Source organism: Bombus fervidus, chromosome 18 (assembly GCF_041682495.2).
Source record: "Bombus fervidus isolate BK054 chromosome 18, iyBomFerv1, whole genome shotgun sequence".
Classification (NCBI taxonomy): Eukaryota; Metazoa; Arthropoda; class Insecta; order Hymenoptera; family Apidae; genus Bombus; species Bombus fervidus.
In genome coordinates this window covers 2,074,332-2,146,420 of record NC_091534.1, presented here as the reverse complement: position 1 = coordinate 2,146,420, position 72,089 = coordinate 2,074,332, and positions in this window count along the sequence as shown.

The following is a 72,089-nucleotide window of genomic DNA, read 5'->3' as shown; positions in this document are numbered from 1 at the left end:
CGTTATAACGTAATAGTATACGACGTTATATGTTATAGCGTAATGCTACATAACGTTATACGTTATAAGGTAATAGTATATAACGGTATACGTTATAACGTAATGCTACATAACGTTATACGTTATAAGGTAATAGTATATAACGTATAACGTTATAAGGTAACAATATATAACGAAATACGTTATAACGTAATGCTACATAACGTTATACGTTATAAGGTAGTAGTATACAACGTTATACGTTATAACGTAATGCTACATAACGTTATACGTTATAACGTACTAGTATACAACGTTATACGTTATAACGTAATGCTACATAACATTATACGTTATAAGGTTATAGTATACAACGTTATATGTTATAGCATAATGCTACATTACGTTATACGTTATAACGTAATGCTACATAACGTTATACGTTATAAGGTAGTAGTATACAACGTTATACGTTATAACGTAATGCTACATAACGTTATACGTTATAACGTAATAGTATACAACGTTATGCGTTATAACGTAATGCTACATAACGTAATACGTTATAAGGTAACAGTACATAGCGTTATACGATATAACGTAGTGCTACATAACATTATACGTTATAACGTGGTGCTACATAACGTTATACGTTATAACGTAGTGCTACATAACGTTATACGTTATAAGGTAAGAGTATATAACGTTATACGTTATTACGTAATGCTACATAACGTTGTACGTTATAAGGTATAGTATATAACGTTATACGTTATAACGTAGTGCTACATAACGTTATACGTTATAACGTAATAGTATAGAACGTTATACGTTATAACGTAATGCTACATAACGTTATACGTTATAACGTAATAGTATACAACGTTATACGTTATAACGTAATGCTACATAACGTTATACGTTATAAGGTAATAGTATATAACGTTATACGTTATAGCGTAATGCTACATAACGTTATACGTTATAAGGTAATATTGTATAACGTTATACGTTATAACGTAATGCTACATAACGTTATACGTTATAACGTAATAGTACACAACGTTATACGTTATAACGTAATGCTATCTAACGTTATACGTTATATCGTAATAGTATACAACGTTATACGTTATAACGTAATGCTACATATCGTTATACGTTATAACGTAATAGTATACAACGTTATACGTTATAACGTAATGCTACATAACGTTATACTTTATAACGTAATAGTATACAACGTTATACGTTATAACGTAATGCTACATAACATTATACGTTATAAGGTTATAGTATACAACGTTATATGTTATAGCATAATGCTACATAACGTTATACGTTATAACGTAATGCTACATAACGTTATACGTTATAGGGTAGTAGTATACAACGTTATACGTTATAACGTAATGCTACATAACGTTATACGTTATAACGTACTAGTATACAACGTTATCCGTTATAACGTAATGCTACATATCGTTATACGTTATAACGTAATGCTACATAACGTTATACGTTATAACGTAATAGTATACAACGTTATACGTTATAACGTAATGCTACATAACGTTATACGTTATAACGTAATAGTATACAACGTTATACGTTATAACGTAATGCTACATAACGTTATACGTTATAACGTCGTGCTACGTAACGTTATACATTATAACGTAATAGTATACAACGTTATACGTTATAACGTAATGCTACATAACGTTATACGTTATAACGTAATGCTACATAACGTTATACGTTATAACGTAATAGTATACATCGTTATACGTAATAACGTAATGCTACATATCGTTATACGTTATAACGTAATAGTATACAACGTTATACGTTATAAGGTAATGCTACATAACGTTATACGTTATAACGTACTAGTATACAACGTTATACGTTATAACGTAATGCTACATATCGTTATACGTTATAACGTAATGCTACATATCGTTATACGTTATAACGTAATGCTACATAACGTTATACGTTATAACGTAATAGTATACAACGTTATACGTTATAACGTAATGCTACATAACGTTATACGTTATAACGTAATGCTACATAACGTTATACGTTATAACGTAATAGTATACAACGTTATACGTTATAACGTAATGCTACATAACGTTATACGTTATAACGTAATAGTATACAACGTTATACGTTATAACGTAATGCTACATAACGTTATACGTTATAACGTCGTGCTACGTAACGTTATACGTTATAACGTAATAGTATACAACGTTATACGTTATAACGTAATGATACATAACGTTATACGTTATAACGTAATAGTATACAACGTTAGACGTTATAACGTAATGCTATCTAACGTTATACGTTATAACGTAATGCTCCATAACGTTATACGTTATAACGTAATAGTATACGACGTTATATGTTATAGCGTAATGCTACATAACGTTATACGCTATAGCGTAATGCTACATAACGTTATACGTTATAAGGTAATAGTATATAACGGTATAAGTTATTACGTAATGCTACATAACGTTATACGTTATAAGGTAACAATATATAACGAAATACGTTATAACGTAATGCTACATAACGTTATACGTTATAAGGTAATAGTATTTAACGTTATACGTTATAGCGTAATGCTACATAACGTTATACGTTATAAGGTAATAGTATATAACGTTATACGTTATAACGTAATGCTACATAACGTAATACGTTATAAGGTAACAGTACATAGCGTTATACGATATAACGTAGTGCTACATAACGTTATACGTTATAGCGTGGTGCTACATAACGTTATACGTTATAACGTAGTGCTACATAGCGTTATACGTTATAAGGTAAGAGTATATAACGTTATACGTTATTACGTAATGCTACATAACGTTGTACGTTATAAGGTAATAGTATATAACGTTATACGTTATAACGTAGTGCTAGATAACGTTGTACGTTATAAGGTAATAGTATATAACGTTATACGTTATAGCGTAGTGCTACATAACGTTATACGTTATAACGTAATAGTATACAACGTTATACGTTATAACGTAATAGTATACAACGAAATACGTTATAACGTAATGCTACATAACGTTATACGTTATAAGGTAATAGAATATAACGTTATACGTTATAGCGTAATGCTACATATCGTTATACGTTATAACGTAATGCTACATAACGTTATACGTTATAAGGTAGTAGTATACAACGTTATACGTTATAACGTAATGCTACATAACGTTATACGTTATAACGTACTAGTATACAACGTTATACGTTATAACGTAATGCTACATATCGTTATACGTTATAACGTAATGCTACATAACGTTATACGTTATAACGTAATAGTACACAACGTTATACGTTATAACCCAATGCTACATAACGCTATACGTTATAACGTGGTGCTACATAACGTTATACGTTATAACGTCGTGCTACATAACGTTATACGTTATAACGTAATAGTATACAACGTTATACGTTAGAACGTAATGCTACATAACGTTATACGTTATAATGTAATAGTATACAACGTTATACGTTATAACGTAATGCTATCTAACGTTATACGTTATAACGTAATAGTATACAACGTTATACGTTATAACGTAATGCTACATATCGTTATACGTTATAACGTAATAGTATACAACGTTATACGTTATAACGTAATGCTACATAACGTTATACGTTATAACGTAATAGTATACAACGTTATACGTTATAACGTAATGCTACATAACATTATACGTTATAAGGTTATAGTATACAACGTTATATGTTATAGCATAATGCTACATAACGTTATACGTTATAACGTAATGCTACATAACGTTATACGTTATAAGGTAGTAGTATACAACGTTATACGTTATAACGTAATGCTACATAACGTTATACGTTATAACGTACTAGTATACAACGTTATACGTTATAACGTAATGCTACATATCGTTATACGTTATAACGTAATGCTACATAACGTTATACGTTATAACGTAATAGTATACAACATTATACGTTATAACGTAATGCTACATAACGTTATACGTTATAACGTAATAGTATACAACGTTATACGATATAACGTAATGCTACATAACGTTATACGTTATAACGTCGTGCTACGTAACGTTATACATTATAACGCAATAGTATACAACGTTATACGTTATAACGTAATGCTACATATCGTTATACGTTATAACGTAATGCTACATAACGTTATACGTTATAACGTAATAGTATACAACGTTATACGTTATAACGTAATGCTACATAACGTTATACGTTATAACGTAATAGTATACAACGTTATACGTTATAACGTAATGCTACATAACGTTATACGTTATAACGTCGTGCTACGTAACGTTATACGTTATAACGTAATAGTATACAACGTTAGACGTTATAACGTAATGCTATCTAACGTTATACGTTATAACGTAATGCTCCATAACGTTATACGTTATAACGTAATAGTATACGACGTTATATGTTATAGCGTAATGCTACATAACGTTATACGCTATAGCGTAATGCTACATAACGTTATACGTTATAAGGTAATAGTATATAACGGTATAAGTTATTACGTAATGCTACATAACGTTATACGTTATAAGGTAACAATATATAACGAAATACGTTATAACGTAATGCTACATAACGTTATACGTTATAAGGTAATAGTATTTAACGTTATACGTTATAGCGTAATGCTACATAACGTTATACGTTATAAGGTAATAGTATATAACGTTATACGTTATAACGTAATGCTACATAACGTAATACGTTATAAGGTAACAGTACATAGCGTTATACGATATAACGTAGTGCTACATAACGTTATACGTTATAGCGTGGTGCTACATAACGTTATACGTTATAACGTAGTGCTACATAGCGTTATACGTTATAAGGTAAGAGTATATAACGTTATACGTTATTACGTAATGCTACATAACGTTGTACGTTATAAGGTAATAGTATATAACGTTATACGTTATAACGTAGTGCTACATAACGTTGTACGTTATAAGGTAATAGTATATAACGTTATACGTTATAGCGTAGTGCTACATAACGTTATACGTTATAACGTAATAGTATACAACGTTATACGTTATAACGTAATAGTATACAACGAAATACGTTATAACGTAATGCTACATAACGTTATACTTTATAAGGTAATAGAATATAACGTTATACGTTATAGCGTAATGCTACATATCGTTATACGTTATAACGTAATGCTACATAACGTTATACGTTATAAGGTAGTAGTATACAACGTTATACGTTATAACGTAATGCTACATAACGTTATACGTTATAACGTACTAGTATACAACGTTATACGTTATAACGTAATGCTACATATCGTTATACGTTATAACGTAATGCTACATAACGTTATACGTTATAACGTAATAGTACACAACGTTATACGTTATAACCCAATGCTACATAACGTTATACGTTATAACGTGGTGCTACATAACGTTATACGTTATAACGTCGTGCTACATAACGTTATGCGTTATAACGTAATAGTATACAACGTTATACGTTAGAACGTAATGCTACATAACGTTATACGTTATAATGTAATAGTATACAACGTTATACGTTATAACGTAATGCTATCTAACGTTATACGTTATAACGTAATAGTATACAACGTTATACGTTATAACGTAATGCTACATATCGTTATACGTTATAACGTAATAGTATACAACGTTATACGTTATAACGTAATGCTACATAACGTTATACGTTATAACGTAATAGTATACAACGTTATACGTTATAACGTAATGCTACATAACATTATACGTTATAAGGTTATAGTATACAACGTTATATGTTATAGCATAATGCTACATAACGTTATACGTTATAACGTAATGCTACATAACGTTATACGTTATAAGGTAGTAGTATACAACGTTATACGTTATAACGTAATGCTACATAACGTTATACGTTATAACGTACTAGTATACAACGTTATACGTTATAACGTAATGCTACATATCGTTATACGTTATAACGTAATGCTACATAACGTTATACGTTATAACGTAATAGTATACAACATTATACGTTATAACGTAATGCTACATAACGTTATACGTTATAACGTAATAGTATACAACGTTATACGATATAACGTAATGCTACATAACGTTATACGTTATAACGTCGTGCTACGTAACGTTATACATTATAACGCAATAGTATACAACGTTATACGTTATAACGTAATGCTACATAACGTTATACGTTATAACGTAATGCTACATATCGTTATACGTTATAACGTAATAGTATACATCGTTATACGTTATAACGTAATGCTACATATCGTTATACGTTATAACGTAATAGTATACAACGTTATACGTTATAACGTAATGCTACATAACGTTATTCGTTATAACGTAATAGTATACAACGTTATACGTTATAACGTAATGCTACATATCGTTATACGTTATAACGTAATGCTACATAACGTTATACGTTATAACGTAATAGTATACAACGTTATACGTTATAACGTAATGCTACATAACGTAATACGTTATAAGGTAACAGTACATAGCGTTATACGTTATAGCGTAATGCTACATAACGTTATACGTTATAACGTGGTGCTACATAACGTTATACGTTATAACGTAGTGCTACATAACGTTATACGTTATAAGGTAAGAGTATATAACGTTATACGTTATTACGTAATGCTACATAACGTTGTACGTTATAAGGTAATAGTATATAACGTTATACGTTATAACGTAGTGCTACATAACGTTATACATTATAACGTAATAGTATAGAACGTTATACGTTATAACGTAATGCTACATAACGTTATACGTTATAACGTAATAGTATACAACGTTATACGTTATAACGTAATGCTACGTAACGTTATACGTTATAAGGTAATAGTATATAACGTTATACGTTATAGCGTAATGCTACATAACGTTATACGTTATAAGGTAATATTATATAACGTTATACCTTATAACGTAATGCTACATAACGTTATACGTTATAACGTAATAGTACTCAACGTTATACGTTATAACCTAATGCTACATAACGTTATACGTTATAAGGTAATAGTATACAACGTATAACGTTATAAGGTAACAATATATAAGGATATACGTTATAACGTAATGCTACATAACGTTATACGTTATAACGTAATAGTATACAACAAAATACGTTATAACGTAATGCTACATAACGTTATACGTTATAAGGTAATAGTATATAACGTTATACGTTATAGCGTAATGCTACATAACGTTATACGTTATAAGGTAATAGTATATAACGTTATACGTTATAACGTAATGCTACATAACGTAATACGTTATAAGGTAACAGTACATAGCGTTATACGATATAACGTAGTGCTACATAACGTTATACGTTATAACGTGGTGCTACATAACGTTATACGTTATAACGTCGTGCTACATAACGTTATACGTTATAACGTAATAGTATACAACGTTATACGTTATAACGTAATGCTACATAACGTTATACGTTATAACGTAATAGTATACAACGTTATACGTTATAACGTAATGCTACATAACATTATACGTTATAAGGTTATAGTATACAACGTTATATGTTATAGCATAATGCTACATAACGTTATACGTTATAACGTAATGCTACATAACGTTATACGTTATAACATAATGCTACATAACGTTATACGTTATAAGGTAGTAGTATACAACGTTATACGTTATAACGTAATGCTACATAACGTTATACGTTATAACGTACTAGTATACAACGTTATACGTTATAACGTAATGCTACATAACATTATACGTTATAAGGTTATAGTATACAACGTTATATGTTATAGCATAATGCTACATAACGTTATACGTTATAACGTAATGCTACATAACGTTATACGTTATAAGGTAGTAGTATACAACGTTATACGTTATAACGTAATGCTACATAACGTTATACGTTATAACGTACTAGTATACAACGTTATACGTTATAACGTAATGCTACATATCGTTATACGTTATAACGTAATGCTACATAACGTTATACGTTATAACGTAATAGTATACAACATTATACGTTATAACGTAATGCTACATAACGTTATACGTTATAACGTAATAGTATACAACGTTATACGTTATAACGTAATGCTACATAACGTTATACGTTATAACGTCGTGCTACGTAACGTTATACATTATAACGCAATAGTATACAACGTTATACGTTATAACGTAATGCTACATAACGTTATACGTTATAACGTAATGCTACATATCGTTATACGTTATAACGTAATAGTATACATCGTTATACGTTATAACGTAATGCTGCATATCGTTATACGTTATAACGTAATAGTATACATCGTTATACGTTATAACGTAATGCTACATATCGTTATACGTTATAACGTAATAGTATACAACGTTATACGTTATAACGTAATGCTACATAACGTTATTCGTTATAACGTAATAGTATACAACGTTATACGTTATAACGTAATGCTACATATCGTTATACGTTATAACGTAATGCTACATAACGTTATACGTTATAACGCAATAGTATACAACGTTATACGTTATAACGTAATGCTACATAACGTAATACGTTATAAGGTAACAGTACATAGCGTTATACGTTATAACGTAATGCTACATAACGTTATACGTTATAACGTGGTGCTACATAACGTTATACGTTATAACGTAGTGCTACATAACGTTATACGTTATAAGGTAAGAGTATATAACGTTATACGTTATTACGTAATGCTACATAACGTTGTACGTTATAAGGTAATAGTATATAACGTTATACGTTATAACGTAGTGCTACATAACGTTATACATTATAACGTAATAGTATAGAACGTTATACGTTATAACGTAATGCTACATAACGTTATACGTTATAACGTAATAGTATACAACGTTATACGTTATAACGTAATGCTGCGTAACGTTATACGTTATAAGGTAATAGTATATAACGTTATACGTTATAGCGTAATGCTACATAACGTTATACGTTCTAAGGTAATATTATATAACGTTATACGTTATAACGTAATGCTACATAACGTTATACGTTATAACGTAATAGTACTCAACGTTATACGTTATAACCTAATGCTACATAACGTTATACGTTATAAGGTAATAGTATACAACGTATAACGTTATAAGGTAACAATATATAAGGATATACGTTATAACGTAATGCTACATAACGTTATACGTTATAACGTAATAGTATACAACGAAATACGTTATAACGTAATGCTACATAACGTTATACGTTATAAGGTAATAGTATATAACGTTATACGTTATAGCGTAATGCTACATAACGTTATACGTTATAAGGTAATAGTATATAACGTTATACGTTATAACGTAATGCTACATAACGTAATACGTTATAAGGTAACAGTACATAGCGTTATACGATATAACGTAGTGCTACATAACGTTATACGTTATAACGTGGTGCTACATAACGTTATACGTTATAACGTCGTGCTACATAACGTTATACGTTATAACGTAATAGTATACAACGTTATACGTTATAACGTAATGCTACATAACGTTATACGTTATAACGTAATAGTATACAACGTTATACGTTATAACGTAATGCTACATAACATTATACGTTATAAGGTTATAGTATACAACGTTATATGTTATAGCATAATGCTACATAACGTTATACGTTATAACGTAATGCTACATAACGTTATACGTTATAACGTACTAGTATACAACGTTATACGTTATAACGTCGTGCTACATAACGTTATACGTTATAACGTAATAGTATACAACGTTATACGTTATAACGTAATGCTACATAACGTTATGCGTTATAACGTAATAGTATACAACGTTATACGTTATAACGTAGTGCTACATAACGTTATACGTTATAACGTAATAGTATACAATGTTATACGTTATAACGTAATGCTACATAACGTTATACGTTATAAGGTAATAGTATACAACGTTATACGTTATAACGTAATGCTACATATCGTTATACGTTATAACGTAATGCTACATAACGTTATACGTTATAACGTAATAGTATACAACGTTATACGTTATAACGTAATGCTACATAACGTTATACGTTATAACGTAATAGTATACAACGTTATACGTTATAACGTAATGCTACATAACGTTATACGTTATAACGTCGTGCTACGTAACGTTATACGTTATAACGTAATAGTATACAACGTTATACGTTATAACGTAATGTTATCTAACGTTATACGTTATAACGTAATAGTATACAACGTTATACGTTATAACGTAATGCTACATATCGTTATACGTTATAACGTAATAGTATACAACGTTATACGTTATAACGTAATGCTACATAACGTTATACGTTATAACGTAATAGTATACAACGTTATACGTTATAACGTAATGCTACATAACATTATACGTTATAAGGTTATAGTATACAACGTTATATGTTATAGCATAATGCTACATAACGTTATACGTTATAACGTAATGCTACATAACGTTATACGTTATAAGGTAGTAGTATACAACGTTATACGTTATAACGTAATGCTACATAACGTTATACGTTATAACGTACTAGTATACAACGTTATACGTTATAACGTAATGCTACATATCGTTATACGTTATAACGTAATGCTACATAACGTTATACGTTATAACGTAATAGTATACAACGTTATACGTTATAACGTAATGCTACATAACGTTATACGTTATAACGTAATAGTATACAACGTTATACGTTATCACGTAATGCTACATAACGTTATACGTTATAACGTAATGCTACATAACGTTATACGTTATAACGTAATAGTATACATCGTTATACGTAATAACGTAATGCTACATATCGTTATACGTTATAACGTAATAGTATACAACGTTATACGTTATAACGTAATGCTACATAACGTTATACGTTATAACGTACTAGTATACAACGTTATCCGTTATAACGTAATGCTACATATCGTTATACGTTATAACGTAATGCTACATAACGTTATACTTTATAACGTAATAGTATACAACGTTATACGTTATAACGTAATGCTACATAACGTTATACGTTATAACGTAATAGTATACAACGTTATACGTTATAACGTAATGCTACATAACGTTATACGTTATAACGTCGTGCTACGTAACGTTATACATTATAACGTAATAGTATACAACGTTATACGTTATAACGTAATGCTACATAACGTTAAACGTTATAACGTAATGCTACATAACGTTATACGTTATAACGTAATAGTATACATCGTTATACGTAATAACGTAATGCTACATATCGTTATACGTTATAACGTAATAGTATACAACGTTATACGTTATAAGGTAATGCTACATAACGTTATACGTTATAACGTACTAGTATACAACGTTATACGTTATAACGTAATGCTACATATCGTTATACGTTATAACGTAATGCTACATAACGTTATACGTTATAACGTAATAGTATACAACGTTATACGTTATAACGTAATGCTACATATCGTTATACGTTATAACGTAATGCTACATAACGTTATACGTTATAACGTAATAGTATACAACGTTATACGTTATAACGTAATGCTACATAACGTTATACGTTATAACGTAATAGTATACAACGTTATACGTTATAACGTAATGCTACATAACGTTATACGTTATAACGTCGTGCTACGTAACGTTATACGTTATAACGTAATAGTATACAACGTTATACGTTCTAACGTAATGCTACATAACGTTATACGTTATAACGTAATAGTATACAACGTTAGACGTTATAACGTAATGCTATCTAACGTTATACGTTATAACGTAATGCTCCATAACGTTATACGTTATAACGTAATAGTATACGACGTTATATGTTATAGCGTAATGCTACATAACGTTACACGCTATAGCGTAATGCTACATAACGTTATACGTTATAAGGTAATAGTATATAACGGTATAAGTTATTACGTAATGCTACATAACGTTATACGTTATAAGGTATCAATATATAACGAAATACGTTATAACGTAATGCTACATAACGTTATACGTTATAAGGTAATAGTATTTAACGTTATACGTTATAGCGTAATGCTACATAACGTTATACGTTATAAGGTAATAGTATATAACGTTATACGTTATAACGTAATGCTACATAACGTAATACGTTACAAGGTAACAGTACATAGCGTTATACGATATAACGTAGTGCTACATAACGTTATACGTTATAACGTAATAGTATACAACGTTATACGTTATAACGTAATGCTACATAACGTTATACGTTATAAGGTAATAGTATATAACGTTATACGTTATAGCGTAATGCTACATAACGTTATACGTTATAAGGTAATATTATATAACGTTATACGTTATAACGTAATGCTACATAACGTTATACGTTATAACGTAATAGTACACAACGTTATACGTTATAACCCAATGCTACATAACGTTATACGTTATAACGTGGTGCTACATAACGTTATACGTTATAACGTCGTGCTACATAACGTTATACGTTATAACGTAATAGTATACAACGTTATACGTTAGAACGTAATGCTACATAACGTTATACGTTATAATGTAATAGTATACAACGTTATACGTTAGAACGTAATGCTACATAACGTTATACGTTATAATGTAATAGTATACAACGTTATACGTTATAACGTAATGCTATCTAACGTTATACGTTATAACGTAATAGTATACAACGTTATACGTTATAACGTAATGCTACATATCGTTATACGTTATAACGTACTAGTATACAACGTTATACGTTATAACGTAATGCTACATATCGTTATACGTTATAACGTAATGCTATCTAACGTTATACGTTATAACGTAATGCTCCATAACGTTATACGTTATAACGTAATAGTATACGACGTTATATGTTATAGCGTAATGCTACATAACGTTATACGCTATAGCGTAATGCTACATAACGTTATACGTTATAAGGTAATAGTATATAACGGTATAAGTTATTACGTAATGCTACATAACGTTATACGTTATAAGGTAACAATATATAACGAAATACGTTATAACGTAATGCTACATAACGTTATACGTTATAAGGTAATAGTATTTAACGTTATACGTTATAGCGTAATGCTACATAACGTTATACGTTATAAGGTAACAGTACATAGCGTTATACGATATAACGTAGTGCTACATAACGTTATACGTTATAACGTGGTGCTACATAACGTTATACGTTATAACGTAGTGCTACATAGCGTTATACGTTATAAGGTAAGAGTATATAACGTTATACGTTATTACGTAATGCTACATAACGTTGTACGTTATAAGGTAATAGTATATAACGTTATACGTTATAACGTAGTGCTACATAACGTTATACGTTATAACGTAATAGTATAGAACGTTATACGTTATAACGTAATGCTACATAACGTTATACGTTATAACGTAATAGTATACAACGTTATACGTTATAACGTAATAGTATACAACGAAATACGTTATAACGTAATGCTACATAACGTTATACGTTATAAGGTAATAGAACATAACGTTATACGTTATAGTGTAATGCTACATAACGTCCTACGTTATAAGGTAATAGTATATAACGTTATACGTTATAACGTAATGCTACATAACGTAATACGTTATAAGGTAACAGTACATAGCGTTGTACGATATAACGTAGTGCTACATAACGTTATACGTTATAACGTGGTGCTACATAACGTTATACGTTATAACGTAGTGCTACATAACGTTATACGTTATAAGGTAAGAGTATATAACGTTATACGTTATTACGTAATGCTACATAACGTTGTACGTTATAAAGTAATAGTATATAACGTTATACGTTATAACGTAGTGCTACATAACGTTATACGTTATAACGTAATAGTATAGAACGTTATACGTTATAACGTAATGCTACATAACGTTATACGTTATAAGGTAATAGTATATAACGTTATACGTTATAGCGTAATGCTACATAACGTTATACGTTATAAGGTAATATTATATAACGTTATACGTTATAACGTAATGCTACATAACGTTGTACGTTATAACGTAATAGTACACAACGTTATACGTTATAACCCAATGCTACATAACGTTATACGTTATAACGTGGTGCTACATAACGTTATACGTTATAACGTCGTGCTACATAACGTTATACGTTATAACGTAATAGTATACAACGTTATACGTTAGAACGTAATGCTACATAACGTTATACGTTATAATGTAATAGTATACAACGTTATACGTTATAACGTAATGCTATCTAACGTTATACGTTATAACGTAATAGTATACAACGTTATACGTTATAACGTAATGCTACATATCGTTATACGTTATAACGTAATAGTATACAACGTTATACGTTATAACGTAATGCTACATAACGTTATACGTTATAACGTAATAGTATACAACGTTATACGTTATAACGTAATGCTACATAACATTATACGTTATAAGGTTATAGTATACAACGTTATATGTTATAGCATAATGCTACATAACGTTATACGTTATAACGTAATGCTACATAACGTTATACGTTATAAGGTAGTAGTATACAACGTTATACGTTATAACGTAATGCTACATAACGTTATACGTTATAACGTACTAGTATACAACGTTATACGTTATAACGTAATGCAACATATCGTTATACGTTATAACGTAATGCTACATAACGTTATACGTTATAACGTAATAGTATACAACATTATACGTTATAACGTAATGCTACATAACGTTATACGTTATAACGTAATAGTATACAACGTTATACGTTATAACGTAATGCTACATAACGTTATACGTTATAACGTCGTGCTACGTAACGTTATACATTATAACGTAATAGTATACAACGTTATACGTTATAACGTAATGCTACATAACGTTATACGTTATAACGTAATGCTACATAACGTTATACGTTATAACGTAATAGTATACATCGTTATACGTTATAACGTAATGCTACATATCGTTATACGTTATAACGTAATAGTATACAACGTTATACGTTATAACGTAATGCTACATAACGTTATTCGTTATAACGTAATAGTATACAACGTTATACGTTATAACGTAATGCTACATAACGTTATACGTTATAACGTAATAGTATACAACGTTATACGTTATAACGTAATGCTACATAACGTTATACGTTATAACGTCGCGCTACGTAACGTTATACGTTATAACGTAATAGTATACAACGTTATACGTTATAACGTAATGCTACATAACGTTATACGTTATAACGTAATAGTATACAACGTTAGACGTTATAACGTAATGCTATCTAACGTTATACGTTATAACGTAATGCTCCATAACGTTATACGTTATAACGTAATAGTATACGACGTTATATGTTATAGCGTAATGCTACATAACGTTATACGCTATAGCGTAATGCTACATAACGTTATACGTTATAAGGTAATAGTATATAACGGTATAAGTTATTACGTAATGCTACATACCCTTATACGTTATAAGGTAACAATATATAACGAAATACGTTATAACGTAATGCTACATAACGTTATACGTTATAAGGTAATAGTATTTAACGTTATACGTTATAGCGTAATGCTACATAACGTTATACGTTATAAGGTAATAGTATATAACGTTATACGTTATAACGTAATGCTACATAACGTAATACGTTATAAGGTAACAGTACATAGCGTTATACGATATCACGTAGTGCTACATAACGTTATACGTTATAACGTGGTGCTACATAACGTTATACGTTATAACGTAGTGCTACATAGCGTTATACGTTATAAGGTAAGAGTATATAACGTTATACGTTATTACGTAATTCTACATAACGTTGTACGTTATAAGGTAATAGTATATAACGTTATACGTTATAACGTAGTGCTACATAACGTTATACGTTATAACGTAATAGTATAGAACGTTATACGTTATAACGTAATGCTACATAACGTTATACGTTATAACGTAATAGTATACAACGTTATTCGTTATAACGTAATAGTATACAACGAAATACGTTATAACGTAATGCTACATAACGTTATACGTTATAAGGTAATAGAATATAACGTTATACGTTATAGCGTAATGCTACATAACGTTCTACGTTATAAGGTAATAGTATATAACGTTATACGTTATAACGTAATGCTACATAACGTAATACGTTATAAGGTAACAGTACATAGCGTTATACGATATAACGTAGTGCTACATAACGTTATACGTTATAACGTGGTGCTACATAACGTTATACGTTATAACGTAGTGCTACATAACGTTATACGTTATAAGGTAAGAGTATATAACGTTATACGTTATTACGTAATGCTACATAACGTTGTACGTTATAAGGTAATAGTATATAACGTTATACGTTATAACGTAGTGCTACATAACGTTATACGTTATAACGTAATAGTATAGAACGTTATACGTTATAACGTAATGCTACATAACGTTATACGTTATAACGTAATAGTATACAACGTTATACGTTATAACGTAATGCTACATAACGTTATACGTAATAAGGTAATAGTATATAACGTTATACGTTATAGCGTAATGCTACATAACGTTATACGTTATAAGGTAAGAGTATATAACGTTATACGTTATTACGTAATGCTACATAACGTTGTACGTTATAAAGTAATAGTATATAACGTTATACGTTATAACGTAGTGCTACATAACGTTATACGTTATAACGTAATAGTATAGAACGTTATACGTTATAACGTAATGCTACATAACGTTATACGTTATAAGGTAATAGTATATAACGTTATACGTTATAGCGTAATGCTACATAACGTTATACGTTATAAGGTAATATTATATAACGTTATACGTTATAACGTAATGCTACATAACGTTGTACGTTATAACGTAATAGTACACAACGTTATACGTTATAACCCAATGCTACATAACGTTATACGTTATAACGTGGTGCTACATAACGTTATACGTTATAACGTCGTGCTACATAACGTTATACGTTATAACGTAATAGTATACAACGTTATACGTTAGAACGTAATGCTACATAACGTTATACGTTATAATGTAATAGTATACAACGTTATACGTTATAACGTAATGCTATCTAACGTTATACGTTATAACGTAATAGTATACAACGTTATACGTTATAACGTAATGCTACATATCGTTATACGTTATAACGTAATAGTATACAACGTTATACGTTATAACGTAATGCTACATAACGTTATACGTTATAACGTAATAGTATACAACGTTATACGTTATAACGTAATGCTACATAACATTATACGTTATAAGGTTATAGTATACAACGTTATATGTTATAGCATAATGCTACATAACGTTATACGTTATAACGTAATGCTACATAACGTTATACGTTATAAGGTAGTAGTATACAACGTTATACGTTATAACGTAATGCTACATAACGTTATACGTTATAACGTACTAGTATACAACGTTATACGTTATAACGTAATGCAACATATCGTTATACGTTATAACGTAATGCTACATAACGTTATACGTTATAACGTAATAGTATACAACATTATACGTTATAACGTAATGCTACATAACGTTATACGTTATAACGTAATAGTATACAACGTTATACGTTATAACGTAATGCTACATAACGTTATACGTTATAACGTCGTGCTACGTAACGTTATACATTATAACGTAATAGTATACAACGTTATACGTTATAACGTAATGCTACATAACGTTATACGTTATAACGTAATGCTACATAACGTTATACGTTATAACGTAATAGTATACATCGTTATACGTTATAACGTAATGCTACATATCGTTATACGTTATAACGTAATAGTATACAACGTTATACGTTATAACGTAATGCTACATAACGTTATTCGTTATAACGTAATAGTATACAACGTTATACGTTATAACGTAATGCTACATAACGTTATACGTTATAACGTAATAGTATACAACGTTATACGTTATAACGTAATGCTACATAACGTTATACGTTATAACGTCGCGCTACGTAACGTTATACGTTATAACGTAATAGTATACAACGTTATACGTTATAACGTAATGCTACATAACGTTATACGTTATAACGTAATAGTATACAACGTTAGACGTTATAACGTAATGCTATCTAACGTTATACGTTATAACGTAATGCTCCATAACGTTATACGTTATAACGTAATAGTATACGACGTTATATGTTATAGCGTAATGCTACATAACGTTATACGCTATAGCGTAATGCTACATAACGTTATACGTTATAAGGTAATAGTATATAACGGTATAAGTTATTACGTAATGCTACATACCCTTATACGTTATAAGGTAACAATATATAACGAAATACGTTATAACGTAATGCTACATAACGTTATACGTTATAAGGTAATAGTATTTAAAGTTATACGTTATAGCGTAATGCTACATAACGTTATACGTTATAAGGTAATAGTATATAACGTTATACGTTATAACGTAATGCTACATAACGTAATACGTTATAAGGTAACAGTACATAGCGTTATACGATATCACGTAGTGCTACATAACGTTATACGTTATAACGTGGTGCTACATAACGTTATACGTTATAACGTAGTGCTACATAGCGTTATACGTTATAAGGTAAGAGTATATAACGTTATACGTTATTACGTAATTCTACATAACGTTGTACGTTATAAGGTAATAGTATATAACGTTATACGTTATAACGTAGTGCTACATAACGTTATACGTTATAACGTAATAGTATAGAACGTTATACGTTATAACGTAATGCTACATAACGTTATACGTTATAACGTAATAGTATACAACGTTATTCGTTATAACGTAATAGTATACAACGAAATACGTTATAACGTAATGCTACATAACGTTATACGTTATAAGGTAATAGAATATAACGTTATACGTTATAGCGTAATGCTACATAACGTTCTACGTTATAAGGTAATAGTATATAACGTTATACGTTATAACGTAATGCTACATAACGTAATACGTTATAAGGTAACAGTACATAGCGTTATACGATATAACGTAGTGCTACATAACGTTATACGTTATAACGTGGTGCTACATAACGTTATACGTTATAACGTAGTGCTACATAACGTTATACGTTATAAGGTAAGAGTATATAACGTTATACGTTATTACGTAATGCTACATAACGTTGTACGTTATAAGGTAATAGTATATAACGTTATACGTTATAACGTAGTGCTACATAACGTTATACGTTATAACGTAATAGTATAGAACGTTATACGTTATAACGTAATGCTACATAACGTTATACGTTATAACGTAATAGTATACAACGTTATACGTTATAACGTAATGCTACATAACGTTATACGTAATAAGGTAATAGTATATAACGTTATACGTTATAGCGTAATGCTACATAACGTTATACGTTATAAGGTAATATTATATAACGTTATACGTTATAACGTAATGCTACATAACGTTATACGTTATAACGTAATAGTACACAACGTTATACGTTATAACCCAATGCTACATAACGTTATACGTTATAACGTGGTGCTACATAACGTTATACGTTATAACGTCGTGCTACATAACGTGATACGTTATAACGTAATAGTATACAACGTTATACGTTAGAACGTAATGCTACATAACGTTATACGTTATAATATAATAGTATACAACGTTATACGTTATAACGTAATGCTATCTAACGTTATACGTTATAACGTAATAGTATACAACGTTATACGTTATAACGTAATGCTACATATCGTTATACGTTATAACGTAATAGTATACAACGTTATACGTTATAACGTAATGCTACATAACGTTATACGTTATAACGTAATAGTATACAACGTTATACGTTATAACCTAATGCTACATAACATTATACGTTATAAGGTTATAGTATACAACGTTATATGTTATAGCATAATGCTACATAACGTTATACGTTATAACGTAATGCTACATAACGTTATACGTTATAAGGTAGTAGTATACAACGTTATACGTTATAACGTAATGCTACATAACGTTATACGTTATAACGTACTAGTATACAACGTTATACGTTATAACGTAATGCTACATATCGTTATACGTTATAACGTAATGCTACATAACGTTATACGTTATAACGTAATAGTATACAACGTTATACGTTATAACGTAATGCTACATAACGTTATACGTTATAACGTCGTGCTACGTAACGTTATACATTATAACGTAATAGTATACAACGTTATACGTTATAACGTAATGCTACATAACGTTATACGTTATAACGTAATGCTACATAACGTTATACGTTATAACGTAATAGTATACATCGTTATACGTTATAACGTAATGCTACATATCGTTATACGTTATAACGTAATAGTATACAACGTTATACGTTATAACGTAATGCTACATAACGTTATTCGTTATAACGTAATAGTATACAACGTTATACGTTATAACGTAATGCTACATATCGTTATACGTTATAACGTAATGCTACATAACGTTATACGTTATAACGTAATAGTATACAACGTTATACGTTATAACGTAATGCTACATAACGTAATACGTTATAAGGTAACAGTACATAGCGTTATACGTTAGAACGTAATGCTACATAACGTTATACGTTATAACGTAGTGCTACATAACGTTATACGTTATAACGTAATGCTACATAACGTAATACGTTATAAGGTAACAGTACATAGCGTTATACGATATAACGTAGTGCTACATAACGTTATACGTTATAACGTAATAGTATACAACGTTATACGTTATAACGTAATGCTACATAACGTTATACGTTATTACGTAATGCTACATAACGTTATACGTTATAACGTAATAGTATAGAACGTTATACGTTATAACGTAATGCTACATAACGTTATACGTTATAACGTAATAGTATACAACGTTATACGTTATAACGTAATGCTACATAACATTATACGTTATAAGGTTATAGTATACAACGTTATATGTTATAGCATAATGCTACATAACGTTATACGTTATAACGTAATGCTACATATCGTTATACGTTATAACGTAATAGTATACAACGTTATACGTTATAACGTAATGCTACATAACGTTATTCGTTATAACGTAATAGTATACAACGTTATACGTTATAACGTAATGCTACATATCGTTATACGTTATAACGTAATGCTACATAACGTTATACGTTATAACGTAATAGTATACAACGTTATACGTTATAACGTAATGCTACATAACGTAATACGTTATATGGTAACAGTACATAGCGTTATACGTTATAACGTAATGCTACATAACGTTATACGTTATAACGTGGTGCTACATAACGTTATACGTTATAACGTAGTGCTACATAACGTTATACGTTATAAGGTAAGAGTATATAACGTTATACGTTATTACGTAATGCTACATAACGTTGTACGTTATAAGGTAATAGTATATAACGTTATACGTTATAACGTAGTGCTACATAACGTTATACGTTATAACGTAATAGTATAGAACGTTATACGTTATAACGTAATGCTACATAACGTTATACGTTATAACGTAATAGTATACAACGTTATACGTTATAACGTAATGCTACGTAACGTTATACGTTATAAGGTAATAGTATATAACGTTATACGTTATAGCGTAATGCTACATAACGTTATACGTTATAAGGTAATATTATATAACGTTATACGTTATAACGTAATGCTACATAACGTTATACGTTATAACGTAATAGTACACAACGTTATACGTTATAACCTAATGCTACATAACGTTATACGTTATAAGGTAATAGTATACAACGTATAACGTTATAAGGTAACAATATATAAGGATATACGTTATAACGTGGTGCTACATAACGTTATACGTTATAACGTAGTGCTACATAACGTTATACGTTATAAGGTAAGAGTATATAACGTTATACGTTATTACGTAATGCTACATAACGTTATACGTTATAAGGTAATATTATATAACGTTATACGTTATAGCGTAATGCTACATAACGTTATACGTTATAAGGTAATAGTATATAACGTTATACGTTATAACGTAATGCTACATAACGTAATACGTTATAAGGTAACAGTACATAGCGTTATACGATATAACGTAGTGCTACATAACGTTATACGTTATAACGTGGTGCTACATAACGTTATACGTTATAACGACGTGCTACATAACGTTATACGTTATAACGTAATAGTATACAACGTTATACGTTATAACGTAATGCTACATAACGTTATACGTTATAACGTAATAGTATACAACGTTATACGTTATAACGTAATGCTACATAACATTATACGTTATAAGGTTATAGTATACAACGTTATATGTTATAGCATAATGCTACATAACGTTATACGTTATAACGTAATGCTACATAACGTTATACGTTATAACGTAATGCTACATAACGTTATACGTTATAAGGTAGTAGTATACAACGTTATACGTTATAACGTAATGCTACATAACGTTATACGTTATAACGTACTAGTATACAACGTTATACGTTATAACGTAATGCTACATAACGTTATACGTTATAACGTAATAGTATACAACGTTATACGTTATAACGTAATGCTACATATCGTTATACGTTATAACGTAATAGTATACAACGTTATACGTTATAACGTAATGCTACATAACGTTATACGTTATAACGTAATAGTATACAACGTTATACGTTATAACGTAATGCTACATATCGTTATACGTTATAACGTAATGCTGCATAACGTTATACGTTATAACGTAATAGTAAACAACGTTATACGTTATAACGTAATGCTACATAACGTTATACGTTATAACGTAATAGTATACAACGTTATACGTTATAACGTAATGCTACATAACGTTATACGTTATAACGTCGTGCTACGTAACGTTATACGTTATAACTTAATAGTATACAACGTTATACGTTATAACGTAATGCTACATAACGTTATACGTTATAACGTAATAGTATACAACGTTAGACGTTATAACGTAATGCTATCTAACGTTATACGTTATAACGTAATGCTCCATAACGTTATACGTTATAACGTAATAGTATACGACGTTATATGTTATAGCGTAATGCTACATAACGTTATAAGCTATAGCGTAATGCTACATAACGTTATACGTTATAAGGTAATAGTATATAACGGTATAAGTTATAACGTAATGCTACATAACGTTATACGTTATATGGTAACAATATATAACGAAATACGTTATAACGTAATGCTACATAACGTTATACGTTATAAGGTAATAGTATTTAACGTTATACGTTATAGCGTAATGCTACATAACGTTATACGTTATAAGGTAATAGTATATAACGTTATACGTTATAACGTAATGCTACATAACGTAATACGTTATAAGGTAACAGTACATAGCGTTATACGATATAACGTAGTGCTACATAACGTGATACGTTATAACGTGGTGCTACATAACGTTATACGTTATAACGTAGTGCTACATAACGTTATACGTTATAAGGTAAGAGTATATAACGTTATACGTTATTACGTAATGCTACATAACGTTGTACGTTATAAGGTAATAGTATATAACGTTATACGTTATAACGTAGTGCTACATAACGTTATACGTTATAACGTAATAGTATAGAACGTTATACGTTATAACGTAATGCTACATAACGTTATACGTTATAACGTAATAGTATACAACGTTATACGTTATAACGTAATGCTACGTAACGTTATACGTTATAAGGTAATAGTATATAACGTTATACGTTATAGCGTAATGCTACATAACGTTATACGTTATAAGGTAATATTATATAACGTTATACGTTATAACGTAATGCTACATAACGTTATACGTTATAACGTAATAGTACACAACGTTATACGTTATAACCTAATGCTACATAACGTTATACGTTATAAGGTAATAGTATACAACGTATAACGTTATAAGGTAACAATATATAAGGATATACGTTATAGCGTAATGCTACATAACGTTATACGTTATAAGGTAATAGTATATAACGTTATACGTTATAACGTAATGCTACATAACGTTATACGTTATAACGTAATAGTACACAACGTTATACGTTATAACCTAATGCTACATAACGTTATACGTTATAAGGTAATAGTATACAACGTATAACGTTATAAGGTAACAATATATAAGGATATACGTTATAGCGTAATGCTACATAACGTTATACGTTATAACGTAATAGTATACATCGTTATACGTTATAACGTAATGCTACATATCGTTATACGTTATAACGTAATAGTATACAACGTTATACGTTATAACGTAATGCTACATAACGTTATTCGTTATAACGTAATAGTATACAACGTTATACGTTATAACGTAATGCTACATATCGTTATACGTTATAACGTAATGCTACATAACGTTATACGTTATAACGTAATAGTATACAACGTTATACGTTATAACGTAATGCTACATAACGTAATACGTTATAAGGTAACAGTACATAGCGTTATACGTTATAACGTAATGCTACATAACGTTATACGTTATAACGTGGTGCTACATAACGTTATACGTTATAACGTAGTGCTACATAACGTTATACGTTATAAGGTAAGAGTATATAACGTTATACGTTATTACGTAATGCTACATAACGTTGTACGTTATAAGGTAATAGTATATAACGTTATACGTTATAACGTAGTGCTACATAACGTTATACGTTATAACGTAATAGTATAGAACGTTATACGTTATAACGTAATGCTACATAACGTTATACGTTATAACGTAATAGTATACAACGTTATACGTTATAACGTAATGCTACGTAACGTTATACGTTATAAGGTAATAGTATATAACGTTATACGTTATAGCGTAATGCTACATAACGTTATACGTTATAAGGTAATATTATATAACGTTATACGTTATAACGTAATGCTACATAACGTTATACGTTATAACGTAATAGTACACAACGTTATACGTTATAACCTAATGCTACATAACGTTATACGTTATAAGGTAATAGTATACAACGTATAACGTTATAAGGTAACAATATATAAGGATATACGTTATAACGTAATGCTACATAACGTTATACGTTATAACGTAATAGTATACAACGAAATACGTTATAACGTAATGCTACATAACGTTATACGTTATAAGGTAATAGTATATAACGTTATACGTTATAGCGTAATGCTACATAACGTTATACGTTATAAGGTAATAGTATATAACGTTATACGTTATAACGTAGTGCTACATAACGTTATACGTTATAACGTAATAGTATAGAACGTTATACGTTATAACGTAATGCTACGTAACGTTATACGTTATAACGTAATAGTATACAACGTTATACGTTATAACGTAATGCTACGTAACGTTATACGTTATAAGGTAATAGTATATAACGTTATACGTTATAGCGTAATGCTACATAACGTTATACGTTATAAGGTAATATTATATAACGTTATACGTTATAACGTAATGCTACATATCGTTATACGTTATAACGTAATGCTACATAACGTTATACGTTATAACGTAATAGTATACAACGTTATACGTTATAACGTAATGCTACATAACGTAATACGTTATAAGGTAACAGTACATAGCGTTATACGTTATAACGTAATGCTACATAACGTTATACGTTATAACGTGGTGCTACATAACGTTATACGTTATAACGTAGTGCTACATAACGTTATACGTTATAAGGTAATAGTATACAACGTTATACGTTATAACGTAATGCTACATAACGTTATACGTTATAACGTAATAGTATACAACGTTATACGTTATAACGTAATGCTACATATCGTTATACGTTATAACGTAATAGTATACAACGTTATACGTTATAACGTAATGCTACATAACGTTATACGTTATAACGTAATAGTATACAACGTTATACGTTATAACGTAATGCTACATATCGTTATACGTTATAACGTAATGCTGCATAACGTTATACGTTATAACGTAATAGTATACAACGTTATACGTTATAACGTAATGCTACATAACGTTATACGTTATAACGTAATAGTATACAACGTTATACGTTATAACGTAATGCTACATAACGTTATACGTTATAACGTCGTGCTACGTAACGTTATACGTTATAACGTAATAGTATACAACGTTATACGTTATAACGTAATGCTACATAACGTTATACGTTATAACGTAATAGTATACAACGTTATACGTTATAACGTAATGCTACATAACGTTATACGTTATAACGTCGTGCTACGTAACGTTATACGTTATAACGTAATAGTATACAACGTTATACGTTATAACGTAGTGCTACATAACGTTATACGTTATAAGGTAAGAGTATATAACGTTATACGTTATTACGTAATGCTACATAACGTTGTACGTTATAAGGTAATAGTATATAACGTTATACGTTATAACGTAGTGCTACATAACGTTATACGTTATAACGTAATAGTATAGAACGTTATACGTTATAACGTAATGCTACATAACGTTATACGTTATAACGTAATAGTATACAACGTTATACGTTATAACGTAATGCTACGTAACGTTATACGTTATAAGGTAATAGTATATAACGTTATACGTTATAGCGTAATGCTACATAACGTTATACGTTATAAGGTAATATTATATAACGTTATACGTTATAACGTAATGCTACATAACGTTATACGTTATAACGTAATAGTACACAACGTTATACGTTATAACCTAATGCTACATAACGTTATACGTTATAAGGTAATAGTATACAACGTATAACGTTATAAGGTAACAATATATAAGGATATACGTTATAGCGTAATGCTACATAACGTTATACGTTATAAGGTAATAGTATATAACGTTATACGTTATAACGTAATGCTACATAACGTTATACGTTATAACGTAATAGTACACAACGTTATACGTTATAACCTAATGCTACATAACGTTATACGTTATAAGGTAATAGTATACAACGTATAACGTTATAAGGTAACAATATATAAGGATATACGTTATAGCGTAATGCTACATAACGTTATACGTTATAACGTAATAGTATACATCGTTATACGTTATAACGTAATGCTATATATCGTTATACGTTATAACGTAATAGTATACAACGTTATACGTTATAATGTAATGCTACATAACGTTATTCGTTATAACGTAATAGTATACAACGTTATACGTTATAACGTAATGCTACATATCGTTATACGTTATAACGTAATGCTACATAACGTTATACGTTATAACGTAATAGTATACAACGTTATACGTTATAACGTAATGCTACATAACGTAATACGTTATAAGGTAACAGTACATAGCGTTATACGTTATAACGTAATGCTACATAACGTTATACGTTATAACGTGGTGCTACATAACGTTATACGTTATAACGTAGTGCTACATAACGTTATACGTTATAAGGTAAGAGTATATAACGTTATACGTTATTACGTAATGCTACATAACGTTGTACGTTATAAGGTAATAGTATATAACGTTATACGTTATAACGTAGTGCTACATAACGTTATACGTTATAACGTAATAGTATAGAACGTTATACGTTATAACGTAATGCTACATAACGTTATACGTTATAACGTAATAGTATACAACGTTATACGTTATAACGTAATGCTACGTAACGTTATACGTTATAAGGTAATAGTATATAACGTTATACGTTATAGCGTAATGCTACATAACGTTATACGTTATAAGGTAATATTATATAACGTTATACGTTATAACGTAATGCTACATAACGTTATACGTTATAACGTAATAGTACACAACGTTATACGTTATAACCTAATGCTACATAACGTAATACGTTATAAGGTAACAGTACATAGCGTTATACGATATAACGTAGTGCTACATAACGTTATACGTTATAACGTGGTGCTACATAACGTTATACGTTATAACGACGTGCTACATAACGTTATACGTTATAACGTAATAGTATACAACGTTATACGTTATAACGTAATGCTACATAACGTTATACGTTATAACGTAATGCTACATAACATTATACGTTATAAGGTTATAGTATACAACGTTATATGTTATAGCATAATGCTACATAACGTTATACGTTATAACGTAATGCTACATAACGTTATACGTTATAACGTAATGCTACATAACGTTATACGTTATAAGGTAGTAGTATACAACGTTATACGTTATAACGTAATGCTACATAACGTTATACGTTATAACGTACTAGTATACAACGTTATACGTTATAACGTAATGCTACATAACGTTATACGTTATAACGTAATAGTATACAACGTTATACGTTATAACGTAATGCTACATATCGTTATACGTTATAACGTAATAGTATACAACGTTATACGTTATAACGTAATGCTACATAACGTTATACGTTATAACGTAATAGTATACAACGTTATACGTTATAACGTAATGCTACATATCGTTATACGTTATAACGTAATGCTGCATAACGTTATACGTTATAACGTAATAGTATACAACGTTATACGTTATAACGTAATGCTACATAACGTTATACGTTATAACGTAATAGTATACAACGTTATACGTTATAACGTAATGCTACATAACGTTATACGTTATAACGTCGTGCTACGTAACGTTATACGTTATAACGTAATAGTATACAACGTTATACGTTATAACGTAATGCTACATAACGTTATACGTTATAACGTAATAGTATACAACGTTAGACGTTATAACGTAATGCTATCTAACGTTATACGTTATAACGTAATGCTCCATAACGTTATACGTTATAACGTGATAGTATACGACGTTATATGTTATAGCGTAATGCTACATAACGTTATACGCTATAGCGTAATGCTACATAACGTTATACGTTATAAGGTAATAGTATATAACGGTATAAGTTATAACGTAATGCTACATAACGTTATACGTTATATGGTAACAATATATAACGAAATACGTTATAACGTAATGCTACATAACGTTATACGTTATAAGGTAATAGTATTTAACGTTATACGTTATAGCGTAATGCTACATAACGTTATACGTTATAAGGTAATAGTATATAACGTTATACGTTACAACGTAATGCTACATAACGTAATACGTTATAAGGTAACAGTACATAGCGTTATACGATATAACGTAGTGCTACATAACGTGATACGTTATAACGTGGTGCTACATAACGTTATACGGTATAACGTAGTGCTAAATAACGTTATACGTTATAAGGTAAGAGTATATAACGTTATACGTTATTACGTAATGCTACATAACGTTGTACGTTATACGGTAATAGTATATAACGTTATACGTTATAACGTAGTGCTACATAACGTTATACGTTATAACGTAATAGTATAGAACGTTATACGTTATAACGTAATGCTACATAACGTTATACGTTATAACGTAATAGTATACAACGTTATACGTTATAACGTAATGCTACGTAACGTTATACGTTATAAGGTAATAGTATATAACGTTATACGTTATAGCGTAATGCTACATAACGTTATACGTTATAAGGTAATATTATATAACGTTATACGTTATAACGTAATGCTACATAACGTTATACGTTATAACGTAATAGTATACAACGTATAACGTTATAAGGTAACAATATATAAGGATATACGTTATAGCGTAATGCTACATAACGTTATACGTTATAAGGTAATAGTATATAACGTTATACGTTATCACGTAATGCTACATAACGTAATACGTTATAAGGTAACAGTACATAGCGTTATACGATATAACGTAGTGCTACATAACGTTATACGTTATAACGTGGTGCTACATAACGTTATACGTTATAACGTCGTGCTACATAACGTTATACGTTATAACGTAATAGTATACAACGTTATACGTTATAACGTAATGCTACATAACGTTATACGTTATAACGTAATAGTATACAACGTTATACGTTATAACGTAGTGCTACATAACGTTATACGTTATAACGTAATAGTATACAACGTTATACGTTATAACGTAGTGCTACATAACGTTATACGTTATAAGGTAATAGTATACAACGTTATACGTTATAACGTAATGCTACATAACGTTATACGTTATAAGGTAATAGTATACCACGTTATACGTTATAACGTAATGCTACATAACGTTATACGTTATAACGTAATAGTATACAACGTTATACGTTATAACGTAATGCTACATAACGTTATACGTTATAACGTAATAGTATACAACGTTATACGTTATAACGTAGTGCTACATAACGTTATACGTTATAACGTAATAGTATACAACGTTATACGTTATAACGTAATGCTACATAACGTTATACGTTATAAGGTAATAGTATACCACGTTATACGTTATAACGTAATGCTACATAACGTTATACGTTATAACGTAATAGTATACAACGTTATACGTTATTACGTAATGCTACATAACGTTATACGTTATAACGTAATAGTATACAACGTTATACGTTATAACGTAATGCTACATAACGTTATACGTTATAACGTAATAGTATACAACGAAATACGTTATAACGTAATGCTACATAACGTTATACGTTATAAGGTAATAGTATATAACGTTATACGTTATAGCGTAATGCTACATAACGTTATACGTTATAAGGTAATAGTATATAACGTTATACGTTATAACGCAATGCTACATAACGTAATACGTTATAAGGTAACAGTACATAGCGTTATACGGTATAACGTAGTGCTACATAACGTTATACGTTATAACGTGGTGCTACATAACGTTATACGTTATAACGTCGTGCTACATAACGTTATACGTTATAACGTAATGGTATACAACGAAATACGTTATAACGTAATGCTACATAACGTTATACGTTATAAGGTAATAGTATATAACGTTATACGTTATAGCGTAATGCTACATAACGTTATACGTTATAAGGTAATAGTATATAACGTTATACGTTATAACGTAGTGCTACATAACGTTATACGTTATAACGTAATGCTACATAACGTTATACGTTATAAGGTAGTAGTATACAACGTTATACGTTATAACGTAATGCTACATAACGTTATACGTTATAACGTACTAGTATACAACGTTATACGTTATAACGTAATGCTACATAACGTTATACGTTATAACGTAATAGTATACAACGTTATACGTTATAACGTAATGCTACATATCGTTATACGTTATAACGTAATAGTATACAACGTTATACGTTATAACGTAATGCTACGTAACGTTATACGTTATAAGGTAATAGTATATAACGTTATACGTTATAGCGTAATGCTACATAACGTTATACGTTATAAGGTAATATTATATAACGTTATACGTTATAACGTAATGCTACATAACGTTATACGTTATAACGTAATAGTACACAACGTTATACGTTATAACCTAATGCTACATAACGTTATACGTTATAAGGTAATAGTATACAACGTATAACGTTATAAGGTAACAATATATAAGGATATACGTTATAACGTAATGCTACATAACGTTATACGTTATAACGTAATAGTATACAACGAAATACGTTATAACGTAATGCTACATAACGTTATACGTTATAAGGTAATAGTATATAACGTTATACGTTATAGCGTAATGCTACATAACGTTATACGTTATAAGGTAATAGTATATAACGTTATACGTTATAACGTAGTGCTACATAACGTTATACGTTATAACGTAATAGTATAGAACGTTATACGTTATAACGTAATGCTACGTAACGTTATACGTTATAACGTAATAGTATACAACGTTATACGTTATAACGTAATGCTACGTAACGTTATACGTTATAAGGTAATAGTATATAACGTTATACGTTATAGCGTAATGCTACATAACGTTATACGTTATAAGGTAATATTATATAACGTTATACGTTATAACCTAATGCTACATAACGTTATACGTTATAACGTAATAGTACACAACGTTATACGTTATAACCTAATGCTACATAACGTAATACGTTATAAGGTAACAGTACATAGCGTTATACGATATAACGTAGTGCTACATAACGTGATACGTTATAACGTGGTGCTACATAACGTTATACGTTATAACGTAGTGCTACATAACGTTATACGTTATAAGGTAAGAGTATATAACGTTATACGTTATTACGTAATGCTACATAACGTTGTACGTTATAAGGTAATAGTATATAACGTTATACGTTATAACGTAGTGCTACATAACGTTATACGTTATAACGTAATAGTATAGAACGTTATACGTTATAACGTAATGCTACATAACGTTATACGTTATAAGGTAGTAGTATACAACGTTATACGTTATAACGTAATGCTACATAACGTTATACGTTATAACATACTAGTATACAACGTTATACGTTATAACGTAATGCTACATAACGTTATACGTTATAACGTAATAGTATACAACGTTATACGTTATAACGTAATGCTACATATCGTTATACGTTATAACGTAATAGTATACAACGTTATACGTTATAACGTAATGCTACGTAACGTTATACGTTATAAGGTAATAGTATATAACGTTATACGTTATAGCGTAATGCTACATAACGTTATACGTTATAAGGTAATATTATATAACGTTATACGTTATAACGTAATGCTACATAACGTTATACGTTATAAGGTAATAGTACACAACGTTATACGTTATAACCTAATGCTACATAACGTTATACGTTATAAGGTAATAGTATACAACGTATAACGTTATAAGGTAACAATATATAAGGATATACGTTATAACGTAATGCTACATAACGTTATACGTTATAACGTAATAGTATACAACGAAATACGTTATAACGTAATGCTACATAACGTTATACGTTATAAGGTAATAGTATATAACGTTATACGTTATAGCGTAATGCTACATAACGTTATACGTTATAAGGTAATAGTATATAACGTTATACGTTATAACGTAGTGCTACATAACGTTATACGTTATAACGTAATAGTATAGAACGTTATACGTTATAACGTAATGCTACGTAACGTTATACGTTATAACGTAATAGTATACAACGTTATACGTTATAACGTAATGCTACGTAACGTTATACGTTATAAGGTAATAGTATATAACGTTATACGTTATAGCGTAATGCTACATAACGTTATACGTTATAAGGTAATATTATATAACGTTATACGTTATAACCTAATGCTACATAACGTTATACGTTATAACGTAATAGTACACAACGTTATACGTTATAACCTAATGCTACATAACGTAATACGTTATAAGGTAACAGTACATAGCGTTATACGATATAACGTAGTGCTACATAACGTGATACGTTATAACGTGGTGCTACATAACGTTATACGTTATAACGTAGTGCTACATAACGTTATACGTTATAAGGTAAGAGTATATAACGTTATACGTTATTACGTAATGCTACATAACGTTGTACGTTATAAGGTAATAGTATATAACGTTATACGTTATAACGTAGTGCTACATAACGTTATACGTTATAACGTAATAGTATAGAACGTTATACGTTATAACGTAATGCTACATAACGTTATACGTTATAACGTAATAGTATACAACGTTATACGTTATAACGTAATGCTACGTAACGTTATACGTTATAAGGTAATAGTATATAACGTTATACGTTATAGCGTAATGCTACATAACGTTATACGTTATAAGGTAATATTATATAACGTTATACGTTATAACGTAATGCTACATAACGTTATACGTTATAACGTAATAGTACACAACGTTATACGTTATAACCTAATGCTACATAACGTAATACGTTATAAGGTAACAGTACATAGCGTTATACGATATAACGTAGTGCTACATAACGTTATACGTTATAACGTGGTGCTACATAACGTTATACGTTATAACGACGTGCTACATAACGTTATACGTTATAACGTAATAGTATACAACGTTATACGTTATAACGTAATGCTACATAACGTTATACGTTATAACGTAATGCTACATAACATTATACGTTATAAGGTTATAGTATACAACGTTATATGTTATAGCATAATGCTACATAACGTTATACGTTATAACGTAATGCTACATAACGTTATACGTTATAACGTAATGCTACATAACGTTATACGTTATAAGGTAGTAGTATACAACGTTATACGTTATAACGTAATGCTACATAACGTTATACGTTATAACGTACTAGTATACAACGTTATACGTTATAACGTAATGCTACATAACGTTATACGTTATAACGTAATAGTATACAACGTTATACGTTATAACGTAATGCTACATATCGTTATACGTTATAACGTAATAGTATACAACGTTATACGTTATAACGTAATGCTACATAACGTTATACGTTATAACGTAATAGTATACAACGTTATACGTTATAACGTAATGCTACATATCGTTATACGTTATAACGTAATGCTGCATAACGTTATACGTTATAACGTAATAGTATACAACGTTATACGTTATAACGTAATGCTACATAACGTTATACGTTATAACGTAATAGTATACAACGTTATACGTTATAACGTAATGCTACATAACGTTATACGTTATAACGTCGTGCTACGTAACGTTATACGTTATAACGTAATAGTATACAACGTTATACGTTATAACGTAATGCTACATAACGTTATACGTTATAACGTAATAGTATACAACGTTAGACGTTATAACGTAATGCTATCTAACGTTATACGTTATAACGTAATGCTCCATAACGTTATACGTTATAACGTAATAGTATACGACGTTATATGTTATAGCGTAATGCTACATAACGTTATACGCTATAGCGTAATGCTACATAACGTTATACGTTATAAGGTAATAGTATATAACGGTATAAGTTATAACGTAATGCTACATAACGTTATACGTTATATGGTAACAATATATAACGAAATACGTTATAACGTAATGCTACATAACGTTATACGTTATAAGGTAATAGTATTTAACGTTATACGTTATAGCGTAATGCTACATAACGTTATACGTTATAAGGTAATAGTATATAACGTTATACGTTACAACGTAATGCTACATAACGTAATACGTTATAAGGTAACAGTACATAGCGTTATACGATATAACGTAGTGCTACATAACGTGATACGTTATAACGTGGTGCTACATAACGTTATACGTTATAACGTAGTGCTACATAACGTTATACGTTATAAGGTAAGAGTATATAACGTTATACGTTATTACGTAATGCTACATAACGTTGTACGTTATAAGGTAATAGTATATAACGTTATACGTTATAACGTAGTGCTACATAACGTTATACGTTATAACGTAATAGTATAGAACGTTATACGTTATAACGTAATGCTACATAACGTTATACGTTATAACGTAATAGTATACAACGTTATACGTTATAACGTAATGCTACGTAACGTTATACGTTATAAGGTAATAGTATATAACGTTATACGTTATAGCGTAATGCTACATAACGTTATACGTTATAAGGTAATATTATATAACGTTATACGTTATAACGTAATGCTACATAACGTTATACGTTATAACGTAATAGTACACAACGTTATACGTTATAACCTAATGCTACATAACGTTATACGTTATAAGGTAATAGTATACAACGTATAACGTTATAAGGTAACAATATATAAGGATATACGTTATAGCGTAATGCTACATAACGTTATACGTTATAAGGTAATAGTATATAACGTTATACGTTATCACGTAATGCTACATAACGTAATACGTTATAAGGTAACAGTACATAGCGTTATACGATATAACGTAGTGCTACATAACGTTATACGTTATAACGTGGTGCTACATAACGTTATACGTTATAACGTCGTGCTACATAACGTTATACGTTATAACGTAATAGTATACAACGTTATACGTTATAACGTAATGCTACATAACGTTATACGTTATAACGTAATAGTATACAACGTTATACGTTATAACGTAGTGCTACATAACGTTATACGTTATAACGTAATAGTATACAACGTTATACGTTATAACGTAGTGCTACATAACGTTATACGTTATAAGGTAATAGTATACAACGTTATACGTTATAACGTAATGCTACATAACGTTATACGTTATAAGGTAATAGTATACCACGTTATACGTTATAACGTAATGCTACATAACGTTATACGTTATAACGTAATAGTATACAACGTTATACGTTATAACGTAATGCTACATAACGTTATACGTTATAACGTAATAGTATACAACGTTATACGTTATAACGTAGTGCTACATAACGTTATACGTTATAACGTAATAGTATACAACGTTATACGTTATAACGTAATGCTACATAACGTTATACGTTATAAGGTAATAGTATACCACGTTATACGTTATAACGTAATGCTACATAACGTTATACGTTATAACGTAATAGTATACAACGTTATACGTTATTACGTAATGCTACATAACGTTATACGTTATAACGTAATAGTATACAACGTTATACGTTATAACGTAATGCTACATAACGTTATACGTTATAACGTAATAGTATACAACGAAATACGTTATAACGTAATGCTACATAACGTTATACGTTATAAGGTAATAGTATATAACGTTATACGTTATAGCGTAATGCTACATAACGTTATACGTTATAAGGTAATAGTATATAACGTTATACGTTATAACGCAATGCTACATAACGTAATACGTTATAAGGTAACAGTACATAGCGTTATACGGTATAACGTAGTGCTACATAACGTTATACGTTATAACGTGGTGCTACATAACGTTATACGTTATAACGTCGTGCTACATAACGTTATACGTTATAACGTAATGGTATACAACGTTATACGTTATAACGTAGTGCTACATAAAGTTATACGTTATAACGTAATAGTATACAACGTTATACGTTATAACGTAATGCTACATAACATTATACGTTATAAGGTTATAGTATACAACGTCATATGTTATAGCATAATGCTACATAACGTTATACGTTATAACGTAATGCTACATAACGTTATACGTTATAAGGTAGTAGTATACAACGTTATACGTTATAACGTAATGCTACATAACGTTATACGTTATAACGTACTAGTATACAACGTTATACGTTATAACGTCGTGCTACATAACGTTATACGTTATAACGTAATAGTATACAACGTTAAACGTTATAACGTAATGCTACATAACGTTATACGTTATAACGTAATAGTATACAACGTTATACGTTATAACGTAATGCTACATAACATTATACGTTATAAGGTTATAGTATACAACGCTATATGTTATAGCATAATGCTACATAACGTTATACGTTATAACGTAATGCTTCATAACGTTATACGTTATAACGTACTAGTATACAACGTTATACGTTATAACGTCGTGCTACATAACGTTATACGTTATAACGTAATAGTATACAACGTTAAACGTTATAACGTAATGCTACATAACGTTATACGTTATAACGTAATAGTATACAACGTTATACGTTATAACGTAATGCTACATAACGTTATACGTTATAACGTAATAGTATACAACGTTATACGTTATAACGTAGTGCTACATAACGTTATACGTTATAACGTAATAGTATACAACGTTATACGTTATAACGTAATGCTACATAACGTTATACGTTATAAGGTAATAGTATACCACGTTATACGTTATAACGTAATGCTACATAACGTTATACGTTATAACGTAATAGTATACAACGTTATACGTTATTACGTAATGCTACATAACGTTATACGTTATAACGTAATAGTATACAACGTTATACGTTATAACGTAATGCTACATAACGTTATACGTTATAACGTAATAGTATACAACGAAATACGTTATAACGTAATGCTACATAACGTTATACGTTATAAGGTAATAGTATATAACGTTATACGTTATAGCGTAATGCTACATAACGTTATACGTTATAAGGTAATAGTATATAACGTTATACGTTATAACGCAATGCTACATAACGTAATACGTTATAAGGTAACAGTACATAGCGTTATACGGTATAACGTAGTGCTACATAACGTTATACGTTATAACGTGGTGCTACATAACGTTATACGTTATAACGTCGTGCTACATAACGTTATACGTTATAACGTAATGGTATACAACGTTATACGTTATAACGTAGTGCTACATAAAGTTATACGTTATAACGTAATAGTATACAACGTTATACGTTATAACGTAATGCTACATAACATTATACGTTATAAGGTTATAGTATACAACGTCATATGTTATAGCATAATGCTACATAACGTTATACGTTATAACGTAATGCTACATAACGTTATACGTTATAAGGTAGTAGTATACAACGTTATACGTTATAAAGTAATGCTACATAACGTTATACGTTATAACGTAATGCTACATAACGTTATACGTTATAAGGTAGTAGTATACAACGTTATACGTTATAACCTAATGCTACATAACGTTATACGTTATAATGTAATAGTATACAACGTATAACGTTATAAGGTAACAATATATAAGGATATACGTTATAGCGTAATGCTACATAACGTTATACGTTATAAGGTAATAGTATATAACGTTATACGTTATCACGTAATGCTACATAACGTAATACGTTATAAGGTAACAGTACATAGCGTTATACGATATAACGTAGTGCTACATAACGTTATACGTTATAACGTGGTGCTACATAACGTTATACGTTATAACGTCGTGCTACATAACGTTATACGTTATAACGTAATAGTATACAACGTTATACGTTATAACGTAATGCTACATAACGTTATACGTTATAACGTAATAGTATACAACGTTATACGTTATAACGTAGTGCTACATAACGTTATACGTTATAACGTAATAGTATACAACGTTATACGTTATAACGTAGTGCTACATAACGTTATACGTTATAACGTAATAGTATACAACGTTATACGTTATAACGTAATGCTACATAACGTTATACGTTATAAGGTAATAGTATACCACTTTATACGTTATAACGTAATGCTACATAACGTTATACGTTATAACGTAATAGTATACAACGTTATACGTTATAACGTAATGCTACATAACGTTATACGTTATAACGTAATAGTATACAACGTTATACGTTATAACCTAATGCTACATAACGTTATACGTTATAACGTAATAGTACACAACGTTATACGTTATAACCTAATGCTACATAACGTAATACGTTATAAGGTAACAGTACATAGCGTTATACGATATAACGTAGTGCTACATAACGTGATACGTTATAACGTGGTGCTACATAACGTTATACGTTATAACGTAGTGCTACATAACGTTATACGTTATAAGGTAAGAGTATATAACGTTATACGTTATTACGTAATGCTACATAACGTTGTACGTTATAAGGTAATAGTATATAACGTTATACGTTATAACGTAGTGCTACATAACGTTATACGTTATAACGTAATAGTATAGAACGTTATACGTTATAACGTAATGCTACATAACGTTATACGTTATAACGTAATAGTATACAACGTTATACGTTATAACGTAATGCTACGTAACGTTATACGTTATAAGGTAATAGTATATAACGTTATACGTTATAGCGTAATGCTACATAACGTTATACGTTATAAGGTAATATTATATAACGTTATACGTTATAACGTAATGCTACATAACGTTATACGTTATAACGTAATAGTACACAACGTTATACGTTATAACCTAATGCTACATAACGTAATACGTTATAAGGTAACAGTACATAGCGTTATACGATATAACGTAGTGCTACATAACGTTATACGTTATAACGTGGTGCTACATAACGTTATACGTTATAACGACGTGCTACATAACGTTATACGTTATAACGTAATAGTATACAACGTTATACGTTATAACGTAATGCTACATAACGTTATACGTTATAACGTAATGCTACATAACATTATACGTTATAAGGTTATAGTATACAACGTTATATGTTATAGCATAATGCTACATAACGTTATACGTTATAACGTAATGCTACATAACGTTATACGTTATAACGTAATGCTACATAACGTTATACGTTATAAGGTAGTAGTATACAACGTTATACGTTATAACGTAATGCTACATAACGTTATACGTTATAACGTACTAGTATACAACGTTATACGTTATAACGTAATGCTACATAACGTTATACGTTATAACGTAATAGTATACAACGTTATACGTTATAACGTAATGCTACATATCGTTATACGTTATAACGTAATAGTATACAACGTTATACGTTATAACGTAATGCTACATAACGTTATACGTTATAACGTAATAGTATACAACGTTATACGTTATAACGTAATGCTACATATCGTTATACGTTATAACGTAATGCTGCATAACGTTATACGTTATAACGTAATAGTATACAACGTTATACGTTATAACGTAATGCTACATAACGTTATACGTTATAACGTAATAGTATACAACGTTATACGTTATAACGTAATGCTACATAACGTTATACGTTATAACGTCGTGCTACGTAACGTTATACGTTATAACGTAATAGTATACAACGTTATACGTTATAACGTAATGCTACATAACGTTATACGTTATAACGTAATAGTATACAACGTTAGACGTTATAACGTAATGCTATCTAACGTTATACGTTATAACGTAATGCTCCATAACGTTATACGTTATAACGTAATAGTATACGACGTTATATGTTATAGCGTAATGCTACATAACGTTATACGCTATAGCGTAATGCTACATAACGTTATACGTTATAAGGTAATAGTATATAACGGTATAAGTTATAACGTAATGCTACATAACGTTATACGTTATATGGTAACAATATATAACGAAATACGTTATAACGTAATGCTACATAACGTTATACGTTATAAGGTAATAGTATTTAACGTTATACGTTATAGCGTAATGCTACATAACGTTATACGTTATAAGGTAATAGTATATAACGTTATACGTTACAACGTAATGCTACATAACGTAATACGTTATAAGGTAACAGTACATAGCGTTATACGATATAACGTAGTGCTACATAACGTGATACGTTATAACGTGGTGCTACATAACGTTATACGTTATAACGTAGTGCTACATAACGTTATACGTTATAAGGTAAGAGTATATAACGTTATACGTTATTACGTAATGCTACATAACGTTGTACGTTATAAGGTAATAGTATATAACGTTATACGTTATAACGTAGTGCTACATAACGTTATACGTTATAACGTAATAGTATAGAACGTTATACGTTATAACGTAATGCTACATAACGTTATACGTTATAACGTAATAGTATACAACGTTATACGTTATAACGTAATGCTACGTAACGTTATACGTTATAAGGTAATAGTATATAACGTTATACGTTATAGCGTAATGCTACATAACGTTATACGTTATAAGGTAATATTATATAACGTTATACGTTATAACGTAATGCTACATAACGTTATACGTTATAACGTAATAGTACACAACGTTATACGTTATAACCTAATGCTACATAACGTTATACGTTATAAGGTAATAGTATACAACGTATAACGTTATAAGGTAACAATATATAAGGATATACGTTATAGCGTAATGCTACATAACGTTATACGTTATAAGGTAATAGTATATAACGTTATACGTTATCACGTAATGCTACATAACGTAATACGTTATAAGGTAACAGTACATAGCGTTATACGATATAACGTAGTGCTACATAACGTTATACGTTATAACGTGGTGCTACATAACGTTATACGTTATAACGTCGTGCTACATAACGTTATACGTTATAACGTAATAGTATACAACGTTATACGTTATAACGTAATGCTACATAACGTTATACGTTATAACGTAATAGTATACAACGTTATACGTTATAACGTAGTGCTACATAACGTTATACGTTATAACGTATTAGTATACAACGTTATACGTTATAACGTAGTGCTACATAACGTTATACGTTATAAGGTAATAGTATACAACGTTATACGTTATAACGTAATGCTACATAACGTTATACGTTATAAGGTAATAGTATACCACGTTATACGTTATAACGTAATGCTACATAACGTTATACGTTATAACGTAATAGTATACAACGTTATACGTTATAACGTAATGCTACATAACGTTATACGTTATAACGTAATAGTATACAACGTTATACGTTATAACGTAGTGCTACATAACGTTATACGTTATAACGTAATAGTATACAACGTTATACGTTATAACGTAATGCTACATAACGTTATACGTTATAAGGTAATAGTATACCACGTTATACGTTATAACGTAATGCTACATAACGTTATACGTTATAACGTAATAGTATACAACGTTATACGTTATTACGTAATGCTACATAACGTTATACGTTATAACGTAATAGTATACAACGTTATACGTTATAACGTAATGCTACATAACGTTATACGTTATAACGTAATAGTATACAACGAAATACGTTATAACGTAATGCTACATAACGTTATACGTTATAAGGTAATAGTATATAACGTTATACGTTATAGCGTAATGCTACATAACGTTATACGTTATAAGGTAATAGTATATAACGTTATACGTTATAACGCAATGCTACATAACGTAATACGTTATAAGGTAACAGTACATAGCGTTATACGGTATAACGTAGTGCTACATAACGTTATACGTTATAACGTGGTGCTACATAACGTTATACGTTATAACGTCGTGCTACATAACGTTATACGTTATAACGTAATGGTATACAACGTTATACGTTATAACGTAGTGCTACATAAAGTTATACGTTATAACGTAATAGTATACAACGTTATACGTTATAACGTAATGCTACATAACATTATACGTTATAAGGTTATAGTATACAACGTCATATGTTATAGCATAATGCTACATAACGTTATACGTTATAACGTAATGCTACATAACGTTATACGTTATAAGGTAGTAGTATACAACGTTATACGTTATAACGTAATGCTACATAACGTTATACGTTATAACGTACTAGTATACAACGTTATACGTTATAACGTCGTGCTACATAACGTTATACGTTATAACGTAATAGTATACAACGTTATACGTTATAACGTAATGCTACATAACGTTATACGTTATAACGTAATAGTATACAACGTTATACGTTATAACGTAGTGCTACATAACGTTATACGTTATAACGTATTAGTATACAACGTTATACGTTATAACGTAGTGCTACATAACGTTATACGTTATAAGGTAATAGTATACAACGTTATACGTTATAACGTAATGCTACATAACGTTATACGTTATAAGGTAATAGTATACCACGTTATACGTTATAACGTAATGCTACATAACGTTATACGTTATAACGTAATAGTATACAACGTTATACGTTATAACGTAATGCTACATAACGTTATACGTTATAACGTAATAGTATACAACGTTATACGTTATAACGTAGTGCTACATAACGTTATACGTTATAACGTAATAGTATACAACGTTATACGTTATAACGTAATGCTACATAACGTTATACGTTATAAGGTAATAGTATACCACGTTATACGTTATAACGTAATGCTACATAACGTTATACGTTATAACGTAATAGTATACAACGTTATACGTTATTACGTAATGCTACATAACGTTATACGTTATAACGTAATAGTATACAACGTTATACGTTATAACGTAATGCTACATAACGTTATACGTTATAACGTAATAGTATACAACGAAATACGTTATAACGTAATGCTACATAACGTTATACGTTATAAGGTAATAGTATATAACGTTATACGTTATAGCGTAATGCTACATAACGTTATACGTTATAAGGTAATAGTATATAACGTTATACGTTATAACGCAATGCTACATAACGTAATACGTTATAAGGTAACAGTACATAGCGTTATACGGTATAACGTAGTGCTACATAACGTTATACGTTATAACGTGGTGCTACATAACGTTATACGTTATAACGTCGTGCTACATAACGTTATACGTTATAACGTAATGGTATACAACGTTATACGTTATAACGTAGTGCTACATAAAGTTATACGTTATAACGTAATAGTATACAACGTTATACGTTATAACGTAATGCTACATAACATTATACGTTATAAGGTTATAGTATACAACGTCATATGTTATAGCATAATGCTACATAACGTTATACGTTATAACGTAATGCTACATAACGTTATACGTTATAAGGTAGTAGTATACAACGTTATACGTTATAACGTAATGCTACATAACGTTATACGTTATAACGTACTAGTATACAACGTTATACATTATAACGTCGTGCTACATAACGTTATACGTTATAACGTAATAGTATACAACGTTAAACGTTATAACGTAATGCTACATAACGTTATACGTTATAACGTAATAGTATACAACGTTATACGTTATAACGTAATGCTACATAACATTATACGTTATAAGGTTATAGTATACAACGCTATATGTTATAGCATAATGCTACATAACGTTATACGTTATAACGTAATGCTTCATAACGTTATACGTTATAACGTACTAGTATACAACGTTATACGTTATAACGTCGTGCTACATAACGTTATACGTTATAACGTAATAGTATACAACGTTAAACGTTATAACGTAATGCTACATAACGTTATACGTTATAACGTAATAGTATACAACGTTATACGTTATAACGTAATGCTACATAACGTTATACGTTATAACGTAATAGTATACAACGTTATACGTTATAACGTAGTGCTACATAACGTTATACGTTATAACGTAATAGTATACAACGTTATACGTTATAACGTAATGCTACATAACGTTATACGTTATAAGGTAATAGTATACCACGTTATACGTTATAACGTAATGCTACATAACGTTATACGTTATAACGTAATAGTATACAACGTTATACGTTATTACGTAATGCTACATAACGTTATACGTTATAACGTAATAGTATACAACGTTATACGTTATAACGTAATGCTACATAACGTTATACGTTATAACGTAATAGTATACAACGAAATACGTTATAACGTAATGCTACATAACGTTATACGTTATAAGGTAATAGTATATAACGTTATACGTTATAGCGTAATGCTACATAACGTTATACGTTATAAGGTAATAGTATATAACGTTATACGTTATAACGCAATGCTACATAACGTAATACGTTATAAGGTAACAGTACATAGCGTTATACGGTATAACGTAGTGCTACATAACGTTATACGTTATAACGTGGTGCTACATAACGTTATACGTTATAACGTCGTGCTACATAACGTTATACGTTATAACGTAATGGTATACAACGTTATACGTTATAACGTAGTGCTACATAAAGTTATACGTTATAACGTAATAGTATACAACGTTATACGTTATAACGTAATGCTACATAACATTATACGTTATAAGGTTATAGTATACAACGTCATATGTTATAGCATAATGCTACATAACGTTATACGTTATAACGTAATGCTACATAACGTTATACGTTATAAGGTAGTAGTATACAACGTTATACGTTATAAAGTAATGCTACATAACGTTATACGTTATAACGTAATGCTACATAACGTTATACGTTATAAGGTAGTAGTATACAACGTTATACGTTATAACCTAATGCTACATAACGTTATACGTTATAATGTAATAGTATACAACGTATAACGTTATAAGGTAACAATATATAAGGATATACGTTATAGCGTAATGCTACATAACGTTATACGTTATAAGGTAATAGTATATAACGTTATACGTTATCACGTAATGCTACATAACGTAATACGTTATAAGGTAACAGTACATAGCGTTATACGATATAACGTAGTGCTACATAACGTTATACGTTATAACGTGGTGCTACATAACGTTATACGTTATAACGTCGTGCTACATAACGTTATACGTTATAACGTAATAGTATACAACGTTATACGTTATAACGTAATGCTACATAACGTTATACGTTATAACGTAATAGTATACAACGTTATACGTTATAACGTAGTGCTACATAACGTTATACGTTATAACGTAATAGTATACAACGTTATACGTTATAACGTAGTGCTACATAACGTTATACGTTATAACGTAATAGTATACAACGTTATACGTTATAACGTAATGCTACATAACGTTATACGTTATAAGGTAATAGTATACCACTTTATACGTTATAACGTAATGCTACATAACGTTATACGTTATAACGTAATAGTATACAACGTTATACGTTATAACGTAATGCTACATAACGTTATACGTTATAACGTAATAGTATACAACGTTATACGTTATAACGTAGTGCTACATAACGTTATACGTTATAACGTAATAGTATACAACGTTATACGTTATAACGTAATGCTACATAACGTTATACGTTATAAGGTAATAGTATACCACGTTATACGTTATAACGTAATGCTACATAACGTTATACGTTATAACGTAATAGTATACAACGTTATACGTTATTACGTAATGCTACATAACGTTATACGTTATAACGTAATAGTATACAACGTTATACGTTATAACGTAATGCTACATAACGTTATACGTTATAACGTAATAGTATACAACGAAATACGTTATAACGTAATGCTACATAACGTTATACGTTATAAGGTAATAGTATATAACGTTATACGTTATAGCGTAATGCTACATAACGTTATACGTTATAAGGTAATAGTATATAACGTTATACGTTATAACGCAATGCTACATAACGTAATACGTTATAAGGTAACAGTACATAGCGTTATACGGTATAACGTAGTGCTACATAACGTTATACGTTATAACGTGGTGCTACATAACGTTATACGTTATAACGTCGTGCTACATAACGTTATACGTTATAACGTAATGGTATACAACGTTATACGTTATAACGTAGTGCTACATAAAGTTATACGTTATAACGTAATAGTATACAACGTTATACGTTATAACGTAATGCTACATAACATTATACGTTATAAGGTTATAGTATACAACGTCATATGTTATAGCATAATGCTACATAACGTTATACGTTATAACGTAATGCTACATAACGTTATACGTTATAAGGTAGTAGTATACAACGTTATACGTTATAACGTAATGCTACATAACGTTATACGTTATAACGTACTAGTATACAACGTTATACGTTATAACGTCGTGCTACATAACGTTATACGTTATAACGTAATAGTATACAACGTTAAACGTTATAACGTAATGCTACATAACGTTATACGTTATAACGTAATAGTATACAACGTTATACGTTATAACGTAATGCTACATAACATTATACGTTATAAGGTTATAGTATACAACGCTATATGTTATAGCATAATGCTACATAACGTTATACGTTATAACGTAATGCTTCATAACGTTATACGTTATAAGATACTAGTATAAAGCGTCATACGTTATAACGTAATGCTACATAACGTTATACGTTATAAGGTAATAGTATACAACGTTATACGTTATAACCTAATGCCACATAACGTTATACGTTATTAGGTAATAATATATAACGTATAACGTTATAAGGTAACAATATATAACTATATACGTTATAACGTAATGCTACATAACGTTATACGTTATAAGGTACTAGTATACAACGTTATACGTTATAACGTAATGCTACATAACGTTATACGTTATAAGGTAATAGTATATAACGTATAACGTTATAATTTAATAGTATATAACTTAGAACGGTGGGAATGCTTTCGACAGTGTTGGAATGCTTTCTACAGCTTTGGAATACTTTCTACAGGGTTGGAATGCTTTCTAGAGGGTTGGAATGCTTTCGACAGGGTTGGAATGCTTTCGACAGGGTGGGAATGCTTTCGACAGAGTTGGAATACCTTTCTACAGAGTTGGAATGCTTTCTACAGGGTTGGAATACCTTTGTACAGAGTTGGAATGCTTTCTACAGGGTTGGAATGCTTTCGACAGAGTTGGAATACCTTTGTACAGGGTTGGAACAGCTTTGTACAGGGTTGGAACAGCTTTGTACAGGGTGGGAATACTTTCTACAGGGTTGGCATGCTTTCTAGATGGTTGGAATGCTTTCGACATGGTTGGAATGCTTTCGACAGGGTTGGAATGCTTTCGACAGTGTTGGAATGCTTTCGACAGAGTTGGAATACCTTTCTACAGGGTCAGAATGTTATGTACAGGGTTGGAATTCTTTCTACAGAGTTGGAATACCTTTGTACAGAGTTGGAATGCTTTCTACAGGGTTGGAATACCTTTGTACAGAGTTGGAATGCTTTCTACAGGGTTGGAATGCTTTCGACAGAGTTGGTATACCTTTGTACAGGGTTGGAACAGCTTTGTACAGGGTTGGAACACTTTTGTACAGGGTGGAAATACTTTCTACAGGGTTGGAATGCTTTCTAGATGGTTGGAATGCTTTCGACAGTGTTGGAATGCTTTCGACAGGGTTGGAATGCTTTCTACAGGGTTGGAATGCTTTCTACAGATTTGGAATGCTTTCTACAGGGTTGGAATGCTTTCTACAGGGTTGGAATGCTTCTACAGGGTTGGAATACCTTTGTACAGAGTTGGAATGCTTTCTACAGGGTTGGAATGCTTTCTACAGGGTTGGAATGCTTTCTACAGGTTTGAAAAACCTTTGTACAGAGTTGGAATGCTTCTAAAGGGTTGGAATGCTTTCGACAGAGTTGTAATACCTTTGTACAGAGTTGGAATGCTTTCTACAGGGTTGGAATACCTTTGTACAGAGTTGGAATGCTTTCTACAGGGTTGGAATGCTCTCTACAGGGTTGGAATGCTTTCTACAGGGTTGGAATGCTTTCTACAGGGTTGGAACAGCTTTGTACAGGGTTGGAACGCTTTCGACAGAGTTGGAATACCTTTGTACAGAGTTGGGATGCTTTCTACAGTGTTGGAATGCTTGCTACAGGGTTGGAACGCTTTCGACAGAGTTGGAATACCTTTGTACAGAGATGGAATGCTTTCTACAGGGTTGGAATGCTTTCTACAGGGTTGGAATGCTTTCGACAGAGTTGGAATACCTTTGTACAGAGTGGGAATGCTTTCTACAGGGTTGGAATACCTTTGTACAGAGTTGGAATGCTTTCTACAGGGTTGGAATGCTTTCTACAGGGTCGGAATGCTTTCTACAGTGTTGGAATGCTTTCTACAGGGTTTGAACGATTTCGACAGAGTTGGAATACCTTTGTACAGAGTTGGAATGCTTTCTACAGGGTTGGAATACCTTTGTACAGAGTTGGAATGCTTTCTACAGTGTTGGAATGCTTTCTACAGGGTAGAAATGCTTTCGACAGAGTTGGAATACCTTTGTACAGGGTTGGAACTGCTTTGTACAGGGTGGGAATACTTTCTACAGGGTTGAAATGCTTTCTACAGAGTTGGAATGCTTGCTACAGTGTTGGAATGCTTTCTACAGGGTTGGAACGCTTTCGACAGAGTTGGAATACCTTTGTACAGAGTTGGAACAGCTTTGTACAGGGTGGGAATACTTTCTACAGGGTTGAAATGCTTTCTACAGAGTTGGAATGCTTTCTACAGTGTTGGAATGCTTTCTACAGGGTTGGAACGCTTTCGACAGAGTTGGAATACCTTTGTACAGAGTTGAAATGCTTTCTACAGGGTTGGAATACCTTTGTACAGAGTTGGAATGCTTTCTACAGCTTTGGAATACTTCCTACAGGGTTGGAATGCTTTCTAGAGGGTTGGAACGCTTTCGACAGGGTTGGAATGCTTTCAACAGGGTGGGAATGCTTTCGACAGAGTTGGAATACCTTTCTACAGAGTTGGAATGCTTTCTACAGGGTTGGAATACCTTTGTACAGAGTTGGAATGCTTTCTACAGGGTTGGAATGCTTTCGACTGAGTTGGAATAACTTTGTACAGAGTTGGAATGCTTTCGACAGAGTTGGAATACCTTTGTACAGGGTTGGAATGCTTTCTACAGTGTTGGTATGCTTTCTACAGGGTTGGAATGCTTTCGACAGAGTTGGAATACCTTTGTACAGAGTTGGAATGCTTTCGACAGAGTTGGAATACCTTTGTACAGGGTTGGAACAGCTTTGTACAGGGTTGGAACAGCTTTGTACAGGGTGGGAATACTTTCTACAGGGATGGAATGCTTTCTAGATGGTTGGAATGCTTTCGACATGGTTGGAATGCTTTCGACAGGGTTGGAATGCTTTCGACAGGGTTGGAATGCTTTCGACAGAGTTGGAATACCTTTGTACAGGGTCAGAATGTTATGTACAGGGTTGGAATTCTTTCTACAGTGTTGGAATACCTTTGTACAGATTTGGAATGCTTTCTACAGGTTTGGAATACCTTTGTACAGAGTTGGAATGCTTTCTTCAGGTTTGGAATGCTTTCTACAGGGTTGGAATGCTTTCTACAGGGTTGGAATGCTTTCTACAGGGTTGGAATGCTTTCTACAGGGTTGGAATGCTTTCTACAGGGTTGGAATGCTTCTACAGGGTTGGAATACCTTTGTACAGAGTTGGAATGCTTTCTACAGTGTTGGAATACCTTTGTACAGGGTCAGAATGTTATGTACAGGGTTGGAATTCTTTCTACAGAGTTGGAATACCTTTGTACAGAGTTGGAATGCTTTCTACAGGTTTGGAATACCTTTGTACAGAGTTGGAATGCTTTCGACAGAGTTGGAATACCTTTGTACAGGGTTGGAACAGCTTTGTACAGGGTTGGAACAGCTTTGTACAGGGTGGGAATACTTTCTACAGGGTTGGAATGGTTTCGACTTGGTTGGAATGCTTTCTACAGTGTTGGAATGCTTTCTACAGGGTTGGAACGCTTTCGACAGAGTTGGAATACCTTTGTACAGAGTTGGAATGCTTTCTACAGGGTTGGAATACCTTTGTACAGAGTCAGAATGTTATGTACAGGGTTGGAATTCTTTCTACAGAATTGGAATACCTTTCTACAGAGTTGGAATGCTTTCTACAGGGTTGGAATACCTTTGTACAGAGTTGGAATGCTTTCTACAGCTTTGGAATGCTTTCTACAGGGATGGAATACCTTTGTACAGAGTTGGAATGCTTTCTACAGGGTTGGAATGCTTTCGACAGGGTTGGAACGCTTTCGACAGAGTTGGAATGCTTTCGACAGGGTTGGAATGCTTTCTACAGGGCTGGAATGCTTTCTACAGGGTTGGAATGCTTTCTACAGCTTTGGAATACTTTCTACAGGGTTGGAATGCTTTCGACAGGGTTGGAATGCTTTCGAAAAGGTTGGAATGCTTTCGACAGAATTGGAATACCTTTGTACAGAGTTGGAATGCTTTCAACAGTGTTGGAATGCTTTCTACAGGGTTGGAACGCTTTCGACAGAGTTGGAATACCTTTGTACAGAGTTGGAATGCTTTCTACAGGGTTGGAATACCTTTGTACAGGGTCAGAATGTTATGTACAGGGTTGGAATTCTTTCTACAGAGTTGGAATGCTTTCTACAGGGTTGGAATACCTTTGTACAGGGTCAGAATGTTATGTACAGGGTTGGAATTCTTTCTACAGAGTTGGAATGCTTTCTGCAGGGTTGGAACGCTTTCGACAGAGTTGGAATACCTTTGCACAGAGTTGGAATGCTTTCTACAGGGTTGGAATACCTTTGTACAGAGTCAGAATGTTATGTACAGGGTTGGAATTCTTTCTACAGAATTGGAATACCTTTCTACAGAGTTACAATGTTTTCTACAGGGTTGGAATACCTTTGTGCAGAGTTGGAATTCTTTCTACAGGGTTGGAATGCATTCGACAGAGTTGGAATACCTTTGAACAGAGTCAGAATGTTATGTACAGGGTTGGAATTCTTTCTACAGAGTTGGAATACCCTTGTACAGAGTTGGAATGCTTTCTACAGGGTTGGAATACCTTTGTACAGAGTTGGAATGCTTTCTACAGCTTTGGAATACTTTCTACAGGGTTTGAATGCTTTCTAGAGGGTTGGAATGCTTTCGACAGGGTGGGAATGCTTTCTACAGAGTTGGAATACCTTTGTACATAGTTGGAATGCTTTCTACAGGGTTGGAATACCATTGTACAGAGTTGGAATGCTTTCTACAGGGTTGGAATGCTTTCGACAGGGTTGGAACGCTTTCGACAGAGTTGGAATGCTTTCGACAGGGTTGGAATGCTTTCTACAGGGCTGGAATGCTTTCTACAGGGTTGGAATGCTTTCTACAGCTTTGGAATACTTTCTACAGGATTGGAATGCTTTCGACAGGGTTGGAATGCTTTCGACAGGGTTGGAATGCTTTCGACATTGTTGGAATGCTTTCGACAGGGTTGGAATGCTTTCGACAGAATTGGAATACCTTTGTACAGAGTTGGAATGCTTTCAACAGTGTTGGAATGCTTTCTACAGGGTTGGAAAGCTTTTGACAGAGTTGGAATACCTCTGTACAGAGTTGGAATGCTTTCTACAGGGTTGGAATACCTTTGTACAGAGTTGGAATGCTTTCTACAGCTTTGGAATACTTTCTACAGGGTTGGAATGCTTTCTAGAGGGTTGGAATGCTTTCGACAGGGTTGGAATGCCTTCGACAGGGTGGGAATGCTTTCGACAGAGTTGGAATACCTTTCTACAGAGTTGGAATGCTTTCTACAGGGTTGGAATACCTTTGTACAGAGTTGGAATGCTTTCTACAGGGTTGGAATGCTTTCGACTGAGTTGGAATACCTTTGTACAGAGTCAGAATGTTATGTACAGGGTTGGAATTCTTTCTACAGAGTTGGAATACCTTTGTACAGAGTTGGAATGCTTTCTACAGGGTTGGAATACTTTCTGCAGGGTTGGAATGCTTCTACAGGGTTGGAATACCTTTTTACAGAGTTGGAATGCTTTCTACAGGGTTGGAATACCTTTGTACAGGGTCAGAATGTTATGTACAGGGTTGGAATTCTTTCTACAGAGTTGGAATACCTTTGTACAGAGTTGGAATGCTTTCTACAGGTTTGGAATACCTTTGTACAGAGTTGGAATGCTTTCGACAGAGTTGGAATACCTTTGTACAGGGTTGGAACAGCTTTGTACAGGGTTGGAACAGCTTTGTACAGGGTGGGAATACTTTCTACAGGGTTGGAATGGTTTTGACTTGGTTGGAATGCTTTCTACAGTGTTGGAATGCTTTCTACAGGGTTGGAACGCTTTCGACAGAGTTGGAATACCTTTGTACAGAGTTGGAATGCTTTCTACAGGGTTGGAATACCTTTGTACAGAGTCAGAATGTTATGTACAGGGTTGGAATTCTTTCTACAGGTTTGGAATACCTTTGTACAGAGTTGGAATGCTTTCGACAGAGTTGGAATACCTTTGTACAGGGTTGGAACAGCTTTGTACAGGGTTGGAACAGCTTTGTACAGGGTGGGAATACTTTCTACAGGGTTGGAATGGTTTCGACTTGGTTGGAATGCTTTCGACAGGGTTGGAATGCTTTCGACAGAATTGGAATACCTTTGTACAGAGTTGGAATGCTTTCAACAGTGTTGGAATGCTTTCTACAGGGTTGGAACGCTTTCGACAGAGTTGGAATACCTCTGTACAGAGTTGGAATGCTTTCTACAGGGTTGGAATACCTTTGTACAGAGTTGGAATGCTTTCTACAGCTTTGGAATACTTTCTACAGGGTTGGGATGCTTTCTAGAGGGTTGGAATGCTTTCGACAGGGTTGGAATGCTTTCGACAGGGTGGGAATGCTTTCGACAGAGTTGGAATACCTTTCTACAGAGTTGGAATGCTTTCTACAGGGTTGGAATACCTTTGTACAGAGTTGGAATGCTATCTACAGGGTTGGAATGCTTTCGACAGGGTTGGAATGCTTTCGACAGGGTGGGAATGCTTTCGACAGAGTTGGAATACCTTTTTACAGAGTTGGAATGCTTTCTACAGGGTTGGAATACCTTTGTACAGGGTCAGAATGTTATGTACAGGGTTGGAATTCTTTCTACAGAGTTGGAATACCTTTGTACAGAGTTGGAATGCTTTCTACAGGTTTGGAATACCTTTGTACAGAGTTGGAATGCTTTCGACAGAGTTGGAATACCTTTGTACAGGGTTGGAACAGCTTTGTACAGGGTTGGAACAGCTTTGTACAGGGTGGGAATACTTTCTACAGGGTTGGAATGGTTTCGACTTGGTTGGAATGCTTTCTACAGTGTTGGAATGCTTTCTACAGGGTTGGAACGCTTTCGACAGAGTTGGAATACCTTTGTACAGAGTTGGAATGCTTTCTACAGGGTTGGAATGCTTTCGACAGAGTTGGAATACCTTTGTACAGAGTCAGAATGTTATGTACAGGGTTGGAATTCTTTCTACAGGTTTGGAATACCTTCGTACAGAGTTGGAATGCTTTCGACAGAGTTGGAATACCTTTGTACAGGGTTGGAACAGCTTTGTACAGGGTTGGAACAGCTTTGTACAGGGTGGGAATACTTTCTACAGGGTTGGAATGGTTTCGACTTGGTTGGAATGCTTTCGACAGGGTTGGAATGCTTTCGACAGAATTGGAATACCTTTGTACAGAGTTGGAATGCTTTCAACAGTGTTGGAATGCTTTCTACAGGGTTGGAACGCTTTCGACAGAGTTGGAATACCTCTGTACAGAGTTGGAATGCTTTCTACAGGGTTGGAATACCTTTGTACAGAGTTGGAATGCTTTCTACAGCTTTGGAATACTTTCTACAGGGTTGGAATGCTTTCTAGAGGGTTGGAATGCTTTCGACAGGGTTGGAATGCTTTCGACAGGGTGGGAATGCTTTCGACAGAATTGGAATACCTTTGTACAGAGTTGGAATGCTTTCTACAGGGTTGGAATACTTTCTACAGGGTTGGAATGCTTCTACAGGGTTGGAATACCTTTTTACAGAGTTGGAATGCTTTCTACAGGGTTGGAATACCTTTGTACAGGGTCAGAATGTTATGTACAGGGTTGGAATTCTTTCTACAGAGTTGGAATACCTTTGTACAGGGTTGGAATGCTTTCGACAGAATTGGAATACCTTTGTACAGAGTTGGAATGCTTTCAACAGTGTTGGAATGCTTTCTACAGGGTTGGAACGCTTTCGACAGAGTTGGAATACCTCTGTACAGAGTTGGAATGCTTTCTACAGGGTTGGAATACCTTTGTACAGAGTTGGAATGCTTTCTACAGGGTTGGAATGCTTTCGACTGAGTTGGAATACCTTTGTACAGAGTCAGAATGTTATGTACAGGGTTGGAATTCTTTCTACAGAGTTGGAATACCTTTGTACAGAGTTGGAATGCTTTCTACAGGGTTGGAATACTTTCTACAGGGTTGGAATGCTTCTACAGGGTTGGAATACCTTTTTACAGAGTTGGAATGCTTTCTACAGGGTTGGAATACCTTTGTACAGGGTCAGAATGTTATGTACAGGGTTGGAATTCTTTCTACAGAGTTGGAATACCTTTGTACAGAGTTGGAATGCTTTCTACAGGTTTGGAATACCTTTGTACAGAGTTGGAATGCTTTCGACAGAGTTGGAATACCTTTGTACAGGGTTGGAACAGCTTTGTACAGGGTTGGAACAGCTTTGTACAGGGTGGGAATACTTTCTACAGTGTTGGAATGGTTTCGACTTGGTTGGAATGCTTTCTACAGTGTTGGAATGCTTTCTACAGGGTTGGAACGCTTTCGACAGAGTTGGAATACCTTTGTACAGAGTTGGAATGCTTTCTACAGGGTTGGAATACCTTTGTACAGTGTTGGAATGCTTTCTACAGGGTTGGAATGCTTTCGACAGGGTTGGAACGCTTTCGACAGAGTTGGAATGCTTTCGGCAGGGTTGGAATGCTTTCTACAGGGCTGGAATGCTTTCTACAGGGTTGGAATGCTTTCGACAGGGTTGGAATGCTTTCGAAAGGGTTGGAATGCTTTCGACAGAATTGGAATACCTTTGTACAGAGTTGGAATGCTTTCAACAGTGTTGGAATGCTTTCTACAGGGTTGGAACGCTTTCGACAGAGTTGGAATACCTCTGTACAGAGTTGGAATGCTTTCTACAGGGTTGGAATACCTTTGTACAGAGTTGGAATGCTTTCTACAGCTTTGGAATACTTTCTACAGGGTTGGAATGCTTTCTAGAGGGTTGGAATGCTTTCGACAGGGTGGGAATGCTTTCGGCAGAGTTGGAATACCTTTTTACAGAGTTGGAATGCTTTCTACAGGGTTGGAATACCTTTGTACAGGGTCAGAATGTTATGTACAGGGTTGGAATTCTTTCTACAGAGTTGGAATACCTTTGTACAGAGTTGGAATGCTTTCTACAGGTTTGGAATACCTTTGTACAGAGTCAGAATGTTATGTACAGGGTTGGAATTCTTTCTACAGAGTTGGAATACCTTTGTACAGAGTTGGAATGCTTTCTACAGGGTTGGAATGCTTTCGACAGGGTTGGAACGCTTTCGACAGAGTTGGAATGCTTTCGGCAGGGTTGGAATGCTTTCTACAGGGCTGGAATGCTTTCTACAGGGTTGGAATGCTTTCTACAGCTTTGGAATACTTTCTACAGGGTTGGAATGCTTTCGACAGGGTTGGAATGCTTTCGAAAGGGTTGGAATGCTTTCGACAGAATTGGAATACCTTTGTACAGAGTTGGAATGCTTTCAACAGTGTTGGAATGCTTTCTACAGGGTTGGAACGCTTTCGACAGAGTTGGAATACCTTTGTACAGAGTTGGAATACCTTTGTACAGGGTCAGAATGTTATGTACAGGGTTGGAATTCTTTCTACAGAGTTGGAATACCTTTGTACAGAGTTGGAATGCTTTCTACAGGGTTGGAATGCATTCGACAGAGTTGGAATACCTTTGTACAGAGCCCGAATGTTATGTACAGGGTTGGAATTCTTTCTACAGAGTTGGAATACCTTTGTACAGAGTTGGAATGCTTTCTACAGGGTTGGAATGCTTTCTACATGGTTCGAATGCTTTCGACAGAGTTGGAATACCTTTGTACAGAGTTGGAATGCTTTCTACAGGGTTGGAATACCTTTGTACAGAGTTGGAATGCTTTCTACAGGGTTGGAATGCTTTCTACAGGGTTGGAATGTTTTCGACAGAGTTGGAATACCTTTGTACAGGGTTGGAACACCTTTGTACAGGGTGGGAATACTTTCTACAGGGTTGGAATGCTTTCTAGAGGGTTGGAATGCTTTCTAGAGGGTTGGAATGCTTTCTACAGGGTTGGAATACCTTTGTACAGGGATGGAACAGCTTTGTACAGGGTTGGAATACTTTCTACAGGGTTGGAATGCTTTCTACAGAGTTGGAATGCTTTCTACAGGTTTGGAATACATTTGTACAGGGTTGGAATTCTTTCTACAGAGTTGGAATACCTTTGTACATAGTTGGAATGCTTTCTACAGGGTTGGAATACCTTTGTACAGAGTTGGAATGCTTTCTACAGGGTTGGAATGCTTTCTACAGGGTTTTAATGCTTTCTACAGAGTTGGAATACCTTTGTACAGGGTTGGAACAGCTTTGTGCAGGGTTGGAATACTTTCTACAGGGTTGGAATGCTTTCTAGAGGGTTGGAATGCTTTCGACAGGGTTGGAATGCCTTCGACAGAGTTGGAATACCTTTGTACAGAGTTGGAATGCTTTCTATAGGGTTATAATACCTTTGTACAGAGTCAGAATGTTATGTACAGTGTTGGAATTCTTTCTACAGAGTTGGAATACCTTTGTACAGGGTTGGAACAGCTTTGTACATGATTGGAATACTTTCTACAGGGTTGGAATGCTTTCTACAGGGTTGGAATATCTTTGTACAGAGTCAGAATGTTATGTACAGCGTTGGAATTCTTTCTACAGAGTTGGAATACTTTTCTACAGCGTAGGAATGCTTTCTACAGGGTTGGAATACCTTTGTACAGAGTTGGAATGCTTTCTACAGGGTTGGAATGCTTTCTACAGGGTTTTAATGCTTTCTACAGAGATGAATTACTTTGTACAGGGTTGGAACAGCTTTGTACAGGGTTGGAATACTTTCTACAGGGTTGGAATGCTTTCTAGAGGGTTGGAATGCTTTCGACAGGGTTGGAATGCCTTCGACAGAGTTGGAATACCTTTGTACAGAGTTGGAATGCTTTCTATAGGGTTATAATACCTTTGTACAGAGTCAGAATGTTATGTACAGTGTTGGAATTCTTTCTACAGAGTTGGAATACCTTTGTACAGAGTTGGAATGCTTTCTACAGGGTTGGAATACCTTTGTACAGAGTTGGAATGCTTTCTACAGGGTTGGAATGCTTTCCACAGGGTTGGAATACCTCTGTACAGAGTTGGAATACCTTTGTACAGGGTTGGAAGAGCTTTGTACAGCGTTGGCATACTTTCTACATGGTTCGAATGCTTTCTAGAGGGTTGGAATTCTTTCTACAGAGTTGGAATACTTTTCTACAGAGTTGGAATGCTTTCTACAGGGTTGGAATACCTTTGTACAGAGTTGGAATGCTTTCTACAGGGTTGGAACGCTTTCGACAGAGTTGGAATACATTTGTACAGAGTTGGAATGCTTTCTACAGGGTTGGAATACCTTTGTACAGAGTTGGAATGCTTTCTACAGCTTTGGAATACTTTCTACAGGGTTGGAGTGCTTTCTAGAGGGTTGGAATGCTTTCGACAGGGTTGGAATGCTTTCGACAGGGTGGGAATGCTTTCGACAGAGTTGGAATACCTTTCTACAGAGTTGGAATGCTTTCTACAGGGTTGGAATACCTTTGTACAGAGTTGGAATGCTTTCTACGGGGTTGGAATGCTTTCGACAGAGTTGGAATACCTTTGTACAGAGTCAGAATGTTATGTACAGGGTTGGAATTCTTTCTACAGAGTTGGAATACCTTTGTACATAGTTGGGATGCTTCCTACAGGTTTGGAATACATTTGTACAGAGTTGGAATGCTTTCTACAGGTTTGGAATACATTTGTACAGAGTTGGAATGCTTTCTACAGGGTTGGAATGCTTTCGACAGAGTTGGAATACCTTTGTACAGAGTCAGAATGTTATGTACAGGGTTGGAATTCTTTCTACAGAGTTGGAATACCTTTGTACATAGTTGGGATGCTTCCTACAGGTTTGGAATACATTTGTACAGAGTTGGAATGCTTTCTACAGGTTTGGAATACATTTGTACAGAGTTGGAATGCTTTCTACAGGTTTGGAATACATTTGTACAGGGTTGGAATTCTTTCTACAGAGTTGGAATACCTTTGTACATAGTTGGAATGCTTTCTACAGGGTTGGAATACCTTTGTACAGAGTTGGAATGCTTTCTACAGGGTTGGAATGCTTTCTACAGGGTTTTAATGCTTTCTACAGAGATGAATTCCTTTGTACAGGGTTGGAACAGCTTTGTACAGGGTTGGAATACTTTCTACAGGGTTGGAATGCTTTCTAGAGGGTTGGAATGCTTTCGACAGGGTTGGAATGCCTTCGACAGAGTTGGAATACCTTTGTACAGAGTTGGAATGCTTTCTATAGGGTTATAATACCTTTGTACAGAGTCAGAATGTTATGTACAGTGTTGGAATTCTTTCTACAGAGTTGGAATACCTTTGTACAGAGTTGGAATGCTTTCTACAGGGTTGGAATACCTTTGTACAGAGTTGGAATGCTTTCTACAGGGTTGGAATGCTTTCCACAGGGTTGGAATACCTTTGTACAGAGTTGGAATACCTTTGTACAGGGTTGGAAGAGCTTTGTACAGCGTTGGCATACTTTCTACATGGTTCGAATGCTTTCTAGAGGGTTGGAATTCTTTCTACAGAGTTGGAATACTTTTCTACAGAGTTGGAATGCTTTCTACAGGGTTGGAATACCTTTGTACAGAGTTGGAATGCTTTCTACAGGGTTGGAACGCTTTCGACAGAGTTGGAATACATTTGTACAGAGTTGGAATGCTTTCTACAGGGTTGGAATACCTTTGTACAGAGTTGGAATGCTTTCTACAGCTTTGGAATACTTTCTACAGGGTTGGAGTGCTTTCTAGAGGGTTGGAATGCTTTCGACAGGGTTGGAATGCTTTCGACAGGGTGGGAATGCTTTCGACAGAGTTGGAATACCTTTCTACAGAGTTGGAATGCTTTCTACAGGGTTGGAATACCTTTGTACAGAGTTGGAATGCTTTCTACAGGGTTGGAATGCTTTCGACAGAGTTGGAATACCTTTGTACAGAGTCAGAATATTATGTACAGGGTTGGAATTCTTTCTACAGAGTTGGAATACCTTTGTACATAGTTGGGATGCTTCCTACAGGTTTGGAATACATTTGTACAGAGTTGGAATGCTTTCTACAGGTTTGGAATACATTTGTACAGAGTTGGAATGCTTTCTACAGGTTTGGAATACATTTGTACAGGGTTGGAATTCTTTCTACAGAGTTGGAATACCTTTGTACATAGTTGGAATGCTTTCTACAGGGTTGGAATACCTTTGTACAGAGTTGGAATGCTTTCTACAGGGTTGGAATGCTTTCTACAGGGTTTTAATGCTTTCTACAGAGTTGGAATACCTTTGTACAGGGTTGGAACAGCTTTGTGCAGGGTTGGAATACTTTCTACAGGGTTGGAATGCTTTCTAGAGGGTTGGAATGCTTTCGACAGGGTTGGAATGTCTTCGACAGAGTTGGAATACCTTTGTACAGAGTTGGAATGCTTTCTATAGGGTTATAATACCTTTGTACAGAGTCAGAATGTTATGTACAGTGTTGGAATTCTTTCTACAGAGTTGGAATACCTTTGTACAGAGTTGGAATGCTTTCTACAGGGTTGGAATACCTTTGTACAGAGTTGGAATGCTTTCTACAGGGTTGGAATACTTTCCACAGGGTTTTAATGCTTTCTACAGGGTTGGAATGCTTTCTACAGGGTTGGAATGCTTTCGACAGTGTTGGAATACCTTTGTACAGAGTCAGAATGTTATGTACAGGGTTGGAATTCTTTCTACAGAGTTGGAATACCTTTGTACAGAGTTGGAATACCTTTGTACAGGGTTGGAACAGCTTTCTACAGCGTTGGCATACTTTCTACATGGTTCGAATGCTTTCTAGAGGGTTGGAATTCTTTCTACAGAGTTGGAATACTTTTCTACAGAGTTGGAATGCTTTCTACAGGGTTGGAATACCTTTGTACAGAGTTGGAATGCTTTCTACAGGGTTGGAATACCTTTGTACAGAGTTGGAATGCTTTCTACAGCTTTGGAATACTTTCTACAGGGTTGGAGTGCTTTCTAGAGGGTTGGAATGCTTTCGACAGGGTTGGAATGCTTTGGACAGGGTGGGAATGCTTTCCACAGAGTGGGAATACCTTTCTACAGAGCTGCAATGCTTTCTACAGGGTTGGAATACCTTTGTACAGAGTTGGAATGCTTTCTACAGGGTTGGAATGCTTTCGACAGAGTTGGAATACCTTTGTACAGAGTCAGAATGTTATGTACAGGGTTGGAATTCTTTCTACAGAGTTGGAATACCTTTGTACAGAGTTGGAATACCTTTGTACAGGGTTGGAACAGCTTTCTACAGCGTTGGCATACTTTCTACATGGTTCGAATGCTTTCTAGAGGGATGGAATTCTTTCTACAGAGTTGGAATACTTTTCTACAGAGTTGGAATGCTTTCTACAGGGTTGGAATACCTTTGTACAGAGTTGGAATGCTTTCTACAGGGTTGGAACGCTTTCGACAGAGTTGGAATTCTTTCTACAGAGTTGGAATACCTTTGTACAGAGTTGGAATACCTTTGTACAGGGTTGGAACAGCTTTCTACAGCGTTGGCATACTTTCTACATGGTTCGAATGCTTTCTAGAGGGTTGGAATTCTTTCTACAGAGTTGGAATACCTTTGTACATAGTTGGGATGCTTTCTACAGGTTTGGAATACATTTGTACAGAGTTGGAATGCTTTCTACAGTGTTGGAATGCTTTCGATAGAGTTGGAATACCTTTGTACAGAGTTGGAACACCTTTGTACAGAGTTGGAATGCTTTCTACAGGGTTGGAATGCTTTCTACAGGTTTGGAAAACCTTTGTACAGAGTTGGAATGCTTCTAAAGGGTTGGAATGCTTTCGACAGAGTTGTAATAACTTTGTACAGAGTTGGAATGCTTTCTACAGGGTTGGAATGCTTTCTACAGGGTTGGTATGCTTTCTACAGGGTTGGAATGCTTTCGACAGGGTTGGAATGCTTTCTACAGGGTTGGAATGCTTTCTACAGGGTTGGAATGCTTCTACAGGGTTGGAATACCTTTGTACAGAGTTGGAATGCTTTCTACAGGGTTGGAATGCTTTCGACAGAGTTGGAATACCTTTGTACAGAGTTGGAATGCTTTCGACAGAATTGGAATACCTTTGTACAGGGTCAGAATGTTATGTACAGGGTTGGAATTCTTTCTACAGAGTTGGAATACCTTTGTACAGAGTTGGAATGCTTTCTACAGGGTTGGAATGCTTTCGACAGGGTTGGAATACCTTTGTACAGAGTTGGAATACCTTTGTACAGGGTTGGAAGAGCTTTGTACAGCGTTGGCATACTTTCTACATGGTTCGAATGCTTTCTAGAGGGTTGGAATTCTTTCTACAGAGTTGGAATACTTTTCTACAGAGTTGGAATGCTTTCTACAGGGTTGGAATACCTTTGTACAGAGTTGGAATGCTTTCTACAGGGTTGGAACGCTTTCGACAGAGTTGGAATACATTTGTACAGAGTTGGAATGCTTTCTACAGGGTTGGAATACCTTTGTACAGAGTTGGAATGCTTTCTACAGCTTTGGAATACTTTCTACAGGGTTGGAGTGCTTTCTAGAGGGTTGGAATGCTTTCGACAGGGTTGGAATGCTTTCGACAGGGTGGGAATGCTTTCGACAGAGTTGGAATACCTTTCTACAGAGTTGGAATGCTTTCTACAGGGTTGGAATACCTTTGTACAGAGTTGGAATGCTTTCTACAGGGTTGGAATGCTTTCGACAGAGTTGGAATACCTTTGTACAGAGTCAGAATGTTATGTACAGGGTTGGAATTCTTTCTACAGAGTTGGAATACCTTTGTACATAGTTGGGATGCTTCCTACAGGTTTGGAATACATTTGTACAGAGTTGGAATGCTTTCTACAGGTTTGGAATACATTTGTACAGAGTTGGAATGCTTTCTACAGGTTTGGAATACATTTGTACAGGGTTGGAATTCTTTCTACAGAGTTGGAATACCTTTGTACATAGTTGGAATGCTTTCTACAGGGTTGGAATACCTTTGTACAGAGTTGGAATGCTTTCTACAGGGTTGGAATGCTTTCTACAGGGTTTTAATGCTTTCTACAGAGTTGGAATACCTTTGTACAGGGTTGGAACAGCTTTGTGCAGGGTTGGAATACTTTCTACAGGGTTGGAATGCTTTCTAGATGGTTGGAATGCTTTCGACAGGGTTGGAATGTCTTCGACAGAGTTGGAATACCTTTGTACAGAGTTGGAATGCTTTCTATAGGGTTATAATACCTTTGTACAGAGTCAGAATGTTATGTACAGTGTTGGAATTCTTTCTACAGAGTTGGAATACCTTTGTACAGAGTTGGAATGCTTTCTACAGGGTTGGAATACCTTTGTACAGAGTTGGAATGCTTTCTACAGGGTTGGAATACTTTCCACAGGGTTTTAATGCTTTCTACAGGGTTGGAATGCTTTCTACAGGGTTGGAATGCTTTCGACAGTGTTGGAATACCTTTGTACAGAGTCAGAATGTTATGTACAGGGTTGGAATTCTTTCTACAGAGTTGGAATACCTTTGTACAGAGTTGGAATACCTTTGTACAGGGTTGGAACAGCTTTCTACAGCGTTGGCATACTTTCTACATGGTTCGAATGCTTTCTAGAGGGTTGGAATTCTTTCTACAGAGTTGGAATACTTTTCTACAGAGTTGGAATGCTTTCTACAGGGTTGGAATACCTTTGTACAGAGTTGGAATGCTTTCTACAGGGTTGGAACGCTTTCGACAGAGTTGGAATACATTTGTACAGAGTTGGAATGCTTTCTACAGGGTTGGAATACCTTTGTACAGAGTTGGAATGCTTTCTACAGCTTTGGAATACTTTCTACAGGGTTGGAGTGCTTTCTAGAGGGTTGGAATGCTTTCGACAGGGTTGGAATGCTTTCGACAGGGTGGGAATGCTTTCGACAGAGTTGGAATACCTTTCTACAGAGCTGAAATGCTTTCTACAGGGTTGGAATACCTTTGTACAGAGTTGGAATGCTTTCTACAGGGTTGGAATGCTTTCGACAGAGTTGGAATACCTTTGTACAGAGTCAGAATGTTATGTACAGGGTTGGAATTCTTTCTACAGAGTTGGAATACCTTTGTACATAGTTGGGTTGCTTTCTACAGGTTTGGAATACATTTGTACAGAGTTGGAATGCTTTCTACAGGGTTGGAATGCTTTCTACAGGGTTGGTATGCTTTCTACAGGGTTGGAATGCTTTCGACAGGGTTGGAATGCTTTCTACAGGGTTGGAATGCTTTCGACAGAGTTGGAATACCTTTGTACAGAGTCAGAATGTTATGTACAGGGTTGGAATTCTTTCTACAGAGTTGGAATACCTTTGTACATAGTTGGGATGCTTCCTACAGGTTTGGAATACATTTGTACAGAGTTGGAACGCTTTCTACAGGTTTGGAATACATTTGTACAGAGTTGGAATGCTTTCTACAGGTTTGGAATACATTTGTACAGGGTTGGAATTCTTTCTACAGAGTTGGAATACCTTTGTACATAGTTGGAATGCTTTCTACAGGGTTGGAATACCTTTGTACAGAGTTGGAATGCTTTCTACAGGGTTGGAATGCTTTCTACAGGGTTTTAATGCTTTCTACAGAGTTGGAATACCTTTGTACAGGGTTGGAACAGCTTTGTGCAGGGTTGGAATACTTTCTACAGGGTTGGAATGCTTTCTAGAGGGTTGGAATGCTTTCGACAGGGTTGGAATGCCTTCGACAGAGTTGGAATACCTTTGTACAGAGTTGGAATGCTTTCTATAGGGTTATAATACCTTTGTACAGAGTCAGAATGTTATGTACAGTGTTGGAATTCTTTCTACAGAGTTGGAATACCTTTGTACAGAGTTGGAATGCTTTCTACAGGGTTGGAATACCTTTGTACAGAGTTGGAATGCTTTCTACAGGGTTGGAATACTTTCCACAGGGTTTTAATGCTTTCTACAGGGTTGGAATGCTTTCTACAGGGTTGGAATGCTTTCGACAGTGTTGGAATACCTTTGTACAGAGTCAGAATGTTATGTACAGGGTTGGAATTCTTTCTACAGAGTTGGAATACCTTTGTACAGAGTTGGAATACCTTTGTACAGGGTTGGAACAGCTTTCTACAGCGTTGGCATACTTTCTACATGGTTCGAATGCTTTCTAGAGGGTTGGAATTCTTTCTACAGAGTTGGAATACTTTTCTACAGAGTTGGAATGCTTTCTACAGGGTTGGAATACCTTTGTACAGAGTTGGAATGCTTTCTACAGGGTTGGAATACCTTTGTACAGAGTTGGAATGCTTTCTACAGCTTTGGAATACTTTCTACAGGGTTGGAGTGCTTTCTAGAGGGTTGGAATGCTTTCGACAGGGTTGGAATGCTTTGGACAGGGTGGGAATGCTTTCCACAGAGTTGGAATACCTTTCTACAGAGCTGCAATGCTTTCTACAGGGTTGGAATACCTTTGTACAGAGTTGGAATGCTTTCTACAGGGTTGGAATGCTTTCGACAGAGTTGGAATACCTTTGTACAGAGTCAGAATGTTATGTACAGGGTTGGAATTCTTTCTACAGAGTTGGAATACCTTTGTACAGAGTTGGAATACCTTTGTACAGGGTTGGAACAGCTTTCTACAGCGTTGGCATACTTTCTACATGGTTCGAATGCTTTCTAGAGGGATGGAATTCTTTCAACAGAGTTGGAATACTTTTCTACAGAGTTGGAATGCTTTCTACAGGGTTGGAATACCTTTGTACAGAGTTGGAATGCTTTCTACAGGGTTGGAACGCTTTCGACAGAGTTGGAATTCTTTCTACAGAGTTGGAATACCTTTGTACAGAGTTGGAATACCTTTGTACAGGGTTGGAACAGCTTTCTACAGCGTTGGCATACTTTCTACATGGTTCGAATGCTTTCTAGAGGGTTGGAATTCTTTCTACAGAGTTGGAATACCTTTGTACATAGTTGGGATGCTTTCTACAGGTTTGGAATACATTTGTACAGAGTTGGAATGCTTTCTACAGTGTTGGCATGCTTTCGATAGAGTTGGAATACCTTTGTACAGAGTTGGAACACCTTTGTACAGAGTTGGAATGCTTTCTACAGGGTTGGAATGCTTTCTACAGGTTTGGAAAACCTTTGTACAGAGTTGGAATGCTTCTAAAGGGTTGGAATGCTTTCGACAGAGTTGTAATAACTTTGTACAGAGTTGGAATGCTTTCTACAGGGTTGGAATGCTTTCTACAGGGTTGGTATGCTTTCTACAGGGTTGGAATGCTTTCGACAGGGTTGGAATGCTTTCTACAGGGTTGGAATGCTTTCTACAGGGTTGGAATGCTTCTACAGGGTTGGAATACCTTTGTACAGAGTTGGAATGCTTTCTACAGGGTTGGAATGCTTTCGACAGAGTTGGAATACCTTTGTACAGAGTTGGAATGCTTTCGACAGAATTGGAATACCTTTGTACAGGGTCAGAATGTTATGTACAGGGTTGGAATTCTTTCTACAGAGTTGGAATACCTTTGTACAGAGTTGGAATGCTTTCTACAGGGTTGGAATGCTTTCGACAGGGTTGGAATACCTTTGTACAGAGTTGGAATACCTTTGTACAGGGTTGGAAGAGCTTTGTACAGCGTTGGCATACTTTCTACATGGTTCGAATGCTTTCTAGAGGGTTGGAATTCTTTCTACAGAGTTGGAATACTTTTCTACAGAGTTGGAATGCTTTCTACAGGGTTGGAATACCTTTGTACAGAGTTGGAATGCTTTCTACAGGGTTGGAACGCTTTCGACAGAGTTGGAATACATTTGTACAGAGTTGGAATGCTTTCTACAGGGTTGGAATACCTTTGTACAGAGTTGGAATGCTTTCTACAGCTTTGGAATACTTTCTACAGGGTTGGAGTGCTTTCTAGAGGGTTGGAATGCTTTCGACAGGGTTGGAATGCTTTCGACAGGGTGGGAATGCTTTCGACAGAGTTGGAATACCTTTCTACAGAGTTGGAATGCTTTCTACAGGGTTGGAATACCTTTGTACAGAGTTGGAATGCTTTCTACAGGGTTGGAATGCTTTCGACAGAGTTGGAATACCTTTGTACAGAGTCAGAATGTTATGTACAGGGTTGGAATTCTTTCTACAGAGTTGGAATACCTTTGTACATAGTTGGGATGCTTCCTACAGGTTTGGAATACATTTGTACAGAGTTGGAATGCTTTCTACAGGTTTGGAATACATTTGTACAGAGTTGGAATGCTTTCTACAGGTTTGGAATACATTTGTACAGGGTTGGAATTCTTTCTACAGAGTTGGAATACCTTTGTACATAGTTGGAATGCTTTCTACAGGGTTGGAATACCTTTGTACAGAGTTGGAATGCTTTCTACAGGGTTGGAATGCTTTCTACAGGGTTTTAATGCTTTCTACAGAGTTGGAATACCTTTGTACAGGGTTGGAACAGCTTTGTGCAGGGTTGGAATACTTTCTACAGGGTTGGAATGCTTTCTAGATGGTTGGAATGCTTTCGACAGGGTTGGAATGTCTTCGACAGAGTTGGAATACCTTTGTACAGAGTTGGAATGCTTTCTATAGGGTTATAATACCTTTGTACAGAGTCAGAATGTTATGTACAGTGTTGGAATTCTTTCTACAGAGTTGGAATACCTTTGTACAGAGTTGGAATGCTTTCTACAGGGTTGGAATACCTTTGTACAGAGTTGGAATGCTTTCTACAGGGTTGGAATACTTTCCACAGGGTTTTAATGCTTTCTACAGGGTTGGAATGCTTTCTACAGGGTTGGAATGCTTTCGACAGTGTTGGAATACCTTTGTACAGAGTCAGAATGTTATGTACAGGGTTGGAATTCTTTCTACAGAGTTGGAATACCTTTGTACAGAGTTGGAATACCTTTGTACAGGGTTGGAACAGCTTTCTACAGCGTTGGCATACTTTCTACATGGTTCGAATGCTTTCTAGAGGGTTGGAATTCTTTCTACAGAGTTGGAATACTTTTCTACAGAGTTGGAATGCTTTCTACAGGGTTGGAATACCTTTGTACAGAGTTGGAATGCTTTCTACAGGGTTGGAACGCTTTCGACAGAGTTGGAATACATTTGTACAGAGTTGGAATGCTTTCTACAGGGTTGGAATACCTTTGTACAGAGTTGGAATGCTTTCTACAGCTTTGGAATACTTTCTACAGGGTTGGAGTGCTTTCTAGAGGGTTGGAATGCTTTCGACAGGGTTGGAATGCTTTCGACAGGGTGGGAATGCTTTCGACAGAGTTGGAATACCTTTCTACAGAGCTGAAATGCTTTCTACAGGGTTGGAATACCTTTGTACAGAGTTGGAATGCTTTCTACAGGGTTGGAATGCTTTCGACAGAGTTGGAATACCTTTGTACAGAGTCAGAATGTTATGTACAGGGTTGGAATTCTTTCTACAGAGTTGGAATACCTTTGTACATAGTTGGGTTGCTTTCTACAGGTTTGGAATACATTTGTACAGAGTTGGAATGCTTTCTACAGGGTTGGAATGCTTTCTACAGGGTTGGTATGCTTTCTACAGGGTTGGAATGCTTTCGACAGGGTTGGAATGCTTTCTACAGGGTTGGAATGCTTTCGACAGAGTTGGCATACCTTTGTACAGAGTCAGAATGTTATGTACAGGGTTGGAATTCTTTCTACAGAGTTGGAATACCTTTGTACATAGTTGGGATGCTTCCTACAGGTTTGGAATACATTTGTACAGAGTTGGAACGCTTTCTACAGGTTTGGAATACATTTGTACAGAGTTGGAATGCTTTCTACAGGTTTGGAATACATTTGTACAGGGTTGGAATTCTTTCTACAGAGTTGGAATACCTTTGTACATAGTTGGAATGCTTTCTACAGGGTTGGAATACCTTTGTACAGAGTTGGAATGCTTTCTACAGGGTTGGAATGCTTTCTACAGGGTTTTAATGCTTTCTACAGAGTTGGAATACCTTTGTACAGGGTTGGAACAGCTTTGTGCAGGGTTGGAATACTTTCTACAGGGTTGGAATGCTTTCTAGAGGGTTGGAATGCTTTCGACAGGGTTGGAATGCCTTCGACAGAGTTGGAATACCTTTGTACAGAGTTGGAATGCTTTCTATAGGGTTATAATACCTTTGTACAGAGTCAGAATGTTATGTACAGTGTTGGAATTCTTTCTACAGAGTTGGAATACCTTTGTACAGAGTTGGAATGCTTTCTACAGGGTTGGAATACCTTTGTACAGAGTTGGAATGCTTTCTACAGGGTTGGAATACTTTCCACAGGGTTTTAATGCTTTCTACAGGGTTGGAATGCTTTCTACAGGGTTGGAATGCTTTCGACAGTGTTGGAATACCTTTGTACAGAGTCAGAATGTTATGTACAGGGTTGGAATTCTTTCTACAGAGTTGGAATACCTTTGTACAGAGTTGGAATACCTTTGTACAGGGTTGGAACAGCTTTCTACAGCGTTGGCATACTTTCTACATGGTTCGAATGCTTTCTAGAGGGTTGGAATTCTTTCTACAGAGTTGGAATACTTTTCTACAGAGTTGGAATGCTTTCTACAGGGTTGGAATACCTTTGTACAGAGTTGGAATGCTTTCTACAGGGTTGGAATACCTTTGTACAGAGTTGGAATGCTTTCTACAGCTTTGGAATACTTTCTACAGGGTTGGAGTGCTTTCTAGAGGGTTGGAATGCTTTCGACAGGGTTGGAATGCTTTGGACAGGGTGGGAATGCTTTCCACAGAGTTGGAATACCTTTCTACAGAGCTGCAATGCTTTCTACAGGGTTGGAATACCTTTGTACAGAGTTGGAATGCTTTCTACAGGGTTGGAATGCTTTCGACAGAGTTGGAATACCTTTGTACAGAGTCAGAATGTTATGTACAGGGTTGGAATTCTTTCTACAGAGTTGGAATACCTTTGTACAGAGTTGGAATACCTTTGTACAGGGTTGGAACAGCTTTCTACAGCGTTGGCATACTTTCTACATGGTTCGAATGCTTTCTAGAGGGATGGAATTCTTTCTACAGAGTTGGAATACTTTTCTACAGAGTTGGAATGCTTTCTACAGGGTTGGAATACCTTTGTACAGAGTTGGAATGCTTTCTACAGGGTTGGAACGCTTTCGACAGAGTTGGAATTCTTTCTACAGAGTTGGAATACCTTTGTACAGAGTTGGAATACCTTTGTACAGGGTTGGAACAGCTTTCTACAGCGTTGGCATACTTTCTACATGGTTCGAATGCTTTCTAGAGGGTTGGAATTCTTTCTACAGAGTTGGAATACCTTTGTACATAGTTGGGATGCTTTCTACAGGTTTGGAATACATTTGTACAGAGTTGGAATGCTTTCTACAGTGTTGGAATGCTTTCGATAGAGTTGGAATACCTTTGTACAGAGTTGGAACACCTTTGTACAGAGTTGGAATGCTTTCTACAGGGTTGGAATGCTTTCTACAGGTTTGGAAAACCTTTGTACAGAGTTGGAATGCTTCTAAAGGGTTGGAATGCTTTCGACAGAGTTGTAATAACTTTGTACAGAGTTGGAATGCTTTCTACAGGGTTGGAATGCTTTCTACAGGGTTGGTATGCTTTCTACAGGGTTGGAATGCTTTCGACAGGGTTGGAATGCTTTCTACAGGGTTGGAATGCTTTCTACAGGGTTGGAATGCTTCTACAGGGTTGGAATACCTTTGTACAGAGTTGGAATGCTTTCTACAGGGTTGGAATGCTTTCGACAGAGTTGGAATACCTTTGTACAGAGTTGGAATGCTTTCGACAGAATTGGAATACCTTTGTACAGGGTCAGAATGTTATGTACAGGGTTGGAATTCTTTCTACAGAGTTGGAATACCTTTGTACAGAGTTGGAATGCTTTCTACAGGGTTGGAATGCTTTCGACAGGGTTGGAATACCTTTGTACAGAGTTGGAATACCTTTGTACAGGGTTGGAAGAGCTTTGTACAGCGTTGGCATACTTTCTACATGGTTCGAATGCTTTCTAGAGGGTTGGAATTCTTTCTACAGAGTTGGAATACTTTTCTACAG